At 34.6% G+C, this 72,089-nt stretch overlaps 2 protein-coding genes across 3 annotated transcripts; one reads left to right on the top strand and one right to left on the bottom strand.

Moving 5' to 3' along the window:
• The first annotated feature begins 33,896 nt into the window (after window positions 1-33,896).
• LOC120067176 (protein ESMERALDA 1) lies at window positions 33,897-45,355 on the top strand. The gene is made up of 10 exons (XM_039018650.2): window positions 33,897-34,645; window positions 35,833-35,902; window positions 36,676-36,743; window positions 36,897-36,985; window positions 37,839-38,036; window positions 39,984-40,188; window positions 40,405-40,572; window positions 40,701-40,868; window positions 40,967-41,157; window positions 44,559-45,355. Exons 1-10 carry the CDS (start codon window positions 34,274-34,276, stop codon window positions 44,719-44,721), a joined length of 1,692 nt encoding a protein of 563 aa, XP_038874578.1. The 5' UTR covers window positions 33,897-34,273; the 3' UTR covers window positions 44,722-45,355.
• A 20,614-nt stretch (window positions 45,356-65,969) lies between these two features.
• On the bottom strand, window positions 65,970-70,395 carry LOC120092600 (uncharacterized). 2 transcript variants are annotated; one of them, XM_039050738.2, is made up of 7 exons: window positions 69,796-70,395; window positions 68,698-68,961; window positions 68,271-68,326; window positions 67,951-68,029; window positions 67,728-67,866; window positions 66,929-67,042; window positions 65,970-66,522 (listed from the first exon to the last, which is right to left on the bottom strand). In XM_039050738.2, exons 2-7 carry the CDS (start codon window positions 68,889-68,891, stop codon window positions 66,331-66,333), a joined length of 774 nt encoding a protein of 257 aa, XP_038906666.1. In that variant the 5' UTR covers window positions 68,892-68,961; window positions 69,796-70,395; the 3' UTR covers window positions 65,970-66,330. The 2 variants fall into 2 exon arrangements, with proteins under 2 accessions (XP_038906666.1, XP_038906667.1); XM_039050739.2 differs by having other exon boundaries at window positions 69,763-70,106.
• Between the last annotated feature and the right edge of the window lie 1,694 nt (window positions 70,396-72,089).

The following is a 72,089-nucleotide window of genomic DNA, read 5'->3' on the forward strand; positions in this document are numbered from 1 at the left end:
TCTTTAGTGGAATGCCTGACAGTTAACGGTGGTGGATCTCGTGGCTAAAGAGTTTAGTCAGCTATTCACGTACCGTTGGAGCTTTGAGCCACAAGTCTATTAGGTCTCTTGGGTAGCTTGGATAAAGTCGAGAATTAGTGTTTGTGTCTGTTTGAAATGTTCGAATTGACAAGAGGGAGTTCAGTTATATATGATATAATTGACTAAATATATGAGATACATTATTTTGGAGGAATTTAGATATAAATATGATCTATATCATGTGGATGAGATATTGTTATAGTAGATATGTGATATCAAACTACAGGGTAAGAATATAATATAATTATATTCATTAATTATTATATTTATAAAGAATTGAAAACCTGGTCGCATATACCATGAACATACCGCAATAACCGACACCATTTCCCCGTGTTCGACCTTGGATCACACCGAGAAACTTGCGGTGGAATTACACTTGGTTCTATCGTAAGGAAACTTGTGACAACCCAGAGCAAACTACATGAACATTCCAAATTAACGCATAACTATAAGTAGTATCGCATCATTATGAGCACTTAATATCATACATCCCAAATGCATTACAAGTTTATGGCGTCGTTGTCGAGGAATCTGGTTAACGGTTTATTATTTGAGTGGTTTTTGGTATTTTGCAGAACAGATCTCATTGTACTGGTTGTTTAACATGGAAAGCAGCCTGACAGTTTATGAATCCTGGTGCTGAACCGGAATTCGTAGCTGACCCTGAGATCGAGCGAACCTTCAACGTGAGGATACGTCAGAACAGAAATCGGCAAAAAAAAGCAGCCAACATGGTAGAAAATCACGACGATATGGTGCCAATGGTAAACCTAGGGGTTGTTCGACCGACCCAGGATCTCGTATTCCTAGCAGCCGATCGCAACATCCCAATGCAAAATTATGCGGCACCCAACCTGTACGATTTTTCGCCTGGAATCTCAAGGCCAACTGTCGAGGAGAATGCGCGCTTTGAGATCAAGCCGGTCATGTTACAAATGATTCAGAACGCAGGGCAGTTTGGGGGTCTGCAAGGTGAAAACCCGCATGCCCACCTGTCCAGCTTCGTCGAGATGTGCGGCAATTTCTCCCTACATGGCGTGACCCTGGAGAATATTAGGTTATATATGTTCCCTTACACCTTGAGGGATGAGGCTAAGAAGTGGGCTTATTCACTGGAGCCCAATGAAATCACTTCACGGGAGCAATTGGTTGAGCGGTTTATGAAGAAGTTCTTCCCACCAGCTGTCAATGCAAGAAGACGAAAGGATGTGTTGAACTTTGAGCAAAAAGAGACTGAAACCTTGAGCACCGCCTGGTGCGATTCAAAAGATTGGTGAAGAACTGCCCGCATATCAGGATTCCCGATTGCATCTTGATGGAAACATTCTACAATGGCCTGAATAGAGCAACGTAGGCTGTTGCTGATGCCTCCACGGCATGAGGTTTTATAGACAAAACATACACGAAGTCCAAAGTCATCCTTGATCATATCTCGCGGAATATGGATGACTGGATAGATGACGGATACGGAGGCCGAGGTGCCGATAGAAGAAAAGCTGAAACAGCCATTGTCCCTACGGAGATAATGACTACATTGGCTGTCCAGATGGCCACGGTAACCTCGATCCTCCAATCAATGGCCATTAATCAAGGAGTTGTTGCTCCACAATCAGCGCAACCCACTGCGCTGGCTCAAGTGGCCGCAATCGGTTGCGTCAACTGTGGAGGGGCTCACGAAGCTAAAGGATGCCCATTGAATCTTCAGCAAGTGTGTGCTATCCAGAAAAACCTTTTCAGCAACACCTACAATCCGGGCTAGAGAAGCCGTCCTAAATTTGGTTGGGGTGGCAATCCCAACCTAGGGGGGCCAATGAACCATCTAGGGGCAGCAAAGGAAATCCCCCGTTTCACCACAATCAGAGGCAATCAAGACTGCATAACCAGCAACCATCATTAGCATCTAATGCCTCGGGAGGATCGTTAGAGATGCTGCTAAAACAGTACATGGACAAGAATGATGCAATAATGCAAGCACATGCGTCCTCTATAAGAAATCTGGATATCCAAGTGGGCCAGCTAGCCTCTGAGCTGAGAAGTCGGACACCTGGAACACTGCCCAACAATTCTGAAGCCCCGGGATCAACAGGGAAAGAGCAATGTCTGTGAAGACATTGAGCATGCAAGCCTGACCGCCTGTGGAGATGTGGATTGCAATCATCAAAGACAATGCAATTTTCGGTCCATATCTCAATACTAGGTTTACTCTGCTTTATTGAATTCTATCTCTTTAATATCTGAATCCAGTTTTAATAACTCATTTAATTCAAATTTTGACTCTTCGAATTTAATTCTTCATTTACTTCTGTGCATTTAATTTTTTCCTACCTTTAATTTTTGAATTTTTTTTGTAATCAGTGTGTATGCTTTAAATTGTGAATGATTGAGTAATAAAGAAAAATGTACCATCGCTCACAACACTTGCGCTGATGAAAAAAAAATTGTGTAAAATATAAATAATGATAATAAAACAATTAACAACAAGAAAGCAAGATGACAATGGACGCATCCCAAACCAACTAGGGATGCATTGCGTTCACCTAACTCAACTGTATTAAGTTGAGGGGTATGTTGCGCTCGCATATGTCCTTTGCCCGTCCTTAGTCAAATGCACTATGTCGAGATATCCTCCAGAAATGCGTGGTTAAGAGGTGTGTTGCGGGGATATATGCGTTGTTGCCCGTCCACTGCAAAGATGCAGTTGCGTTATTGAACACAATGCATTATACCTTATCATGCATCCATTCAAATAAAATATTAAAGAAAATTTTGTCTGGTAATTCGGGAAAAAGGCCAATCGATTCGAATCCTCAAGAAATTATGGCTTGGCAGAAGAAACCCTGAAAATTTCATAAATGCGGGAGGTGGAACGATGCGCCTGTTGAGATGCTCGAGGTCAATCACCGCACAAATCGCATTGGGCCCCACCACTGCCCAACCTATAAATACCCCCTCCTTCATCTTTGGAAATTCTTTACCAGCAAATCAGAACCCTAAACATTTTGCTTTCAGAACCTTTTCTTCTCCCAAAAGCTTGAAGTTTACCAGACCTTCCAACCCGTTTCAATGGCCGACCAAACACCAAACCAACCTACTTCACCTTCCATCCCTGACCAAGTAGCCATGCGAGAGGCAACATTCCTGGCTGCCAATCGCAGGTTTGTCGCACAAGCCCGTACTGTCCCAGACCCATTGGAAGAACCCAGAGAAATCCTTTGGTCGTTAGGTCGAGGGGAGGAAGCACTAAGAGCATGCCCACGCCAGCACCATCCGTCTCCACTAAAAGTGAACGGAAGAGGCGAGACGATACGGAGGTGTTTGGCAACATCCTAATCACTCTGGAACAAGGAGGTGGACTGCCCGAGGTAGGGGTTGTAAACTAGCCACTGCCTACGGAGGAGGAGATGGTGGTTGTGGCAGATGAGGCAATAAAGGATGGAGTAGTGGTGGTTGAAGAAGAAGAAAAAAGGAATGATATTCTGGTCCCGGAGGCTCCGGAGGCCACCATCATCGCAGATATTTTTTATGAGCCTCCACAAATGGAAGAAGAGGAAATTGCGATCATTGAAAGAGAAGAAAATGAGATCGTAGTTAAAGAGGCCAGAGAAGTGGAGATAGCGTTAATAACCCCTGACATTGCGATGGAGGAGGTTGTAGGGGGTGTGCTGCCAGAAGAGGCCAAGAAGGAAGAGTTAAAGGCAGCAGAGGCCGAAAAGGAAGATAAGAAGAAGGTTGCCAAGGCCGAGAAGGAAGACAAGAAGAAGAAGAAGAGTAAGGGAAAGAAGGCTGGAAAGGCGGAGTCGTCGCATCATCACAAGTCAAGAAAGAACAAAGAGAAAAAGGATGATGACGAAGATGAAGAGGCCAAGAAGAAGAGGAGAAAGCAGAAAGAAGAAAGAAGATTGTGCCGAAAGGAGAAGATGCACCTGAGAGAAGAAGAAAAAGCAAAGTAGAGGGCTGCAAGCCCCGAGAAGGATGGAGAGTCGACCTTCGTAAGGGAGGATAGGGGGAAACAGCACAATTGATGGAGCCTCCGCAACCTAAAGCAATACAATTGGTTGCAACAGTCGAAGGAGAAGAAACAGAGGGAACCCCCCTAATGCGGCATCGCAAGGGTCTAGCATCGACCCTCAACGTTTAATGTTAGCATTGGAAGGGGAGGAAAGAAGAAGAAAAGTAGAAAAAGAGAAGCAAGAAAAGATGGAGCGGGGCAAGCTCATCATCGTAGAGCGGAATCGAAGAAGAAGATTGGAATTTGAAGAGATGCGAAGCATTAACGAGCTTGCCTGACTTGAAGGGATCCGGAAGCGCGAGGAGGATCAGCACATATTGCTGGCCTTTGAGCAGTTTGAAGAAGAGTTTGAGAGAGAAGAGAGAGAGAGGCGGAAGAAGAAGAAAGAAGGAAGAAGGAAGAAGAGGAAAGACTACTTTTGGAAGAGAAGAGGAAGAAGTGCGAAGCTAACAAGAAGCGCTTATATAAAAGTAAGGGCAAAGAACTCGTTGAACGCGAGAAAGAGGAACAGCGCAAGGAGTGGGAAAAGAGAGTAAGGCAAGCGGCCCGCCTTGTGCAAGCAAAAGGCAAAGTCGTCGCAGAAAGCAGCGAGCCTGCATCGACCAAGAAACGATCATCTAAAATGAAGGAAAATGATGACATGCTGATCGAGATGGGCTTCTACCCTGCACCGACCCCACTACTTGACCTCATCACAAGCGTCATTGTGGAGCATGGGTGGGACACGTTCTGTCAGTGCCCATCCATCATTGTGCCTCAGGTAGTGCGGGAATTCTATCGCGGACGTCTGCACGGAAATAGGGATGCGGTGACTTTTAAGGGCGAGACAGTACACTTCAGTGCAAAAGACATCAATGAACTTTATCAGATGAGGGACAACCCTGATGCACCAGGGAACAAGATCATTGATGATCCTACAGAAGAACTGATGAGAGACGCGCTGAGGGTATTAGTGCAACCAGGCACAAGATGGACAGTCTCCCCTAAAGGCATTCGCACTCTGGAGTCTAAGTCTTTGCTACCGAGGGAAGGCTTTGGGTTTATCTGGTCAAGAAGCGGCTGATCCCAACAACGCATGACAGAACTGTATCAAGGTATCGGGTGATGGCCGCATATTGTATTGCTCACGGCGTTCCTATTGACGTAGGAAGGTTGATCGCAGGGTAGATCAGAGCATTGATGGGGCATATACGGGGGCTGTAGTTCTTCCCGTGGATCGTCTCAAGTTTATGCCTGAGTGCCGGTGTAGGCATTGATGAGGAGCTCATGCCAGAAGTCCACGGCCTCATCAACATCAAAATTCTGAGGATGTTCCTCAAAGATTCCCCACACTGCTTGAAGCTGCCAGCAAAGAGACCTGCGATCGATTTGAATGCATCACAGGAACCCAGACCAAAAAGAAGACGAAGAGAAGATAAGGGAAAAGAGAGGGTTCATGAGTCACCAGCGCATGATCCAGAACCCATAAACCCTCTTCCCTTAGTCATCAGATCTCCAAGCCCGCCAGCACAAACCTCCTCCCCTCTTCATGAACCTCTTACCACCCTTCCTCTTGTCCCTAACTCTCCTATTCAACCAGTAGCCCCATCTTCACCAACAACTTCATCACCACATCTCCCCACCCCACCGCTGCAAGTTAATGACCCACACGATTTGGGTGAAGGCACATCTGCCCAACCCCAAAACGGTGCTGGCAAGATATCGCAGGCACGACCATCCTCCACCTCCTTGGCTCCTGAGCTAGATGAAATGAGAACCCTCTTCGCCCAACAACAAGAACTTGTCTCTCAGCAGCATCACTTCTTCAACCATCGATTTGAGGTAGCAATGGAGCGCATTGATGAGATTCAACGCAGTGCTAAAACTTCAAGGGAAACACTCATCAATATCCACCGCAGTATGCACAGGATCTTCCAACACCAACGACAGATAGCAGAGCGCAATCAAGAATACTTCAACTTTCTTACCGCTCATCTGCATGGTTCGATGGTGCCTCCGTATCTAAGGCAGCATTTAATGTTTGACGATGGCTCTGTTGCACCGCCTCAATATCCTCCACCAGATCCCCCTGCTCCTCAACCTTAGTTTTTATTCGTTCTTCCCTTTTAAGTTTTTATGCGGCCATTCTTTAATTGTATTCAATTCTATTATTATTTTGTAAGTTAATCAAATTTATTTGACTCCTGTACAGGCAATAGAAAATTGTTGTAATGCGATCATTTGTAATATATTCACATACTTTGTTAATACTCAATACAATCAAAGTACATAATTCACTCTATTCTTTGCTTGTGCCTCTTTCTTTATCTTCCTTTGATAATTTTTGCTATGTTCTTAATCCTTTTTTTTTTACGATCTTCATTGCGTTGCTATGATGTATTATATGTTTACACTTAAAAACATTTCCCATACTTAGTAAATTCTGACTAACACTTAGTTAATTCTTAGTTTAGCAGTACTTTACCTTTTATCTTTCAAAGTTCTGCTCAAACCTTCTTTGTAAAATTTTCTTCTAAGTGTTTGTCTAGTCTATCCAAATAACGCAATGAGGACCTTGCTCATCTTTAAATTTGGGGGTGGGGAAGGCCTGAGCAAATGAAATCAGAAATATGTAGTATTTAAGAAAATGCGTCCATTTCCATTTTTTAAAAAAAACTCCAATGTCAGCACAAGGGAAAATTTCAAAACTGTTCCCAACCTGATAAGAGTTTAGTTGTGAAAGGAGTCTGCTCGTAGTTGGATATTCGTATGACACCCATAGGAGCAAGCCAAAACGAAGGTGGGTTTCCAAAAACAACGTAGTATAAACCAAAAGGAGAAAAAGAATGCAAGGGACAACTCCTCTGATTATCATGAGTTAAAGTTAGAACTGGCACACAACCATAGTTGGATGTTCGCATGACACCCGTGGAGACAAGCCAAAACGAAGAGTGTAACCATGACCAACTGTCTCTAAGTGAATAAATGATGCACATTTTGCTCACTGCATATAGATACATCAAGTTGTTTTGATAAAGAAAAGATAAGCATTCTATTTTGAAAACTAGAAAAGTGTCTTTGAGCAGAAATTTGTTACATAGAAGAATAAAGTAGGCCTTGCTAAGAATTAGCAAGGATAAAAGGAAAGTGTGATGTCAGGTAATGTGGCTAAGTGTAACATTCGGAGCAACCAATCATCGCAGAAATATAGGATAGGAATGGAGTATGATTGCCTTGGTAGAAGATATGCTTGAGGACAAGCACATATCTAAATTTGGGGGTGTGATAACTTGTAGAAATACAAGTTATTTATGCCACCTTATCTAGATATTGCGACCAAAAGTTAGTAATTATGCGCCAATTTAATGAAGATTAGCCTAGTAATTATAAATGCTTGCGCTTACACCCCCTAACGCCAAAAACATGGAAGATAAGCCAAACTTTACTCTATTTTGCAAGAGACCAAGTCACCACTTGCACTCAAGGCTCATGAGAAACTAATTAACGCATCTCTGCCACATTGCACCGTCGATTAACGATGAAGAGATGATTACCAAAGAAACGGCGCAATGTGACAATCGGTCTAGAGCTATGCATCAACTGCATGCGGTAATAAAAACAAACACCGCATGTGAACCTATGATCGAAAGATGCAACTGAGCAACGCGAGAGCGAGGGATTAAGACACGTGTACAACTAACGGTTGTGCAGAATTGATGATCTGATTGCATAACAGAAAGAATAATATCCCTCCATCTGCGAAATTACCATAACCATCAAGTGGGGACCACAAGGCCGGAGTCAAAGATCTGCTCTTATAAATACCCCATTGATTTCAGAGAAAAGCATGTTATTTGATACGGGGCTAAGTGCTGTAAGATTTTTGAGAGAAAAGGCTGAGCTGAGTGCTGAAGAGAAGAAATCCGGGAAGAAAACGAGATAAAGCCGAGAGGTGAATCTCAGGTCCGACCTACCATATACCCGATCGAAGCTCTGTGCAGAGACCCTTGCCATCGGTGGAGCAAGCCTGAAAGGGAAGCTCTTCCTGCCATCAAAACCCTCCTATCCGGCAAGCAGATCTCCATCGAATCCGTTCCAAGACATTGGCACTTGTTTGTATCTATTCCATCTCTCTTTCATTGTATTCCATATTTTCTTTATCTCTTCATTCACACATCATGTATCAAACGCTTAGTAGAAATATTAAATGTTTCGATAGATTCCATTTACCATTTTCTGTCTGTTTCCGTTCACTCATTAGTCACTTTCTTTATGATGTTTTCTTACTCTCTTGATGAGCAATATGAATCACCAAGAACTTAATCTGTATTAAAGTTATAAAATACATTTAGCTAAAGCATGCTAGACGGTATCCTCACCTGTAAGAGCAGAAGTGAAGATGTCATTCTGATCTATCGAGAGAAGGTCAGAAGAGTGCGTTAACTAAAGCGAGTAGTACTTCCAGACATGGAAGCAACCTTGCATTCATTACGTTAGACTCTGTTTCACCATAGACATGTGGGGAACACGACCGATCACTGATAGGTGTATGCCAAGAGAAGAGCGGAACAATATTTGTACCTTCAATCCAATTAAGGTCTTGCGTTATTTGGAATACTTATCTTTCTCCTTCTATTCTGTTCATAAGACTTGTCGCCAAATCCCACGTCTTTTCACAGCCAGCCTTAATCCTAGTATCTTGTACATGAAGTCTATATCTTGTAACATCTAGCTTAGGTTTATTGTATTTTCATGTTTTATCGCATCTTTACTGCTTTCCTTTATTTTACTGCAATTTACATACCTGTACAAACTCCTTTATAAAGAATTGAAAACCTAGTCACATATACCATGAACATACCGCAATAACCGACACCATTTCCCCATGTTCGACCTCGAATCACACTGAGAAACTTGCGGTGGAATTACACTTGGTTCCATCATAAGGAAACTTGTGACAACGCAGAGCATACTACATGAACATTCCAAATTAACGCATAACTATAAGTAGTATCGCATCATTATGAGCACTTAATATCATACATCCCAAACACGTTATATCTATCATTTACTAAACGATCGCTGTAAAACCTACACGATCATGTAGCTTCTTCTAAACGATAAGCACACAGCTATATGATAGCTCTTTCTCTCCCACTTGCTTATCATCTACACGATTTGTTCTTTCTCCAACCTCTACCAAATTCACCAAAGACCATAATTTGGATTCTCACTCCGAGAATACCAAGAGCTCCATTTGGTGGTGTCATCCTCACTTCTTTTCACTCATTCGTGACTGTTCGTGTTGTTTTCGTTCGTGTAGACGATCGTGCTGTTGCAGCCGACTTGTTTGTTGGGCGATAGAGTGCGGTGGAGGTTCTTCCACTGCGTATGAGTTTAAAGCTTGAAGAGGGTCTTCAACTGGTATGAGAACTCTTTCCCTTGTATTTTAGTGTTCAAAGCATGTCGTTAATTAGTGTAAATTGCATAACTGTTTGATAAAATGTATGTGTTGTATTTCGATCACAATGAAATCAAAAAGATCCAAACGTGCTCATTGATGCTCTTCGTTAAGAGTTCCTTCAGTCCATACGATAGACTCGCCTTTCTCCATTTGCTTGATCATTGTATACGATCTCTTTTCCTTCTTCCCTTTACCAAATCCGAACAGAGCCCACTCTTTGGATTCTCACTCTGAGAATACTAAGGGTTCTAAGTGGTGGTGTCGTCCCATCTTCCTTCTGTTCATGTGGAGTCTGTTCGTAGTAGACGATCGGGTGTTGGTGAACGATTGCTTGACGTTCCAGCGAGAGCGAGAGTATCCGTTCGTGGAGAGAGCGAGATTTACCGAGAAGAAAGAGTAAGTTTTCTTGTTCTCTTGGTTGTTTATTTCTTAGCATGTCGGTAATTTAGTAGTTTAATGCATATCTATTTATTTGAATGTTCATGTGGTAATTATGTCATAATATTTTTGGAAAGATCTGCTTCCGCTCAGAGGTATTCTTATATAAGAGTTCCTTCAGTCTGATTAGGGAGCTGGGAACTTAGATACACAAGATGAAATTCACTCCTTCCCCAAAGCAAGGGTAAGTAGATACATTGGTCCCTTAAGGGTTGATTCCGGGACTTGAACAATGTAGTGTCACACCCTCTCTTGCTCGAGAGGGGTTTAGTCATAGTGGGACTATGATCTATTTTTCATTAGAGGAATCAGTGGTACTTAAGGAGTTAGATGTAACTACAGGGGCAATTATAGTAATTATATGATATATAATTAAATTAAAATAATCGCATCACATATAATTAATTCCCTCAATTAATTTGAACAATTCAAATTAATCTAAAATTGATTCTCACAAAAATCCTGTTGAGCTACAGATGGGGCCTCATGGACCTATTACTTGAAGCTTCAACGGTACTTGAATAATTAATTAAACTTTTTAATTAATTTACTCAACATCCATTAACTATCGAGCAGTCCACTAAAGACCGACAGCTGCACTCTTCGTACTACAGATATATTTCTGTGTCCATTGGATATAATCAACAGCGTAATGACTCTTTACAAATTGCTTGTGAGTACAACTAGGCAGAAATTACCGTTTTGCCCTTGTAGTTACATCTAACTTCTTAAGTACCATCGATCCCTCTAATGAACAATAAACCATAGTCCAACTATGACTAGACTCCTCTCGGGCCAGGAGATGGTGTGGCGCCACAATGTTCAAGCCCCGAAATCATCCCTTAATGGAGCAATTTATCTACTCTTCCCTACCTCGGGGAAGGAGTGAATTTCATCTTATGTAATTGTGTTCCCAGCTCCCAATCAGACGAATTCTTAAAATGGTAAGTTTTTTTAGTTAGCGATCTGGACACTCTCACTCATACAAATCAAAGGACCACCTTCATAAGCAAGAGTTCACAACTCACTCAAGATTTAGGTCATATTACCTATAGTCATCCTGGTGAAATGTAAGTCTCTATTATGAATGGCTTTATATAATGAGACTAGCCATTTTGTGGTCCGGTCTTATACAAACTTCTTTTTATAGGATATCCCCGCTCACATGTCTCCACATAAATGATTAGAATCATATCATTTGTAGCACTTTACAAAAATTATAACATCTAAAAAGCGGGTCATACTCGTAGTGTCATCAGGATAAGGTATTCAACCTTATTCACCTACTACAGACCATTTAGGTTACCACTTAAACATGATCCACCTGTTTGTCCCTACATACATGTTTAAGCTACAGAAGATAACCTTCAATGTTAGTTTATTTGTTTGTGGGTTTAATGCTACTAAATGTCAAACAAAACATGACATTTTTTATTAAATAAATAAAAAGTTTGTACAATACAATTACAAACTACAGGACCCTACAAGATTTAGGACACCAACCCTAACACGTTTAACTTTGGAGTTCCTATGTTTAAGCCACCGAAAAGGAAGGTGCACCTTGTTGGTATAGGTAGTAGTTTTCAATTCTTTTAAGTCTTTCTTAACTATAATTTCATGTCCTCAAGATCCCTCTCATTCGGATGTGATCTTGGTTCATTCATGTCCCCCTCCTAAACTCGGGTCATTACATGTTCACCAGTTTTGGTTCGTCCCCAGATCTCATCTTACTGGGAGAGTTTCCGCTCGAATACCATCTGTAATGCCCCAAGCCTAGGATTCAAATCAAGATTTGGAATTCGGATTTCGGCGACCCGACATTCCCCTGCGTCCTCTAATGGTAGGGAGGGAGCAAGACACGACACAACAACAAGACTCTAATTTTTCTTTTGTTCTTTTTCTTTTTTTTAGGAGAAGACTCGTAGAGAGGGTGGAGGAGAAGACAAAAAGACTAAAATATTAATAAATAAATAAAGCCACATGAGTTCAATTAAAAATATGAACAATTTTCACTCAAGTTGCCTGTCATTTTTTTCGTTAGTCAATTAAAAGTTAAATTTAATATAGGGACAATTTAGAGGGTTTTTTTTTTTCAAATCTCAAGGACTAAATGTCACTTTTGAAATCTCATGGACCAAATAGACATCAATACTAAACCTAAAGGATCAAAAATGTATTTTATCCTGTTGCATCATTCCAGAATCATACAGTATCACAAGTACATTGAACATTTAGTCAATATGTAACAGAAACTATGCAAGGGAAGGGGAACCAACTTCTCTATAATAATATTAAACAAAAAATCGATGCTTAGAAAATAAGATAGATTTATGAATGGATATAGTTACCAACTTAGAATTTAGATTCTTCTGAAAGAATCAATTGGAATTTCAACTCTGAGTTGTATGTTGTTTGGTGATCATGTTCAGTGTTTGTACTTTGATAATAAGAATGTTAATTGTTTAATCTAATTATGATTATATAGATCATTAAGCCATTTTGAAGTCATGTTGGTGTCACATGGAATGAGAATATGTATGGTGTACAGTTGTTTATATCCGAATTTTGTTTAGTGCTATAGTGGTATGAAGTCCTTTCATTCGATATTTGATATGTCAATATAAATATATTATTAACTTAGTGGTTTCTTACTTTGTGAAATTTTGATCATTTGATGGTTAGTGTAACCTAATAATTTTTCAATTAGAAGTCTATACAATTCCTATTAAAAAGTCCATGAGAAGCATGCAAATGGCAAAGAAAAAGTTTTAGATTGTACTAGTTAAGAGTTTGTTTAGTAGGTATATTGGATTTTATATTATGTTCTTAAATAATTGATGTCAAAATTCAATCAGAAATAATCATTTGAGCTTCACGTGATAGTAACGATAAATTTATAATTTGAGAGAAGAGATCCACCTACAAAACAATAAAAATAGAACATCAGTGTGGTGTATGCCATAAAAACTCTGATGTATAAATCACTAACAAATGGTCAGAGCAAGCCTTTTAAATGGAAAGAACAACCTACCTTTCATTGTGTTATGGTCTTCTATTTATGGGGTATTGAACCTCAAGATTACTCTTGATCTATTATGAATGAGATTCAGAGAATTAGTTTTGGCTCCGTCATGTAGAAAAAGATTGTGGCCCATAGGAAGTGACCCTCCTCAAAGGAAAGGAATTGGCCTTAGCCTCTGAAGTTGGGTGGGGCATATTAGGTTTATCGACCCAATTTTCTCTCTTTCACTTGGTTGTTCTTCTCTCGATTCGTTTCTTATACTCGTTGGATCTGATTGATATATTTCAAGTTCACTTAGCATCGTATTCTTCTTGGGACAAATTTGTTGGTTTGGACTCGTAGGTTTCAATTTAAAAGTATTGCTTTAAATGCTACCTTTTTAGGTCTTTCCTCGCGGTTTTTTACTAGACACATCTTTCTAGATTCTTTGGTGGTTTTAGTCCTCGTGGTGTGCACATCTGAGTTTGGGTTATTAAATATCAAGGAAATGCTTTTTCTTTTTAGGTGTTCGGGGTAGTCCCTAGATTTTTTATGTAATTATTGTGCTATTAACCGGCTTGAGTGTTTATGGCATAGTATTAAATTTTCAATCCACATATCGATATTTTTATTGATATTTTTACGTTTTCGTGGACTTGATATCGACATGGTGAGCAAATCAATATTTCCATTATATCGTAGAAAATTCCACAAAACATAATTATAGAACAACAAAATATCACTAATATAAGTATAATATAAATGATAAACATGTTAATTGGTTTAAAAATCATAAAATATTTGTTTACTAATTTAAATTTATTTTTAAAATTTCTATTTTTAAAAGTCCTAAAACTGTTGCATTTCAATGAGTAGTGATTCATCCCCCCCAAACAATCACAAATAAAATTAATGAAATATGATACAATTATACAAATAGCAATAATGGTTTAGTTACTTAGAAGTAAAGTATATTTTCAATACATTAGTAGAAGTTGTATATATGTTGTAACCAATGTTGTGATTATAGTAAAAGAAAATTATGTTTGGATATAAATCTTGCTTTAAGATTTACTTTTTTTAATCTTGATTTAGACACAATAAAATATATTAAGGATATGTGATAACGTGTGGTTGACATTGATTATATTTGTAATTCATAATTGAACTTTTGTCAATTTTATAATATGACCTTGAAAGAAGAGCTAAACTAGATAAAACACAAGTTTTCAATGTCTAATTAAGGTAGAATTGTTTAGCCAATACACAGTCCCTCACATCAGTTAAAACAATATTTTTATTGAAATGCTTAATAGATGAATGACTATTTGATGAGGACGATACACGCATCTTTTAATATTGAATGGGAAGATTTTTTTTAAAGAAAAGAAATGATACAACAAAAACTAAAGAAGATCCTTTAATATTGAATGGGAAGATTTTTTTTAAAGAAAAGAAACGATACAACAAAAACTAAAGAATTACATCTCAAGACATTTACCACTCTAATCCAAATGAGGTATGAAGAAAAAAAGTAAAGAAAAAAACATGGTCGTCCACTGCCCTATTCGCTAGGAAATGAGCACCAGTGTTGTGATAACGTTTCACATTTATCATAGGCTATTTTAGTAGGCAAATTTATTTTTTTATATCGTGATTTTAACCCTCTTCAAACTTGAATATGATAAATATTCACCAATTAGATCAGATGATGGATAAGTTTACTTCTCCATGTTCTTGGATTATTGATATTGGAGCAACTCAACATGTAACCAGCAATCTAAGTTTTTTAATCAAGCAAACACTATTGTTTCAAGTCCTATAAACTTGCTAAATGGAAATAAAGCACTCGCCACAATGGAGGGGTATGTTTTCCATGTCGGTGGTTTCGTGCTTGAACGGGTTTTATTCATACCCACTTTACCATGCTATTTCTTTACCTACTTCACAAGTTGAGCATTTGTGATCTTCGTGCTCTAACTTGAGGGAGGGTATTAGAAAATATATTTTCGTATATAATTTGTATATTTTTCTCGTTTATTTATTTATTATGTATTTTAGTTCAAATTAAGTTGTATATTATATTTATCTTATTTTAAATGAAAAGGAAGGAAATAGCTTTCCTTGGCACATGATTATTAATGATGCAAATACAATATTCTACATCGATAAGAAATAAAATAAACCCTAGATTTTTAAGTAAGATAACATCATCGTCATTAATGCTATGTATACTTACACTACTTTTATGCAAAGGGTTGGATTTCATACTATATTGTTTGAGACTCAAAATATACACAATATTATTTTTATTATGAAGATATGGTGAAATATAATTCATTTGTTCTAATCTTTCATAGTTACTCATATCAAACATATAATAAATTTGTCCAATTCATAAATCTTAGTTAAACATTTTCCTAAATAATTCGATTTTGATCAAATTTCTCAACACATTTTAACGTAAATCACACATATTGAAGTTCATACATTTTTAAATTATAATTGTTTTTAAGAATGCTTGCAACTCATGCAACAATTATGGATGGATGAAATCGAATTAGAATGAATTTAAATAATGGTTGGAATTAATTTATTAAGCACTAGAAACTTAAAAATTGAGTGAACGCAAAATAAGAAAGTGAGAAAAAGGAAGGGGTATTTTAAAAAATTAAAAATAATAATGTGAAATTAAAAATTGAATTTTGACAATTTAAGATTTTAATTAAGAACACGTGGAGAAGAAATTCTCCAGCTTTTCACGTGGGTTCCCCAACAATTGTGGTGTGTGCGCTTCATTTTCTTATAAAGTTTGGCACCTCCAACTCCCCATCTTCCACGTCCATTTACTATATTTTTTTTTAGAGTTTTATAATGATCACATTATTATTTATAAATAATATATAGAGATGGTAAAGTAAAGTTGAAGTATACAGATATCTTCTACTTGTTAGGATATAAAGCAAATCGGGAGGCTCACCATTTAGCTGCCAATGACGTGCCTCTAAATCTGCCATACACGTGGCATGTGCGTCCACCTTCATGGTTGGAGTTTTATTATTATTATTATAAGAAATTGACGTAAAGCTGTTTCATTTTGAAGGAAAAACGACATTAAATGCTAAAAGAGTTCTTTGACAAAATATTAGCAAAAGTAGGATGCATTGAAAATTATGTGTTCTTTTGGAAATAAACTTAAATTGCGTCTTTACAAACGACGCAACAAAAAAAAAAATTGAATTACAACCGTTCGGTCAATTAATGAAAGGTGAGGGTCAACGTTTTGTTGAGTCTTTTGTAAAGATGCATCTACCTTGAAAAAACTCAAAATTACCTTTTTTTTTTTTTTTTTTTTTTTTTGATTTGATAGATTTTTGGCGATTTGACATTTACATTACCTTAAATCTTAAGTAATGTAAGAGGATGTTTGGAGAGCTGGAATATAATCATAATTACTGAGAAATTAAGAAGCGTTGGAAAGTGTGGATAATCGAATATGGAACGAAAATGAGATCGTGAAACGTGAAAATAATGAAAAAGATTGTTGGATTAAAAACTGTCGAAACAGAATGAGTTTTATATTATAAATCGGGCCCAAAACACTTGATCTAAACATAAGTGTTCTATATTACATTGAATTACAACCCTATTCCATTATGGGCCACCAAACACTCCCTCAGGTGATTAGAGAAGTTTGTAGAAAACCTTAAAAATCTATCCTTTCAAAATTTTACCCTAAATTTCATATTTAGACTAATATTGAAGATTGAGTATAATTGGTTAGAGAGGTCTATAAAAAATCTAACAACCATATACGAAATTGAATATTTGAATAGAGGTGAACCTTGACAAGGAGGAAGATGATCATGTTCAACATTCTAATGATTCAATTGAACAAGGAGTGCTTAATAGAGCTCCAATATTCATTAAATACCATCGTTTGTTCGTATCCAATAAAGAAGTAAAGAGATTTCTAAGCACCCTAGTTTTTTCTAATATTTTTATAAAATGTCATGTTTTAGTATTTAGTAAAAAAAATGACAGCACGTTAACTTTGAGAAAAACGAATTAAAGAAAATGAGAGGAGAATTAAAAAAATGATGTCATACTAACTTTCAAAAAAACGAGTTAAAAATGAGAGATGAAAAAAAAATGGACGTCATGTGATTGCATCTTTTCAAAAGACAAGAAGCAACCAAACTCACACTTCACGTTGGTTGATCAAAAAGTTTATATTTTTGTGTGCTGCATCTTTTCAAACGAGGCAATTGAATAAGGACAAAAAATTCACCATATTTTCGAAGCATCCTACTTTTTGCTAATATTTTGTCAAAAAAAACATTATTTTAGCATTTAATCTAGAAAAACGCTCTCAATATTTTATTATATAATTTTCTTTAAAAATTGTAATATTTTGAAACTTAAAATTTAAATTAAAATCAATATCAAAATTTAAAGAATAAAAGCCTAACATTTTGAAATCTAGATACAAGATAGAAACTAGACTTGAAATTTAGAGAAAAAATGTATTTTTTCAAAAATAAATTAGTATAAACTTTTTATCTTAGACCAAAATAAAAACGTTATCTTTATAAAAAAAATCTAATAGACAAACAAAACAAACCGAAAAAAATGTTGTAACTCTTCACAACACGTGAACAAAACATAAATGGATGAAAAAACGTGGATAAAAAAATCAAATGTTAAATAAACAAGAAAAAAACATAATTAACGCAAGTTGAAGAAAATAATATTTTCAAAAGAAAACATAATTAACGCGAGTAGAAGAAAATAATATTTTCAAAAGAAAATGCCAAAATGGGTCTTTTAGAATATGATGAAACTAAACTCAAATCTTAAAACGTTTTGGTCGTTTGATAACATTCTCGTTTCCAATTTTCTATTTTTCGTTCTTTGTTTCTTGTTTCTATTTCTTCCTTTCGGAAAATGAGAAATATGAGTATGTTTGATAACTATTTTTGTTTTCTATTTTTTTTTTTAAAAAAAAAAAAGAAACAGAAATAGAAATTTCTTGTTTCTTGTTTTTTGTTTCTTGTTTTTTTATGTAACAATATAATATTAAAAAAAATATGTCATACATTAAACAACGAAAAATATATTATCAAAAATTCATGTCATCTAATACAAGTAAATCTTGAAATGACAACTAAATATAATAACAAAGTTGTATCTTATCCTTCATAAGTTATCCAAATTTGATCAGCACTATCATCTCGAACTCGAGTAATTTGTCAACTTAAATGATGTCGAGTCAAATCAAACTTAATTATATTATTATGTAAATGTCGTGATTGTAAAGTATTAAAGTTAAGTTAATAGAATGTCTTAATCAACAAAATTTATATATTGTAAAATTCTACTCGGTTTAAGATATATTAAAAATAGAGACCTTTTTAATATTTAAAAATATTTACACTTTATAGTAAAAAATACCAAAAATACAAAGTATTTTTGGAACTTTTTGCTATAATGTATAAATATTTTTTGGATTTTTTATTTATAAGAATTTTCTTAAAAATATTATAATTAAAATACTATATAAACATGCATATGGTAAGATTTAATACTCAAAACTTGAAATATAAAAATCTTAATATACATATTGAAAATTAAGAAAAAATCTAAATATGAGAATTTTAAAATTCAAAACTAAAATAAAATATAAATATAGCAGAATTATTTTTTTAAATAACAAAATTAATGAATAAAATATAAAAGATGTAAGTATATATAATTTAAAAAAAAACAATATTTGAAATTTGAAATATAAAAAAATATACATATTAAAATTTAAAATAATATATAAATAGTAGAGAATTTTAAAATTCAAAATTATAAAAAAAATTATATAAATATTATAAAATTATTTTTGTAAATAAAAAAATTAATAAAGAAAAATGGAAAGAAAGAAATGTAATGAAAAAACAAATTCTTCAAATAATAAAAATAAAAATAAAAATTGAAAATGTCAAAAAAAAAAAAAAAAGAAAAGAAAAAACCCTTCAGGTGAGATTCAAACCATGACTAGCAAAAGGAAATAGACAACCATAGGCACCTATTACCAATGCACTCAAAGCTGGGAATAATAACTTAATGGAACAATATAATAGAAATAGAAACATGAATGGGAGAAACTATTTTTGTTGTTTCTCATATTTAGCCCATTTTTAGAAACATTTCTTAAAATTTGGAAACAAGAAACGGAAACCGTTTTCAAACAAGTCTATTTTTTAAAAAAATGAGAAATAAAAATAGAAAACAGAAAACTAGAACGTTATCAATGAAATGAAACTAAGTACAAATCGTAGGAACTAATTTTTTTAAAAAAAACAATCCATTTGAATGAAATTACAACTTTAGAAATCATAGTGATCATATGTTAACAGTGATGTTGTGCCTAATTCTAGGGAGCCTAAGAGCCACAAACGTAGAAAACATATAGAGTGCAAGTATCACCTCATCCAAAAGATTGTGCATCGAGGGGATATGATTGTCATGAATATCGCTTCAGACCAAAATGTTGCTAACCCATTTACAAAGATCTTCACGACTAAGATGTTTGAAGGTCACCTAGAGAGTCTCGCTCTACGAGACACATCTAGTCCAGGGCAAGTAGGAGATTTTACTGGACGCATATTGTATGCCCTAGTTTCTCAGTTTTGTGTATTGCACTCATTTGTACTTTATATTTGTACACTTCACTAGCTTTAGGACAAGTAGGAGATTGTTGGGATTGATGCCCTAAATCCCATGGTCTTGTACTTTGTAATTATATTTGTACAAACTTATTATTTATCTAATAAAATAAGTTGTATTTTATTTGACAGTTAGTTGTATTAACCCAAAACCAATAAATTAAGATACAAGGTTATTTGATGTAATTTAAACATGTTATATTTTATTATGAGCAATTAAGATCCAAGTTGTATTTTATTTGATAGTTAGTTGCATTAACATAATAAGTTGTGATATATATTATTAAATTCATTAATGTGAATTTTTCTTTGAAAATTCAAATCGGGAGGGAGTTATTTTTTATAACTTCCCTCGCCCCTTTATTCTTAAATTCAGTTTGACAGAGATCTGAGAACTTCATCTTCTTGTTCCATCTTCTCTCAACTCTCTATGAATACTGTGAAAATTCTCTCAACAAAATCTCACTCCCTTTACACCAAAATTCTTCCAAGCGAGCCCACAAAACTCTGTTTGGTTATTATCCTAGAGAATAGCGAGGAAGGCTGTGTGGTTGTGTCCTCATCCTCGTTGTTGTGTTCATGGAGGTGAGATCGAGAGAAGAAAACAGTTCGTGATCGTTCTTGCTGTAAACGAGAGAGGAAGCGAGAAAACAATATTTTTCAAGGGTAAGTCTTGCGATTTTCCTATTTCCTCTAAAATTCACAATAGATTACATGCTTAATTAATTTGTAGAAAATAACAAAGTATTTAAGTGGGTTTTATTAGGTTTTTGGTGAAATTAAAGGCCCAATGGCATTCTGATAATTATGGGCAAATGACAATTTTGTATTTATCCATCTTCTCCAAAATTAGGGTGCAAAAATTGTGACACTTTGGAGGATAGAGAGACGCAACCGACTGAAGTAAAAAAGGGGCAGTGGCCGACTTGAGGGAACGAATGCAACGAGCGTGACGGCCGGTTTTTGTGTGGGTGCTCGCCGGCCAGTGAACGCTAAATGCCATCTGGAGCCTGCTGTCGACCGTGGGTATCGTCCCACCGTGGGTGTTACTTGGCATGGTTCCAACGGTGGATGATTGCGTCCGACGAGGAGGCTGCTCGATTTACGTCGTGTAGGTTGAGAGCCTAGCGTGGGTACCGTCTGGTGGTTGTCGGTCAGAGGCGGGTAGCACACTTGTTTTGGGCTGTTTTTCAGTGGGTTGTTTTCGGTGTCAGAGGCGACGTTGTGTGTGGATCTCTCGGTATCAGTGGATATTAGAATTACAGATTGGTGATTATCTGTAATTATAAATTTCTTATTGCTCATAATAAAATTAAGTCAAACTGGTTCTCAAAGTGGATGTAGACCAAACTGGTCGAACCACTATATATCTTGGTGTTCGTTCTTTATTGCTTTCGATTTATTCTGCTGATTGTTTGCGTTCTGTTTGGCCATCTAAGTTAGGTTCAAAAATTCTCACAAGTGGTATCAAAGCTCTAGTCGATCTAAGGAGGGTGTGTGGTAGTGTGCTGGCATATTCTTTGCTCAGGATATTTTTTGTTGGAATTAATTTGACAGGTGGCTTCGATGTCTACACGTTTCGAAGTTGTTAAATTTGATGGGAAAGGTGATTTCGGGTTGTGGAGGAAAAAGATTAGGTCTATTCTGGTACAACAAAAGGTAGCCAAAATCTTAGACGAGAATGACCTTCCAACAACAATTACAGAAGTTAAAAAAAGGATATGGATGAGATGACCTATTCGAAGATAATTTTGTATCTATCCGATGAGGTGCTTAGGCTAGTAGATGAAGTCACTACTACAACGGAGTTGTGGAAGAAATTAGAAAGTTCTTATTTGACTAATTCCTTGCCAAATAAATTATATCTAAAAGAGAAATTCTTTGGATATAAGATGGACTCTAGTAAAGGCTTAGAAGAGAACCTAGATGAATTCCAGAATATTATAGTTGATCTTAATAACATCGGTGAGAAGATGTCAGATGAAAATCAAGCAGTTATTCTTCTGAATTCTTTGCCTGAATCGTATCGAGAAGTTAAGGCAGCTATTAAATATGGACAAGATTCATTGTCCATGGATATAGTGTTGGATGTCTTGAAAACGAGAAACCTCGAGATTAAAAAGGAACACAAGGATGGAGAGTTACTCATGGCTAGAGGCAGAAGTGAGAAAAAGAACAGAAAAGGAAAAGAGTCGAGATCAGGTCAAAATCAAAAAGAAAAACCAAAAAGTGTTTCCTATGTCATAAAGAAGGACACTTTAGGAAAAATTGCCCTTTGAATAAGAGCAAGGAAGCATCAAGTAGAAAGCATGCAGGGGATTCTAGTGCAGCAAATGTTACTAATGGGTATGATTCAGCAGAGGTCTTGATGATGTCCAACAGGGACATTCAGAATGCTTGGATCATGGATTCAGGGTGCACATTTCACATGACTCCTGATCGGGATTTCTTGATTGACTTTCAGGAAAATGATGGGGGATCAGTTTTACTTGGTGATAATGGTGCTTGTGATGCAAAAGGAATTAGGTCAGTTCGAATTGCAACACATGATGGAATGATCAGAATTCTTACAAATGTAAGGTATGTTCTAGAACTCAAATGAAATCTAATTTCTCTAGGCGATTAGATAGAGTAGCTTATTCCTATAAATCTGATAATAGAGTTATGAAGGTTATCAAGGGTTCTTTGGTTAAGTTGAAGGGGACCTTGAGGAATGACCTTTATGTGTTGGAGGGTATTGCAGTTTCAGGTAGTGCTGTTGTTGCACCTGAGAAAGAAACATATAAGTCTATGTTATGACATAATAGACTAGCTCATGTGAGTGAAATAGGTCTTTAAGCTCTTTCACAACAAGGTTTGCTTGAAGGAGTTAAAGACATTGAACTCCCATTTTGTGAACATTGCATAATGGGAAAGTCTACCAGAGTGAAGTTTGGAAAAGGGAAACATTTTACCAAAGGAATTTTGGATTATGTTCATTCAGATTTGTGGGGTCCTACAAAGGTACCTTCTATGGGATGTTCGAGATACTTTATGTCGATCATTGATGACTTTTCAAGGAAGGTGTGGATGGTTGAGAACCAGACAGGCAGGAAGGTAAAGTATCTTAGGACAGACAATGGTTTAGAATTTGTGAATAAAAAATTTGATAAATTTTGCAAATTTGAGGGAATTACGAGGCATTTCACTGGTACGTACACTCCACAGCAGAATGGTTTAGCTGAGAGGTTCAACAGAACAATTATGGAGCGTACAAGATGTCTCTTGACAAATGTTTCATTACCCTTGAAGTTTTGGGGAAGCTACCCAAACAGCCGGTTATCTTATTAATAGGAGTCTGTTTTTCGCTTTAGGCCTAAAGACTCCTCAGGAGATATGGACAGGAAAAGCTCCAAGCTTGGATCATCTCAGAGTGTTTGGATGTTCAACTTATGCTCATGTTAAGGAAGGGAAGCTGAATAAGAGGGCACTGAAATGTATGTTTATTGGCTATCCTCAGGGTGTTAAAGAATATACACTTTGGTGCTTGGAAGAGGGCAGAAATAAATGTATTATCAGCAAAGATTTGACCTTTAATGAAATAAAGATGCCATTTTGTGTCAAAGAGCAACAAAACAACAGACGGTTGATCAGGTTGAGGCAGATGTGAAAATTCATTCTAAAGCACGACCATTAGTTAGTTCAGGTGATTCCAGTAATCGATCCAGTTCTGATGGTAAACAACCTCAACTACAGAGGACTTTGATTGATGAGAGAGCTTTCAGTGAAGAAAGCTCAAGTAGCAGTGACCTACAGAACTATTAGCTTACACGTGACATGCCTCAGCGGGTGAAGCAGGCTTCTACGAGGTATGGTTATGCTGATTTAGTTGTTTATGCTCTTACTTGTGCACCTGACAGTATTAAAGCAGAGCCTTTTACTTTTGAGGAGGCTATTGTATCTAATTCGAAGGACAATGGAAGGATGCTATGGAAGCAGAGTTGTTCTCAAGCTAGGTACAAGAGGTGACAGCAAGCCTAGATATAAGGCTAGACTGGTAGTCAAGGGCTACACTTAAAAGGAGGGAGTTGACTTTCATGAGATTTTCTCTCCGGTGGTGAGGCATTCGTCCATTCGATTAATTTTATCTATTGATGTTCACTTTGATATGTTTGTTGAATAGATGGACGTCACCACAGCTTTCCTTCATGGTGAATTGGAAGAAGTGATCTACATGGCTCAACCCAAAGGCTATGAGGTGAAAGGAAAGGAAGACATGGTCTACACAAGTCCATCTATGGAATGAAGAAATCGCCGAGACAGTGCTATATCAGGTTTGACACCTTTATTCTGAAACAGGGGTTTCATAGGAGCTCTTATGATGCCTGCGTGTACTGGAAACTATCTTAGAAAGGTACATATACTTATCTACTTCTGTATGTAGATGATATGATCCTAGTGTCTAAGGATTATTTTGAAATCTGTGATCTCAAGAAACGATTGAGTAGTGAATTTGAGATGAAAGATTTAGGTGAACTGAAAAGGATCCTAGGCATGGATGTGAAAAGAGATAGGGAGAAAGGTTTGTTAACCATTTCGCAGGAGAATTATGTACATAAACTGCTTGAGAAGTATAATATGTCTGGTTGTAAGGCAGTTTTGACACCTTTAGCATCTCATATTAGGCTTTCTTCGTCTCAATGTCCTGTTACTGAACAAGAAAGGTTAGAGATGGCTAATATTCCCTATTATAATGTTGTTGGAAGTATTATGTATTTGATAATTTGTACTAGGCCTGACTTGAGATATGCTATGAATATGATAGGTAGGTTTATGTCAAATTCTGGGAAGGAGCATTGAAATGCAGTTAAATGGGTGCTTCGATATTTGAAAGGTAGTGCCAATGTATTATCGTGTTTTAGCAGGGATTGTGATAAATCAACACTACTGGAAGGCTTCACAGATGCAGATTACACTGCAGACCTTGAAAAAAGAAGGTCTTTATCAGGTCACATTTTTCGTTTGTTTGGTAATGTGGTCAGTTAGAAGGTTGCTCTACAGTCAGTTGTTGCTTTGTCTACTACTGAGTCAAAGTATATTTCAGTGGGTAAAGCTGTGAAAGAGCCAATGTGGTTGAAAAGGATAGCGAACAACAGGGAAAGACCCGGCCGACCCCCCCTTGACTATTAAAAGCTTAGTTATGCTTCGAATGGTTCGCCATAGAATAGATCAACCCAGTGATGGGTTGTTGTCGCAGGTGTTCATTCCTATCGTCCGTTGTGATAGCCAAAGTGCTATTCATCTTGCGAAGAATCCATCTCATCACGAATGGTCTAAGCATATCGATGTCAAATTTTATTTTATTAGAGAAGTTGTGGCCCAGAAAGATGTTGAACTGGTCAAGGTTCATACAGTTGAGAATTTTTCAGATATGTTAACTAAGATTCTTCCAGCCCATAGGTTTAAATACCTATTAGATGGGTTGAATATTAAATCTTGATGATAGGAAGATTGGAGAATCATCTTGACACTTAAATATTCTTGTTGTTATGAGGGAGATTTGTAGAAAATAACAAGGTATTTAAGTGGGTTTTTGGTGAAATTAAAGGCCCAATGGCATTTTGATAATTATGGGAAAATGGCAATATTGTAATTATCCAAAAATTAAGTGAAAAAATCGTGACACATTGGGGGATAGAAAGCCGCAACCGACTGAAGTAAAAAAAGGGGTAGCGACCGACTTGAGGGAACGAGCGCAGTGAGCGTGACAGCCGGTTTTTGCATGGGTGCTCGCGGGTCAGTGAACGCTGATTGCCGTCCAGAGCCTGGCGTCGACCGTGAGTATCATCCGACCGTGGGTATTGCTTGGCGTGGTTCCGACGGTGGACGATTGTGTCCGACGAAGAGGCTGCTCGATTTATGTTGTATAGGTTGGGAGCTTGACGTGGGTACCGTCTGGTAGTTCGCCGGTCAGAGGCGGGTAGCACGCTTGTTTTGGGCTGTTTTTCAGCGGGTTGTTTTCGGGGTTAGAGGCGACGTTGTGTGCGGATCTCTCGGTATTAGTGGATATTAGACTTCAAATTAAGTCAAGTTGATTCTTAAAGTGGAAGTAGATCAAACGGGTCGAACCACTATATATCTTGGTGTTCGTTCTTTACTGCTTTCGATTTATTCTGCTGAGTGTTTGCGTTTTGTTTGGCCATCTAAGTTAGGTTAAAAAACTCTCACATAATTTTTAGTTTATCCATATTTCCGTCCATCTGAGTTTTGATTATTTTGTAAAACAAAAATTGGGAAACACGAATTTGTATCCTTCTGCTTCGAGGTATTCAAATTCCCTTCAATTTTTAATCATCATTACTTTTTTCATTTGGCCAACTGAAATTGGGTAGTAGTAATATATCCAACACCAAAATGATTAGATTATATGGAAATAAACTAAGAGTATTTCATACTATGTTGTTTTAGAAATAATCGAATTGCTCATGAGAATTCAAGAAATGAGATTACATAAAATAAATCAACCATAAACATATGAAGGTTTATTGAGCTTAACACCCTTCTTGAGAAAGATGGGGCATGTAGGTTTTCATGCTTAACTAGGTGAGATCCATGTTCACATTACATCAAGGGGAAGACAACACTAACCTCATTATTTGACGGGTTTTTTTTTTAAAGATATTATAGTTAAAGTGTGGGGTGGGGGAATCGAATCTCAAATTACGAGGGTGATAGTATGAACAGTATGTAGGTTTTCATGCTTAACTAGGTGAGATCCATGTTCACATTACATCAAGGGGAAGACAACACTAACCTCATTATTTGACGGGTTTTTTTTTTAAAGATATTATAGTTAAAGTGTGGGGTGGGGGAATCGAATCTCAAATTACGAGGGTGATAGTATGAACAGTATGCCAGTTGAGCTACGCTTTCATTGGCAATTTGACGATTATTTTACAGTTCTTGTTAGTAAATATTATTTTTTTTACTGATGAACACTCTAAAAAGTTTCTTTTTATTCTTTATACTACTACAAATTTGACTTTTATTGATGGACAAAAAATGTAAAAAAAAATGTCTACTTTGATGGCCAAAAACGTCAAGAAAGTTAGCATAAAAAAATCTGAACATAAAAAAACTGGTTTTCTTAATGGTCAAAAAAATCACCAAAACCCCTTTTTATTATGACGTTCTTAGCCATCAAGAAATAGTATTTTGACTTTTTTTTGCCCATCAAATATATGGAACAAATGTAAAAAAAAAAAAAAAAAGAACAGTTTTGTTGATACACTTTGAACATCAAAGTAAGGTAATATTGATATTTTTTGTCCATCAACTATTTTTTAAGAATGTCAAGAAAACAACTTTATTGTCTGTCAACATATGTTTTTATTAAAGGTTTTTAAACGTCAACTATACACTTTTGTTGATGTTTTTTATCCATCAACTATATCAATTTGAAGAGAGAGAAAAAAAAAAGATCGAGGTCATTGTGACCCCTCCTCATATACAACTTGTAATCGACCACAAACAAGCTTTTAACTTGAAATTTGCATCCCCACCTCGCTAGCAATTATTGTATTGAATAACTTCTATATATAAAATTAGTTAGAACCTGCAAACTAATATTTTACACTAAAGTAACAAATGAAACTAACAGTTGCAAGACCTAGCAAGCAATTACATTTATCCAGAATCAAATGAGGATTATATATGTATTCAACCAGTATTATAAATACAAACTTCCATATCCAATGTGATAAAGTTGATAATGTTTTACAAAGAAACTAAATACAAAGCTTGGTAAAGTTTTTACTAAGAAACTAAATATACAACAAGTTTGCCATTAACCCAAAAACGAAGCTTTAATATCCATCAAAACGTAGAACTTGGGTTCATGTTGAAAAGTGTTTGAATGAGTTTGATATCAACCCAAAGGCTACAAAAAGAGCCCTTATAAAGGTAAGAAGCTTCAACACAACACTTAATTAAAACATTCTAAAGAAACTAAAATTGAAATATCCAAAAACAGATTCAGTTTACTGCTTAGAAGTAGAAAGTAAAACATCCCAAAGAAACTAAAATTGAAAATATTGATTAAAAAAGTAATAATCATAAAAGACTAGTGAAGAAGATAATGTTAATTGAGACTAATACTCAACAATCTAGTAAAGATAAACTGATAAAGTCTATAATAGGACTTCCCATGCCCATAAATAAACATACCTAGTTTAAAAATCCAGTGAAGCAAAAATGGAGCAAAATAACCCAGGCAAATTTAACTAACAAAAATATGTACGAGAAATGCTTCTACATTTGAGTAAAAAACGAAGAAAACTATATGTGATAGTTGTGTTAATTATAAAAATTATATCGTAGATGACATACTGAAAAAATTATGAGAAAAAACTAAAAGCACTTCGCTTATATTAAAGTCAACATAATAAATAAATCAACTTCGATGCTTATAAATTTGAAATTTGGACTACCATAATTACGTGATAGTCATAACGCTCCCTCACTTTAAAACAAATAAGAGTTTTGAGAAGAATAATATTTCAGCTAATGTTCCAAACTACTCCTCGGTTATTTGAAACACTCCTAAAACAATAAAAACATGTTAAATGACTACCAAACAATTTTTGTATTATTAAGAATATTAAATTGAGCTTTTCCATTTCGTGCTTTAGTATTATTCTATCTAAAACACATGCAATTAAGACCATGAACATTATTATTAACATACAATCAAACAAACAAAAAAAGAAAGTAAGAGAACTGTCTACATTAATCCGTGTTGGAGCATGTGAACTAAAAAGTAAAACTCGTGTGTTAGGTATTTTATAAGCCTGATTATGATTCAAAATTCAAATTAAAACACGTTACCAATTCTAGAGCTCATTCCTAAGTCCTAGCAGCTTGTGAAAAGAATGAGATTGTGCTATTTATTTGTATAATAACTAAATTCTATATTTTCAAACAAATGACTTAAAATGAACAAAAATATAAAGGCATGAGAGAATGATTTCACTAGTTTCTTGAGTTAGAATTTTCAAGGATTATAAACTAATCTACAAGTACAACATTTAGAAAGAATTTGAAAGGATATGCATGAAACTTGTATCACCGAAAAGTCACAATACAATAAGAAGTGAGGAGCTAAATTGTGAAACATATCCAATAAGAAGGGAAAACTAGCAAATTCAAAAACTTGCTTACAGAAATTATACGTAGACAAACATAAAAATTTCTAAACAATTAGTCAACACCCAAAGTTTCCAAGTTAAAAAAATAATAATAATCTATTGGATTCAAAGACTGCAAGCCAAATAGTTTATCGCACCATTTTGTGAACAACTTAACACGATCCTCCTGTGAGGGAAAAAATTCGAAGAATACATATAACCTATATAAAACATCTAAATTGACTCTAAAATGTAATCCCAATTAACGATCAAATAGTGTGGAACCTTGTTAGATAACATTCGTAATCCTTCAAGCTCTCCAAATCCTAGACTGTAAGATCAAAACAAAGTGTTTAATCCAAAATTAAATCAAATAGGTAATGGGTAACAGGAATGAATCAAGGTAATTAAACTGAGAAAAACTCCCAATACTAAAAGTGTTTAAAAAAGTCCACAAATCACGCCACACATCTTCTTCCTTTAACGATTTCTTTAGCTCTTCATTCGATATGTATTCAATGCAACACTAATATTCCACCAATGTATTTATTTCCAACTAATATTCTATCAATAACATTTAATAACATTGATATCAAGAATGAAAGGTCACTCTCAGTTATTCATTTTTCGTTGAATGCTTTCCATTCTCCCATTGTTCTCTCAAAGTTTCAATACAATATCCTCATTATCGATCGCTTTTATCTTTGTTCATTTTATTGTGTATTTGGATATAAAGGAATATTCGTTCGTCAAATCCAGAAACGGAGATGATGTAGATGATAATCTACAATATTTCTTATCTCCCAGATCGTTTAGCATTGAATGAACGATCGTATAGCAATATATAGACGATCGTTCATTATTATATAAACGCTTGTTTAATATTATATGAACACTCATTTAGTATTATATAAACGATCGTTTATAAAATACTAAAAAAATACTAAACGATCATTTATAAAATACTAAAGGATCATTTATATAATACTAAAGGATCATTTATATTTTATTTCACGATCGTGTATATAATACTGAGCAATCGCTTATCAATTACTGGGCAATTTCTTAAAATTTGATTGTGTATTGTTTAAAATTTGTTAATCTAATTGCAGATCAATGGCGCTACTTCACATCTTTGTACGATTTGGTGGGAAATGGGACCAATCGGAAAGCAATTATGTTGGAGGTCGTATGAAAGGTTTGAAGGTCAGAAATGATATAACAATCAGTGAATTAGTGAATATTATGCACCAACGACTGAATATTGATCCAGTTATGTTTGATATACACATCAAATGTTGCTACAATCTATTGGTCCTGGCTCCTCTAATTGACATAGTCGATGATGAAGATCTTAGCTTCTTTTTAGAAGGCAGTGATGCATCCCGGGTACAGTTATTTGTATCAGTTATACCTCGTGAAAGTCATGGAGTACACATTAAGAATATGTACCAACAGTGCAGTCCAATGGATCAACCTATTCCAACTAGTCAAAACTTTGGATTTGCAACCATTCCAACATGTAATATTCCCACAATGTCTTCAATAGATGATCATATTGAGCCATGTAACTCGGGGGAAGATCGAAGTGAAGCTTGGTTTGGTCACACCAATGAACCCTGGTATCTAGAATATATCGTGTTTCTCCGATGGACATGCATATAATTAATGTGAACGATAGATATTTGGGGGTTGGTTGATCTTCGTTCATGGACATGTATTTGCATGTAGTTCAATTGCATAGAGATCTCATGCTCCCATGCAATATCTGTGCAATCCTTAGAAACATTAATGTCCAAACATTATGTACAAAATGGTTTACAGTTAAATGTGTGCTTGCTACATATGTAGAACTAATCTTTCCTGTTGGACATAGACAAGAATGAAGTCGAAGATAAGATTTTGAAGACTTCGAACTTCTACCAAGAAAGCATGCAAATATACATTAATAACACTTGGCATTAGCCTATCTAGGCTCAATGATATGTAACTTATGGAATCGTTTATTTATTTCTATGTATATGCGGCCGTGTACTTATTTCTGTGAGATCGTTTACTTTTTTATTTTTTATGAACGATCATTGACTTATACATATATGATCGTTTACTTATATATATGCGATCGTTTACTCATATATATGCAATCGTTTAGTTATTTATAATTGGTCGTTTAGTATTATATAGACGGTCGTTTAGTTATTTCTATATGATCGTTTATTCATGTTATCTTTGTTCTTTGTTGTTTTTTTTTTAATATTATTCGGTTCAACATAGATATACAGTGCAAATTCACTCCAAGAAATTCAAGTATAGATTACCATACATATTAATTAGCCCATAATTGGGCAACGTATTGTTTCCTAAACAATTCCATATAGTTTTGTTCTAAGCTATCCCTCTCTATACCCTTTACAAGATATTTTATAAACTTAGCACAAAAAATGCCACAAACAAGAGACTTGACCTATTGGAGAGCCGTCTTTAATCTCTTCACTTCCCGTGACCCGTACTTGAACTTTCTATTTCGCTTATCATATATGACGGAAATCAACATCAAAGGTATTGATTTGGCCACCAGCTGAAGATAACCATCAAGTATATGACAGAAATCAACATCAAACGTATTGGCATTTCATACAACAAGTTTTTGTCTTCCTATTTCTTTCATGAATGAAGTCAAGAGAACTAACAAATTGGCCTCACCCTGAGTTTCTTAAATAGGGGCATGCATGTCACACATGCCCCATTTAACAATATGAACATCTCGATCTCAAAATCCTTCTCATTTTGACTTCATTTATTAAGTGTGCGAACAAAATCTCATATTGGTTAGAGAAGAAAATGATTATGGATATATAAGTGAGGATAATTATCTCTATTAGTATGAGATATTTTGTGTGATACCAAAAGCAAAATCATGAGGATTTATATCTAGAGTGAACAATATCATACCATTATAAAGATATATTGAGGTCTGTTATCTTATGTATCATCATTTTCATTATCTTTGATCAAAATTATCCATGACAATAATAATTAATAAGTTCATAGACATCCAAACAAAAAAGCATCTTTAATGGAGTGGCCACGGGTACCCTACGCCCTTCCATTAAGGCAGATGTCCCCGTGCTGCCCTTCCCCTCCTAAATTCAAACTAAAATAATAATAATAACAATGATCCTAAAAAAATAAAAGTTTAAATAATAATAATAACAAAATTGAATTATTGGAAGACATTTTGCTGTACCACGATGACCTGGTCCTTTTCATTGTACCCATATTTTCTTTTATTTGCAATTTAATTTCTTTGAAATTCCTATATTTTTTCCCTTTAGATATAATCAATTTTGAATTATAAATTGTTTTCTCTGATCTTTTGAGTCTGGAACTATGATTTTTATACATATATAATTTAAATCTTAAAAAGAATTATGGAATCTTGTTCTAGCCTCTTTCTAACAAATCTTAAATTTTTGGTTAAAACTTATTAACATAGTTTTTGTCTCCAAATTTTGTCTCTTTATTTTTGTTTCCTCTTTAAAATATTAGAAATGTATTTCAGTCCTTTCAATTTTATATTATGCAATAGATCTAACTGTTACAACCAAAATATTAAAAAAAAAAACAAGAGTATTACATTACACAATTTGCAAATAAATGGGTAGATTTTGGAACATAGGACGAATTAGACGGACCTATAAATATGTATATACAATCATTTTTATATTTTAGGATGAATAACTTATAATATATTATTTTTTTAGTATAATAATTGTGGGGTGGAGATTGAACTCTCAACTTCTAGAAACGGAGGTCATGTTAATATCATTGAATAATCAAACTTCCTTTGACAATTTACAATATGTTATTAATTCAAACATAATTTAGTAAATTAGGATATTAATTTCCATTTCATGGGTTGATTGTTCAATCAACCAATCAACCAACTTTTCACATCATGAAACGTAGTTCATAATATCTAAAATTTGAAAGATGAATATATATTTTTTTTTCAACTAGGGGACAAAATTTTAGTTCAATTAACTAAATTTTTCACGATGAAGTTGGATATTTTTATGGAAAAAAAGAACTATTAGAATTATGGGTGTTAAAAAAATTCGATAATTTGAAAAAAATCAACCAACTCCAACCCAACCCATACAATTTGGATTGCGTTATCTGATTAGGTTGAGTTCAAATAAATGAAAACTTATGGATTGAATTGGTTTATGTGATCATTTAAAATAATTCAAACTAGTCCAGACCAATCCGAACTTTATTATTAACTTGAAAATGTATATATTTTTTTACTTATACAATTATGTATGGTTATTTTAGTTTTATTTAACTTCATTACTTTTTTTTAGATAATTTATTCTTCATCATATAAATTGGAATTGAGACCTTAATCTTAGTTCAATAAATGAAATCAAATTTTTACATTTTACTTCTTTTTAAAACAAAAATTTAAATAAATAATCCGAATAATTCGAACCAACCCAACCCAATCCAAATTCAACCTGAATAATTGGGTTAGATCTAAAATATAACCCAATCCACGAAGTAGAGTTTTGAGATTATTCAAGGACAAGAAAACTTTTCAAATTTGCTTGATAATTCTTTACATATATTATTTTTCTTATTGAAAAAAAAATGTCTTAGTTTCTGTAAAGATGCTAGCCTAATTTTTTTTGGGGAAAATAATGTTAGTATAAGATTAAAATTAAGCCGATTTTGTAATAATCTTTTTGGACACCACATTGTAATTAAAAGAAAACGTCTCTTTTTTTAGATTAAAAAAGATGATTTTGTAATAATCTATTTGGACAATACTTTTTGAACCTATATAAATACATTTAAAAAATAACAAAAATCTCAAAAGAACAAACAACATGAGAGATGATATCATTAAAAAAAATTGGTATCATAGATGATGAACACATAAGCTAAGGTTGTTCCAAAGAAAAGAAGGCAAAAAAAAGAAAAAAAAATTAAACAGACGAAAGTTTCTTAAGAAAGTGGGTTAGGAAAAATGAGTGATAATGGAGATTGAAAATGAGAAAAAGGAATGATTTTTAAAAGAGAAAAACAGCAGCAGAAACAGAAAGCAAAAGGAGATTTAAACAAGAAGTAATTCTGTTTGGAAAATGGAACCAAAAACCAAATTCTTTTCTTCCTAAAAGCCAAAATACCTCTTCTGAGAATACGAAGCTCTTCCATTTCCATCAAAACAATCCTCCATTACCCATAACTCCTATCCACCTGTTCTTTCCTTTTCCTACATTCAATTTCAAAAGGGTCTCTCTAATTTCCATTTTTTGCTTCAGAAATCCCTGAATTTATGCCCCATTCATAGACATACCACACTTCCATTTTGATCGATGTGATGTAGATTAGTGGAATTTGGGGTGGAGCCAAATGCACCCATATAATCGGCTGCCGAGCAGTGGCCACTCAACTCCGTCACCGCCGCCGTCGCCTCTCCGCTCCCCTCGGCTGAGGCACTCTCGGTCCAAGGGCGGCCGCTTCACTCAAGCTCAGCAACCGGGCCGGACTTTTCCCCAGCGACTCGCCTGGTTAATCCTCTCCGTTTTACTTCGTCGCCAAGGGATCTTCCTTTTCGCCCCTTTAATCTACATCTCCGGTATGCTTCTTTATATGGGCACTGTCTCTTTCGATGTTGTTCCAGTTATCAAGCATCGCCCTGCTCCTGGCTCTGTTTATCGAAGTCCGCAACTCCTTGCCAAGCTTCGCCCTGAGATGGATGCTGATAACACTTCCACTGATGCGGTTCGTATTTGATTCTCTTGTTGGGTGATGGGTTTCTTGATGTGGGGTTGATTTGTTTTTGCTCAGTTTTTATTGGATTAATCGGAATCGCGACGTGGGTGTTTTGTTTTCTTGTTGCTTCTCTCCTTTTCTGAGTAGTTGTGTTAAGGAATTTTGTGACATTTTAGATTTGAATTTGATTGGTTTCTTGGGATTTGTTGATTTGGCTCCCGTGAGCTTCTGCTCCAATGGATTTGGTATCGTTTCTTGATCTACTCTTTATAGTTTGAACTTTTAAATAGTTACTCTTTTGCTGGATATTGCCTACTGACGAATTGGTAATGTGTACTTGCCGATTGCAATGAGTAAGGCTCAAGATTTGAATTCTTTTGCTTCGTTTCCTTTCTTTTTATGGCAAAGAAATTCGTTCTTTATTGAGATCGTCTCATCTTCTTTCTTGGGCCAGAAACTTCAAATGTGATTATTCAGTGGGAGGGACTTTGTTGATGTGAGATAGACGAGTAACTCTCATTTCTTACATATTTCTATCCCTCTGATTTAAATTTAGCCGGGTTGGATTTTGATTTCAAACAACTATCTGTTGGAAGCTTATCGCTTATGAGTCTATTTTGGGCTGTTATGGATTGACTGGAAAGTATGAAATGACTGCATCACATTGTCGAGAGATTAGGTCGAGTTTTAATGTACATGGTATTTGAGCGGGAAAAAGGAAACTATGCTTCTGTTCTTTCTTACAGATATGCAGGATGGGACTGAGAGCTGTTTTCTTCAACATAGATGAACAGAAGTATAAAATCTATCTTCTATTGATAAAAGTCCGATAAGAAAATTGGTTATTGGTCTGAAATCTATCGAACTACAGGATATTTTGTGAAAGGGTTCAAATTTTCAAAAAGAGAGTTACTTTGGAAATGTGTATACTTGGCTTTTCTGTGGGTCTCATCACCTATGGTTGGCGTGCATTTAAAGAAATTCTTTAATTCCTTTCATCTACATACACATGCGCCTTTGGTTCTTCTGAAGAGTGTTACCTTTGGAAATTTATGTTTTATGCATTTCTTCCTTGAAATTTTGGGCGATTCTATGAGCCGATGTGTTTTCTCTATTAAGATGTTATGAAATGAATTTTATATGTCAATGTCTTTTCTGCATTTCTCGTTAACATTAAATACCCAAAATAACTGCAGATATCAACAATATGGAAACACTCATATAAAGGTGGTCAGTGGAAACCATGTATCAACAATTCCTTAGGAGGTAAAGGACCGGTCAATAATGTTAATTATGGAAATCACGTTTTCTTACTATTTATGTTTCTTGTATATGTTTATTTCTAAAATACAACACTTCAGGAGGTGGGAGAGGCAGACCTTTCAATGATTTTATTGTATTTCGAGAAAATCCCATTTTCTATTCTATTTTAATTCTGGAAAATAACTTTATGCCAAAGGTGCTCAGTTTCTATCCTTGAGGTTAGCCCCAAAGCTACTTTGAGAGGTGGCGGCATCTGTGAATCCATTCTGAGTTCCTCTTCCTTCCATAGATAATTGATGATACTGTTAGAATGTTACAAAGTTACTCTGCTATTGCAGTATTGATGCATTTTCTGCTATCCAAAACCAAAAAAAAAAAAATAAAAAAAAATAAAAAAATTATGCATTTTTTGCTCATGGCCCTGCTCAAACTTTGTCCTTTTACCATCCATTGTGATTATTTATTATGATTACTGTACTTTGTCTTCAAGTGATCATTGCAGATAATTTTAGATGAGAGATTGCTTATTATTCAGATGATATGCTTGTTTAAAACACCGAATAGTTCTTTAACTCTGTCTTAACTGAATTACTTGTTAGATGTGTGTTACTGCTCTTGTAATACCCTATCTTGTACAGATTTGTTGCATTTTTTTAAAAATAAAGTTTTAACTTGCCCTATTCTTTTTAATACCTGCTATTTGTTTTAGTTCAAACTTCTGTTTCATTAATTCTCTTTACAATCTCGTGTCTGATTTTCTTTTATTTTTTTTATAGGCCTACCCGAGTCAAATGGGTATATTTATGTTGAGGCAAATGGTGGTCTAAATCAGCAGAGAACATCAGTTGGTTTCTTTTACCTCTTCTTTAATTTCTTACTTTTTCCTTAAATCACCTACTACTCAACCCTGTGAAAGAAACTTGTATCTAGGAAATAGCTTTCTCTGTAACGGTGCTTTTTCTCATTCTATGTTGTTGCTGTTACCTATGTATTCTAGATATGCAATGCAGTTGCTGTGGCTGGTTATCTTAATGCAACACTTGTAATCCCTAATTTTCATTTCCACAGCATTTGGAGAGATCCTAGGTTTGTCCACATTATACTTTATACTACAAATCTTTCTGTCAATCACATTGAAATTGATTGTTTGGATATAAGGACTTTGTCGCTAATCACTAAAGAATTTTGAAGTTCACGCTTCAACTTTGGTGAAACTAATTGTGTACTGTGTTATGTACCTACCTATTTACATTAGGTGTTAAGATGAGCACTTCTATGCAGATGATGTTTGAAAATTGCCCTTACAAGTGTACTTAATAGTTATAATATTTGTGTATCTTTTCCGTTGGTCATTTCTTTCATTCATACTGGTTTCTCTTCATGCAATAACTTTGTAATGCTTTTGTCCTTTTGAATGACACTGAGGTTTCTTTAACCATATTTTATGTTTTCTTTCATTATGTTATTTAGGAAGAGAGGAAGAAATGTGGATAAGTATGCATTTAGGTTGCAATTGATGTTGTTTTGCAAGTTACAATATGAATTTCACAGGTTTTATATGGCATTATTTATTATCGATTATTTTCATCCATTTTGTGTTAGATTCCTAGTTAATTGGTACCATATATAATAACTAGTGCTGGGGCTAGTACTACTTGCTTCCACTCAGTTGTACTACTTGTATGTTACCGTATAAATAAATTTGCAGCTTCCTTTCTTCTGTATGGTTAAATCTAAAATAGGAAGAGGCACAGCCATTTGGTTCAGTGAAAGCCTACTTTCAAGAATAATTGGAAGAGGCAAAGTGGTTATGACGAATATCTCTGTCATTGCTAATTTTGGCTTTCTGTTGATCTCGAAACAGGCTTGTAGTGCATTGATCTGCACAATGCTCCTTCTTTCAAGGCTAATTTATTTAACGTTGGATTTTCTTTTTCAGCAAGTTCAGCGAAATATATGACGAGGAATATTTTATCAAGACCTTAGAGAATGATGTACGCATTGTAAACAAGATTCCGGATTACATTATGGAACGCTTTGACCACAACATGACTAATGTCTACAACTTCAGAATAAAGGCATGGTCGTCCATTCAGTATTACAGGGATACGGTGCTTCCAAGATTACTTGAAGAACTGTGAGTGTTTCCTGTTCTAACTATTAGCTTGTGGTTTCTTGACAATCACAGACTTGCATGGTTAAATGTTTGTGGAAGATTCCCACATCACATTTTCTGTATGATCTTCCCATGCTTTAAGTTGAGTTCTTAAAATAGCAATTAACTTGAAAAAAGATCCTTTAAGTGTGCTTCAGAACAATAAAGAATATCAGCGTCATTTGTAGAATTAAGTGCACAATAATGTAAGAGAACTGTTAGAACTTGGAAGGGCTTAACAATGGAACAACCTATGGACCAGGAGACGAGGGGACTCCTGCCCAAAAGCTACGAAGCATAGCAAGGGAGGAACCAAAGTAGGAAGAGCCTTCCATTTACGAATAATCATCAGAAGACTATACCACAAATTCTCGAATGATTGATTGGAACACTACCAGGAAGAAGTGCGTTGTATGCTATTACAAGAAAAGAAAAAAAGTCAAATGTGTGATTTCGCTTCAAAGGTTCTTTGATTTATTCTTCTAGGGGAGCCAAAGGAGAGCTCCAGACACACAATTCTACAAGGTCTTAGCCTTCCCCCTAAAGCTCCAGCCCACAAGGGCTACACACTTATAGGCAAGCATATCAATCAACCAATTTCTTTACGGACGAAGGACCACCCTTTGTGAGCAAAGGAACAATGAAGGAAGATGTGGTCCAAAGTTTCCACCTCCTTGTAACATAATCAACAAGAATGAGGAAGGCTCAAGTTCCATTGGAGCTTCTCATGAGTGTAGAGGTTTCTGTAAGCCAGCAACAAAAACTATCTCTTCTCTCCGAAATCTTCAACCTCCAAACAAGTTTAACCAAGCGCAAGAATTTCTTGTTTCAAAAAAAGTAAAACCTCTCTTTGCATAATGTACATCCAAATTACAGTGGAACTTCTCATGAATGTAGAGGCTTCTGCAAGCAAGCAACAAAAACATCCCATCTCTTGAACCTCGAAATAAGTTTTACCAAGTGTGAGAATTTCTTTTTTAATAAAATTTAAAACCTCTTTATGCATAATGTACATCCAATTTACGTTGTCATTATGAATCTATGATCCTTTGCAAATGAATTATGGCTAAAAGTTCAAAATTTGTGGATATGCGCTGATACAATGATTTGACAAGATTAGGAACATTTAGAAAAAGATTGTGGTGCGTCCTTGTGAATGTGTCTTGGAGTGTATAGGTTTAATTTTACCCTTATGGTACTCTACAAATGAAGGGTTTCATTCATTTTCCTGTACAATTTTGCTAATTGGAGAACTTTTTCTATAGTTCCTTTGCTTTGACAGTGAGTTGTGAACAACTAGGCTTCTTTACCTTTCTCTCTCCTATTCAATATAAACTTTTCTTCTCGTCTTATTCACTTGTCAACTATTAATATTAGTATTATTATTTTATCATTTTTAAAAAACTTGAGGTTCAACACAATCTTCTCAGCCAGTGGCTCCATGCATTATCCCTGAAGCCCTAATTGGTTTTTGCATATCTACTATGGATGAACATAAACTATATCTCATGAATTTTTGGCCCTGTTTGATAAGCATTTGGTTTTTGAAAATTGTATTTGTTTTCTCACTATATTTTTTGCCATGATTTTCATATTTCTTAAGAAAACGTTCGAGTCCATAGCCAAATTTAAAAACAAAAACAAAATTTCAACAATTTTTTTCTTAGTTTTCAATACTTAGGCTTGAATTTTTTTTCTTGTTTTATTGAGAAACAAGAGAGTATCATTCAAACAGCAAAAACTTGGCTCAGGTTTGGAGATTCCCTCAGAAATTAGACAACAAAACAAAGAAATCCATAGGTGGAAATAGTGTTTGTATTTTCAAAAAACCAAAAACCAAATGCTAATGGGGTTTTAATTTGCTTGATATCCTTGCTGTGAATATTTTGATCTTAATTATTGGAATGATTTGGGGTTTACTCGTTACAGGGTTATAAGAATTTCACCTTTTGCAAATCGATTGTCATTTGATGCTCCTCCTGCTGTTCAACGGCTTCGATGTTTAGCAAATTATAAAGCGTTGAGATTCTCTAATCCCATATTATCCTTGGGAGAGATTTTGGTTGCTAGGATGAGAGAACGCAGTGCCAGTAATGGTGGCAAGTATATTTCTGTACATCTTCGCTTTGAGGAGGTATCTTTTAAAAAGTTGAATATATTTTGATCCCTATAAATGAGTTAATGAAAACCTGAGTATTTTGGTTTTGTGACCTTCTCCTGCTTAGTGCCAGTAATGGTGGCAAGTATATTTCTGTACATCTTCGCTTTGAGGAGGTGTCTTTTAAAAACTTGAATATATTTTGATCCCTATAAATGAGTTAATAAAAACCTGAGTATTTTGGTTTGCCAGGATATGGTTGCATTCTCATGTTGTATTTTTGATGGTGGACATAAAGAGATGGAAGACATGAAAGCAGCCAGAGAAAAAGGATGGAAAGGGAAATTCACAAAACCGGGCAGAGTTATACGTCCTGGTGCCATCAGGATTAATGGAAAATGCCCGATGACTCCTTTAGAGGTGCTTTCTGTTTCTACTTTTGCGTTGTACCAGTTATACTTAATGGTGCATCAATCGCACTTCCCACTTTATCTGTTCATTGTAGGATCAGATGTCTTGTCTATGCATCTAATTCTTGTATTGAACAGGTTGGTTTGATGCTTAGGGGAATGGGATTTGATAATAGCACATTTATTTATTTGGCATCGGGAAAGATATACGATGGTGAGAGAAATATGGCTCCGCTCTTGGAGATGTTTCCAAATCTGCTTACAAAGGAAATGCTGGCATCACCTGAAGAACTTTCTCCATTCAAGGTTTTGGGATTTCGAATTCTCAGCTATTTCTCTTATGTTTGTAATTTGATTGGAGATCTGCTTTATCTGTTTTTTATTGACGCTAGTTTTGTTTTCAGAATTTTTCTTCTAGGATGGCTGCTATAGATTATACTGTTTGCCTCCACAGTGAGGTGTTCGTGACAACACAGGGTGGCAACTTCCCTCATTTTCTGATGGGCCATAGAAGATACTTGTACGGTGGACACTCCAAAACTATCAGGCCAGACAAGCGGAAGTTAGCATTACTTTTTGATAACCCTACCATTGGGTATGTGTTACCCATTATTCATTAGTCTATGTCGGATTAGCATATCTTTTTTAATCTGAGGCTTCTTGTATATGCTGAACTAAGGTTAAGTTACAAAATATCAAGAGGCCCGAAAAACATATTAGAACTGGCCTAGAATGGGAGTTTTAGGAAAATCTTTCGGTTGGATAAAATCACAGAAGTCTTAAAAACTCCTTTGGCCTACATAATAAGCTGATAATTGCAAGACCCAGGAAATTAAAGTCTAACGTTATCCCTCAGTTCCTCCCAAGATCTTTGAAAGCCTCTTAGAGTTCTACAATTTCTCTCAAGCCAAATAGCCTGTACAACCGCAAAAAACCAAGCATTTTAAAGGACTTTGCCCTTATCTCAAAAGGAGGATTCAAGAGGACTTTCTGAAATGCAAATATTCCAAAACTACTCGATTAAAACTAAGGCAAAGATTATCTTGTTAGGGACTTGTGAGAATTTTTTCATCTTTGTTTAGTGGACCATGAACAACTTGTACAAGAAAAGATGAAAGAATACAAGGGCAACAAAACTGTACAAAATGGTGCCTAATGGTACCTATAGAATAATTACAAAAGATCTTTGAAATTGAAGTTAATAAAGAAATATAAAATTTAATGATCGACCAAATGTCACTTAGAAATCTCTCCAACCCTCTAAACACTCCGTTGTTTTGTTCATCCCAAAGGTTTTGCAAGATAGCAGACCCTAACAAGCCATAAAACCGACCCTTTTTGCAAAAAGATGGATGGAGGAGGAACTCTCCTATCACATCACTAGTATCCCTATCCTAGCAAACAAGAAGCCAAACATCTGAAAGAAATGATTCCATGCATATGTCAAAAATCGCATCTCCACATAATGTGATCTAGGTGATCCTCCACCTTCAAACGAATAAGAAGACGATTCTCATAGACTATTAGTCTGCAAGCTATGATAGAAAGAATGTTTACTCCCCCATCCTTGTGGCACACACAAATGCACCTACGATAATTTGGATTAAGGTAGGGGTGCCTTTCTTTAAACTCTCTACTTTGTTGGTCCTTTTCAAGTACCCAACAAGATAAAGAATTTCATTTTCACTATTTTGAGGGCTAAAGATTTCAAAACATTTGCTATTGATAGAGGGAATAGCATATATGCCCTTAGGAAGATGATAAAGGAAATACCTACATGAACATGGCTCAAAACCAAATGCAACCAGGTTCTTGTTTCACGTCTTGAAGGAGAAATGGTCGGAGTCAGCAATGATCAGAAAGGGAGTAGCTCCTTTAGAAATTTCCCTATCATTTATTTATCATCTTCTTAAGCCAGTTCAAAAGGGGTAGGCAGTCTCAATGCTGCGATGTTCTTTAGGGATTGACATAGCTCCTTCAGAAATTTCCCCATCATTCAGCATCTTTCAGATGAGATTCTCTCCCACAAGTGCTCCTAAGATAGATTTTGTCTTCTCCATGTGTTGAGTGGTACCTTCCTCGGGAAAAAAGATGTTCTGAGACAATGTTTTATGAACTTGGATTCAACTTGGTGCTCCACCAATCCTGCCAACTGATGCTATGAATGCTATGATTTTATGCTGACACGGCAATTTCTCGGAGGAAATCTCTTTTGCCATTTACCAGCTACATTCTTTTAGCAATGATTATCTAGGACACCTTCCGAGGTTATAGCAACAGAAACTGTCAACATCGATGAGATCCTTTTCATCAAATTCTTCGCACTAGAATTCCCTCTTAGTTCTTGTTCTTTTAGGCAGGGGAAAGAAGTTTGGAATGATGACGGGATATCATATAATGCCATATAGTACAAGTGTGGTTCTGCTTCAATCAAGGACTAACAAGCGTCCACTGCTCTTTATCCACAAGGTCTCCTTAGAGAGGCTACATTTGGTCATCCCCAGGAGTTTAATCCAACTATTTAAGATGCACTTTCCTGTAACACGATGCATAACCTCAGCCACCGTTATGAGTTCTTGGTCCAATGGACTCCCACAATGTTTAAACATTATTTTTGTCTAAATATATACTATAGTCCTTAATGGTTGGGTCCGTTTTCTATTCTGTACCTATTGTTTAAAAAGTTTCAATTTTGTCTCACAATTTTCAATCATCCTCTTTCTGTTTGGATGTTAAAACTAGTTGATAAATTTACATAGCAAAGCATGATACTTCATTGAGTTGTCAGAAATTTAGGAGTTAGGCTACCAAGAAGAAGGAAAGTTTCTAATTCCTCTACATTTTTAAGAACTTGGCAAAAATTTAGATTTTTTCTCTCTTTGGGTGCCCTTTCTTTATTTAAATTTTTGCCCAATCATACACATCATGCCATTTAAGTCTTTATCAACCAATTTTAACATTCATCAGTGAAAAGGGTATGAAAAATGTTAAAATGTAAGAGATTAACATGAAACTTTTTATAAATTAGGGAATAAATTGGAAAAACACCACCCTTGAGGGGCTGAAGCATAGCCATTATGTTTTTGGTCCAGAAGCTGTGCAAATAGGTCGATTTTCCTCATCTGAATTCAAAAGAGACACTTGTGTTACCGTATTTTTGCAAGTATCTTGAGTATATCAAGTTCGTAAACCCTTGGTGGATGAGGTTTAGGATTCTTTCCTCCAGCCATAGACCTAATGATAACCAGCTGTTGGAATGAATGACAATGGGTATAGTGTGGTTTCTTATTGAATAGCTTGAGAAGCTGGAATCTTCCTGTAGGTTTTCCATTCAAACATCTATTAGAAATTGAAGGTAACAGCACTCTAGTATTTGAAATGAAGCCATAAAAAGTGTAGCTCTACAAGTATTCTCCCTTTATTCTGCTCATTCTTCTGAACTCGTGGTGTCAATGCGAATGCTTGTCCAACTTAAGTCAATTACTCTCTCCCCAGTTACATGCACAATCCTCTCTTCATCCTTTTGAATACGTAAATCGAACCTGAGAGTTTCTAGATGTGTGGTAGTACTTTCCAATCCAAGATCTTCATTTGCAACCTAATAATTTCTCAACTTGACAAAGTCAATTTGATTGTATGCTTGCTTCAGATCAATTTGATGATCAAATAATTGTTTAGTTCTGTTCTTCTTTAGTTCACATAGTGTTTGGGCTGCAGAATATTGTGTTCAAAATCTTTCTTGTTAACAAGCCCTTGGATTAGAGTTGATAATGATTTACGAAGGAAACCTCATATTCCAATGGTATGAATTATATCTCTCTTTTCTGAAATATGATTGAGATAGAGACAGAGGGAGGGAGAGCTGTCATTCTTGAAGAAAGCTAATGTCATGATATTTTAAAGCATAAACATGATGCATTACTTGCCTCTGGTATCTTTCCAAATGCTGCTTTCAAGTACATCTGCTTTACTATCTTTTCCTCTTTTTTCTCCCAGATGGAAAAATTTCAAGAGACAAATGTTGAACATGCGGAGTCATAGCGATTCCAAGGGATTTGAGCTGAAAAGGCCAAACGACTCAATATACACCTTCCCTTGTCCAGATTGCATGTGCTTTACCAACAAATCAAATGATACGAAATTGTCATTAGCCCCTTGATTTTCAGAGTGGGAACTTGATGGCTGTATACCCTTGGAAATATAATCTTGCCAACACAGATTGCTGCTAACCCTCCATTTTCTTTTGTAATTCTTTCATTTTTTCCCTTTCGACACGGCGAGAGGGCACACCCTGATTCGGGATCTTCAAGGATTTGTAGTAGGGGGTCACATTGGTCTGGATCTTCCTGGGGAAAAAAAAACAAAAATAGGATTGTGTGAAGAGTTGCATCTTTTTGGTATTTGATGCACCTAAGATTTGGGATGACCACAGTTTTATATTGGTTGAGAGCGTTTAGGCATTATTTTTGTTTTACTACATTTGAAACTGCAGCTGCTGTATCTAACAAGCTGTAGGAAACGCTTCTGTCCTCTTGGTTTCTCAGATTTTTGTGATAGGTTTTTAGGTAGAGTGCAGATGAATACTGTAGAAGTGTGAGTGTAGTTTTGTTAGATATCAATCATATTCTTTTTTCCTTTTTTTTTTATACTATTATTTCCATTTAGTATCATTCCCTTTTCCTTTCATGTTTTTCATATCTCTGTTATAAGTTGTAACAACAAATCCATGTAAAGGTGTAAAAGACCTTTCCATGTTTCTATTGCTTATTGATGTTCTCCATAGTCTTTCAAAATACTGTGTCGGACAATCAAATGCGCGTAGTTACTAAAGTTTTCATCTTTGGTTTGAATTTGCTCTATATATTTTCAAACTGACCTTTTTCTTTTGTTAGCATCTTCGAGTTGTCTATATTTCTTTTGCAAACTTTTGAACAGTTCAAAAAAAAAAGGGAAAAAAAATGCTACCATAGCCAGACTATTTGCATGTGAATGATCAAAAATGTTTTTTCAACGCTTATTTGCAATAAATTGTACCAAAGTTAGGTAATATTGTTGGGAATTGGATTCAGTGCTCATATAGGGTCCGTTTGATAATGTTTCCATTTTTGTTTTCTGTTTCCGTTTCTCATTTTTAAGAAATTGACTTGTTTGATAATCATTCTTGTTTTTTGTTCCTAAAATTTATCAAAATAAATATTTGATAATTATATTTTATATTTTAATGTATGCTATAAATCTTTTTGTTTTATATAATTAGATTATATTTAAATTATAAAAGATGGAAAAAAATGTAAGGGAAAAAAATATAAGAAACGAGAAAAAATAAATAGTTATCAAATAAGTTTACGTTTTTTTTTTTTTTTAAAGAAATAGGAACAGTTATTAAATATATTCATGTTTTTTATTTAAAAAAAAAAAAGAAAACAAAAATCAGAAAACATGAAACGATAATGTTATCATACGGACTCATAATTGTTCAAAAGTTTTTATTAATACTTATTTCTCGCTTACAGTTGGATCAATAGTTTGCACTAACATGGATGTTACTTGGAACGAATTATTAGTATTTCTTCATTTCTTGAGGAAAAAGTCGGCTATTTTAAAATATTTTATAGAGGCACTGGATTGATAATAATTTCTTTCTATTTTATTGTAGTACATTAAAAAAAAAAAAAGAAAAAACTTAGAGATCTTTTATTTCTCATAATTTAGGAATTAAAAGGGGCATTTTAGAACTTTAGGACTAATTGAATTTATTCTTGAAAATTCGGACTAAAAAGATCTTTTAAAAATAATTTATTTATTAAATCTTTGATAAATTGGCCATATTTTATAATTTTAGGTTAGGTTTTTATTGTTGGTATAAATCTTATTAGGTGAAATATTAATTTTTACCCATGTGGCAAGGTATTAATTTTTATTTCTTTTAAATTTGGACGTTATCAAATTATACCTTAAAATTTAAAGAGTGTTACCATCTTTATCTTAAATTGGAGGTGTTGTACAATATAAATTCTAATAGCTTATTGGCTGAACTACAATACCATCCAATTTTTTCTTTAGAAAAAAAGAAAAAAAAAAGAAAAAAAAAGAAAAAAAAATATCAATTTGGAATAGGAGTGAAGCAAAAAACCGAACCAATCCAAATCGATTAAAGGGTTTGGTTTAGTCTTTTAGTATAAATTGGACATATAGGACTGTATTTCGAGAAAACAAAAAGGTGATGGTTCGGATCGATTTTTTATTTAAAAGACTAATCAAAATCAAACAAAACCGAGGATAAATATATATCTTTAAAAATAAATTCTAACATTAAATATCTTTTAGTATTTTAATTATTTTGATGCATATATATTTTTTTTGTTTAGAAAAAAAGGGAATAAACTATTATGGCGCTTGTATGTATTATTTAAAAAAATGCAAAAAAAAAAAAAAATCAATCTATAAAAAAAAGGAAAAAAGAAATAGATCCAATTTTAATTTAAAATTAGCAAAAAGAACCACAAAACAAAAGTGAAAATAAAAATAAAAATTTGAAAAAAAAATATAAAAAATCGAAAATCAAATCGATAATAAACCGGACCAAATAAAAACCAATCTATTGGTTTTGTACTTCATGGACATTGGTTTAGATTTTTTTTTTTTTTTTTTTTTTTTTTTTTTTTTTTTTTTTTAAAAAAAAACCATTGGTATGGCTTGGTTTGGTCATTGGATAGCCTCAGAACCGATAAAGTCGAACCGACTATCATCCCTAGTTTTGAAACATTTATGCAATATTTTTTTAATTTAATACATTGATTGAGCTTAATTCTGTGCAGTTCTTGTTAAAATTAGTGAATACTACGCAAGTTTTAAAATGTCGAATTGACGGAAATATCAAGGTCTTAATTTTATGAAAATTTCAATAGAAATATCAACAAAATATCTATTTTAATGGATATTTCTGAAAAAAATTATGAAAATAGAAAATTCAAAAAATAAATTTAAATTAGTAAATAAACATTTTAAGATTTTAAATAAGTTATGATGTCTATTATTTATATTATATTTATATTAGTGACATTTTGTTACTTATTTTTCATGTTTCATAGATTTTTCTACAATACAATGAAAATATTGGTTCACTCCTCATGTTGATATCGAATCCATAAAAAGGTGAAAAAATCGATGGAAATATTGACACGTCGATGAAAATTTAATACTATGATTCTAAGAGAAATACGTTTCTTCCATTAAAATTAGTAGTTGACTTTAACGGGAAAAAGAACTTGGGAGAAAAATTGCAACACATGCTTGAGTTTAGAATTCAATTTGATAAACTAAAAAATGGATAATTACAATGAATAGTAATTTTAGGGCTAATAATTAAGTGTATAGCAATATTTTAAAAAAAAATCTCCTTATTTATTTTATTTATTTTTTAAAAATTCTATTATACATTTTTTTTTTCTAAGTTCAACAATATGTGTTGTTAGGAGATTCTATCTTTTGACCTCTTGGTTCATAATTTTTTTCAAATGATCTCTTCTTTTTGTTTATCTTGTTTCTCATTCTTGATTAACATCGGGTTTTTCTTCTCAATTGAGTCATTTTTCTTCCATTTTCATTATATGCCCAATTTCATACGATGTTATCTTTTCTTAGTTATATCTAGTTTTCATTGACTTTCTCTTATTTACAAGTTCCTTTCCCTTTCTCTTTATTTTATTGGTGCTTATCATTATGTATTTCTTAGCATAGTAATTGTAGAATTCAAACTTTTGACTATTTTAATCAAAAATCTATATCTTATGTCAGTTGAACTATGCTTATGTTTACTTCTACCACCAATTTTTTCATAGTTAGAGACTTATTAGTAATAGAAGTTTATCATTTACATACTTTTATTTCACAACCTAAATCTATCAATAATAGACTATGACGGATATATTTCAATCACAATGCACAATTAACATATATTTTATCTCTTCTAATAGATTTCAAACAAATATTTTTCTTTTTTTTTTTTTCTCCGTTTTCTCACTTTTTTCCACTAATTTTATTTTCTCCATCTCTTTCATTGATAACTCAACAAAATATTCCAGGTAATTTGATGCAATCTCTTTTTCAAAGAAACTATGAGAAATTGTAACTAAACTATCTATGGTTGAAGTTTAAAATATGTAATAAAAGTCTATAAGTCGCCTTCTATATACATAATAAATTTCTATGTGCTATGTGGAATCTATCTTGTTGATAGATTCCAAATAGTATAACCCTACAAGTCAAAGACTTTACTCAACTGATAGACTTAATTGGTGATATCTCATATCACTGATAAAGTCTATCCACGATAGAGTATCAATGATAGACTCTATTGTTGCCGCTTTGGTAAATTACAAGTTTATACTATTGGAGATTTTGTTCTAAATCTCGTGGTTTGTAATATATAAACGAAATTCATTTATTTAATAAAACAAGGAGTTATTTTATTTGACATTTAGAATTGTATAACTCAATCTAATAAACAGGATCTGGGGTTATTTAATGTAACAAAAACATGTATGTGGTTGACATACAAATAGATCATGTTTAAGTAATAACCTAATTGGTTTTAGTATATGGATAAGATTAGATACCTTATCCTGGTAACACTACAGATACGATCCACTTTGTAATTGTTACAATAGTTGTAAAGTGTTATAAACGATTCAATCATAATCATTCATGTGGAGACATATAAGTGGATGTATCATATCCAAAGAGTTTGTATAAGACTGGACCGCGAAATGATTAGTCTTTCTTTATAATGACGTTACTTGAAAAGATTTTCATTTCACTAGGATGATCATAGGTAACTTGATCTTAATCCTATATGAGTTGTGAACTTCTACCTACTACACATGGGGAGCTAGGAACACAACTACAGGGGTTGAAACTTGTAAAGTGTAAAGTGTTATAAACGATCCACGTTACTTGAAATCATCTACGAGGGATCTGTGGTACTTAAAAAATTAGATGTAACTACAGGGGTAAAATAGTAATGTGACCCAACTATAGTTACAAGCGATTTGTGAAGGGTCAACTCACTATTGGTTTGTTATATCCATGGATACAAAAATATATCTACACTACGAAGAGTGCAGCTGTCGATATTTAGTGAAATGACCGATAGTTAATGAATGTCGATTAATTAATTGATTAATTAATAATTAATTAATATCGTATCATTGAAGCTTCTAATCTGTAGGTCCATTAGGTCCCCTTGCTAGTTTACTAAGGATAAAACAAGGAATAAATAGTTTTGGAATAATTTGAATTGTTCAAATTATTTAAGAGAAGCTTTGTATTAATGTGATTAATATAAAGTATTGTATATTGATACATTATAATACATGAATGTGATTTATAATTAGTACTATGTATAAGAGAATTAATATAATGTATATTGATACATTATAGTTAATTATATGTTTTATAATTAATAAGAAAGATAAATATTTGAATGAGATTCAAATTAATATTATGTATATATAGTTAATTATAAATATGATTTATAATTAATACTATATAATAAATGAGAGTAATATATTTGAATAAGATTCAAATATTAATTATATGACTGTGATTCATATAAATACTATAGGTTAAAATTAATATCAATAAGATTCATATTAAAACTATAGGCTATAAGAGAGAATTGTATTTTAATATGCTTATTATATAGTTAATTAACTAAACGTTAATTAATAAATTATTATATTATATTATATTATTATATTACTAGTTTGAGCTTGATTCTTTAAGTAGACCGCAAACAAGATCTTCTCCACTATGCTCAAGAAGGAATGTGTGGCGAAAACACTCTGATCAAGCTGTATTGAGGATGAACTTAAGAGGGTGTAATAGGGTTTTCAGTTTTGCAGAAACTTAGATAAAAATCTCAACATTCTCCCCTGATTCCATGCATGAAGCTTCATTTTATAGACTGATTTCATGCATTAGAACATGGCTGCATGTAGGGTAGCTCCTACTTGGAATTGATTGAAGATCTAAGGTGGAATTTGATGATAAAACACCAAAAAAATGGTTAGTGAATTTTTCCAATTTTTGGAAAAAATCCACTAACTCAAATTTCTCTTTTTTAAAATTGATTTTTATTTAAACAAAACTAATTTTTTTTATAAAATTAATTAAAAAAAAATTCTAATTTTAATTAAACCTTTTAATTAAAAAATTATTAATTTAATTTCTTAATATTAAATTAATAAAACATAAATTCCACCTATAGGATTTAATTTTATATAAATAAATTTAAATCATAATTTAAATATTAATTGATTCTCTAATCTCGTTTTAATTTCGACTAAATTAAACATTTTAATTGTATCGTATACAATCAATTGAAAACCCTAAAATCAAATTTGAACATTTCAAATTCATAACCCTAAATTCAAAATTTATCTAATCAATACTCAATTTATTATTCCAATTTATGAGCTAATAGAGGGACCTATTAGACTTACAAATCATGAGCTCCAATGATTTGTTATCAATTGGTTAAACATTTTAAACCGAATTAATTATTATTCGTTAACTATCAAGGCACACCACTATAGCTCGATAGTTGCACTCTCCTCATTGTAGATGTATTACTGTCCATGTTAACCATAATTAGTAACTCGATCCTTCACAGGTCGTTCATATTTACAGCTGGATCAAAATTACCGTTACCCTGTAAATGCATCTTGTTCCTTAAGCTCTCACTGACCCTCTAATGAACAACTAATTCATAATACCACTTATGAATCATGTCCCTCTCTATCATGAAAGGGCGGGACCCCGTTTGTTCAAGACTAGGAATCAACACTTAAGAGAACAACATATCTGCTAATCCTAAGACGGGTAGGAGTAAATTCCATCACATTATTTGTATTACCATACAAAAATGGACCGCATCCAATAGTGTTACCAGGATGAGATATCCAATTTCATCCATATACTTATAGATCATTTAGGCTATATACTATTAACTTGATCATGTTTATATCGCCACATAAAGTTAAAGTATTCATACTATAGCCATGAATATGTTTATTGTATTTTTATAATAGGATGCAATATCAACAACTTTATCGAACAAGATACTTAATAATATTTTATTGATAAATAGAATGTTTAACACGAAATTTACGAACTGCGAGTTCTAGGATATTCCCAACAATTATATTATATACTATAATATTAACAACTCTCCTAGCTATTTGGTAAGTTTTTTCACGTGGGAGTTAATTAACTCCTTCCCTCTCCATCTGCAAATTAATATGTATTGAGAATACAGAATGATATGAAATGAGAGAATATCTCTGTATTTTATATTTTCAAAATTGAACTCCAAATATACGACGTTCACATACTTTCGCGAGGAATTCGATTATTTCAATTAGTATCAAAGCCAGGTCGTGCATTTGTTTTTCATTTTGATAGGAAAATCAAACAGAAGGTGGGTGTTCTGCATTATGAATGTTGGTTTGCAAAATTTTTTAGTTTCAAATTTTTGGCACTTATTTTTACTGCTGTAAAGTTGTTTAATGTTGTAAGTGTAACGTTATGTTGCGACAAGTTGAAGACCAACGTAACTAAGCTTCCAGTGAGCGTTGTTACGCTCCGAAGATTCCTCGCGCGTGTCTCAGGCAGTTCAAGGTCGTGGGTTTGAGGCTGAAGCAGATTCTTGTTTTTGTTTTTTTTTTTTCCATTTATATTGTAATTTTATTTTTTTAATTAATTAAATTAATATAAGAGTGATATTAATTTAATTAATTACTTAGGAATATCAATTTTTTGTCAAATGTTGTTGTTTATATACATGTGATGTATGAGTTACATTAATATGTTGCATATTGTATACCATATAGTTTAAAATCCCACCACCGGATAAACATAATATCATGCATTATTTTTAATATAAGTGTTATATTATATAGTTGCATGATATATTAAGCGTGCCCATGCATCATATTAATATAAACGTTAATTGCATGCATAGTAACATGTCCACACATCATACTATAATATAAAAGTTATATTATATGGTTTGTAATATAAGTGTTATATTATATGGTGCATGTATTATACTTTCATTAGTTTATAATATAAATGTTATATTATATAATAAAAATAGAAATACATGAAGCATGACATTACCTAGAAATTATAAATGTTATATTTCTTTGATGTCATCTAGATGCATGATTATAGGTGTTAATTATTTCATTAACTTTATAAGTATTCTAAGTTTAATAAATTAGACTTAAAACCTATAATCAAGAGTTGCATGCAAACATATGTTAAAATTAATTTTCAATGGTTTAAAATTGTTTTCAACTAGACTTATGCTAATATATTTATAATATGATCAGAAATATGTTAATCTTTTATTTTCTTTTTAATAGGAATAAAAATAAAAATAATAAAAGATTAAATTTATAAACTAATTGTCTATAAGAGAGGTTTGTCTAAGGAAGGCTCTGTCTAAGGCTGAAATATTTAAGCTGACAAAAATAGAACACTCCTACCTAGGAACCGACTTGGAAGGTGAATTAGACAAATATTTTATAAGCATGCAATACATGATTAGGTTTATTAAAGTGTTTAATAAACAAGAATTATATATTGTTAAACTATTCAATATAAGTGTTATAATAGGCCAATTTAACAATACACTTAAATAACTTTATTAGCCCAATTTAACAATATAAGTATTTCTGTCACAATGAATTTGGAACAATCTTGTTTCCGCTCATAAGTACTCTTTGATAAGAGTTCCTCCAGAAACCGTCTACAATTATCGTATAATTGTTTTAATTATAAATAGATATAATAACTAAATTGTTTTAATTATAAATAGATATAATAACTAACTTATCATATTATATTTATAACCTATAGTTTTAATATCACATCATATGTAACATTTAAACCATAGTCCTTTTCTCTTTTACTTAATATAAATCATATTTATATCGTATTCCTCCAATTAATGTATCTCATACATTATATCAATTATATCACATATAATTGAACCAGTTTAATCATATCATATATAATCAAACTCCCTCTTGACAATTTGAACACTTCAAATTGACCCAAAAACTGATTCTCAACTTGAATCTATTGAGCTACCAAGGGGATCTTATGGACCTGTGGCTTGAAGCTTCAACGGTATGTGAATAGCTAATTAAACTATTTAGTCACGAGATCCACCATCCATTAACTATCAGATACTCCACTAAAGACCAACAGCTACACTATTTTCACCACAGATATATTTATATGTCCATCAGATATAATCAGTCAACAGTATGATAACCCTTCACAGATGCTCGTAAATACAGTTGGATAATTTACCATTTTACCCCTGTAGTTACATCTAACTCCTCAAGTACCACTGATCCCTCTAATGAACAATATGTCATAGTCTTATTATGAGTGGACAGACACCTTTTGGGCCATGAGAAGGTGTGTGGTGCCACATCGTTCAAGCATAGGAATCAACCTTTAAGGGAGCAATCTATCTACTTACCCATGCTTCGGGGTTGGAGTGAATTCCATCTTGTGTTGCTGAGTTCCCATCTCCCCAATCAGACGAATCCCCAAAGTGGTAGGTTTGAGTCAACAATCTTGCCACTCACACCCATGCAAATCAAAGAACCACCCTCAAAGGCAGGAATTCTTAACTCACTTAAGATTAAGGTCATGTTATCTATGATCATCCTAGTGAAATGAAGACTCTGTCATGAACGCGTTATATAACGAGACTAAACACTTCATGGTCTGGTCTTATACAAACTCCTTTGTATAGGACATCTCCGCTCACATGTCTCCACATAAATGATCAGGATCAGACCATCTGTAGTACGTCACAACACTTGTAACTATCTATAAAGTGGGTTGTATCCGTAGTATCTCCACATGAATAACAACCAAGGATCTTAGTTTATTGGTTTGTGGTAAATGCAAATAAATATCTCATATTTTATAGACAATAGTAAAGAAAATATTTCATATTATTATATCACAAGCGTTTATTCATAAAAGGTGTTTACAAATTACAGGATCCTACGAGAGTTTAGGGCATCAACCCCACAATCTCCCACTTGTCCTAAAGCGAGTGGGTGTACAAGATAAAAACAAGTACAAAATAATAAACTAGGGCACTAAGGCCCAGTACAAAAATCTCCCACTTGCCCTAGTCCAACCGCGGGTGGTCACGTAGACCCATGCTCTGAAGGTGACCCTAAAAAACTGTAGCTGTGAGAGCCTTCGTAAACATGTCAACAACATTGTGCTCCGAAGCGATCTTCTAATTATTATGTCCCCTCAATGCACTATCTCGCAGATGAGATGATACTTCTGCTCTATATGTTTGTCGCGGTTGTGACTTCTAGGCTTCCCGGAGTTCACCACAACACCACTATTATCACAATAAAGAGTGATGGGCCTAGACATGTCTGGAACAACTTCCAGATCAATCAGGAACTTCCTGAGCCAAACGACCTCTTTAGCAGCTTCACAAGTCGCTACATACTCGGCCTCCATCGTGGAGTCAGCGATGCACCCCCTACTTAGTGCTTCGCCATACTACAGCTCCTCCGTTAAGAGTGAACACTGAGCCTGAAGTGGATTTTCGAGAATCCTTATCAGTCTTAAATTAAGAGTTCGTGTATCCAGTAAGGATCAAATCCTTAGATCCATACACGAGCATGTAGTCTCTCGTTCTCCGAAGATACTTGAGGATATTCTTGACGGCGGTCCAATGACCCTATCCTGGATTAGACTGATATCTACTGACTATCCCCACAGCGTAGCAGATGTCCGGTCTAATACACAACATTGCATACATCAAACTGCCAACGACAGATGCATAGGGTACCCCGTCTCATCTCTTCAACCTTATGAGGTGTCTTAGGACACATTTCTTTAGACAATGTAATTCCATGCCTTAAAGACAGTAGGCCCCTATTGGAGTTTTGCATCGAGTACTTGAGTAACATCTTGTCAATGTATGATGCCTGAGACAGCGTTAGCACTTTATTCTCCTGATCCCGAAAGATCTGAATACCAAGAACAAACTGAGCCTCTCCCAAATCTTTCATTTGAAATTGGGTCGCTAGCCAATTCTTAACTGAAGTCAGTACATCTACATCATTTTCAATGAGTAGGATATCGTCTACATACAACACTAGAAAAACTATTGAACTGTTGATGATTTTTTTGTAGAAAAGGCTCATGAACATTTTAGTCAAAGCCATACGATTTGATCGCAATATCAAACCGAATGTTTCAAAATCGAGACACCTATTTCAGCCTATAAATAGACTGATTTAGTTTGCTAACCTTTTGCTCTTGACCTTGGACTATGAATTCCTCAGGCTGTACCATATAAATGGTCTCCTAAAGATTACTATTTAGAAAGGCAGTCTTGACGTCTATTTTCCATATCTCATAGTCATAATATTAGGCAATGGATAGGAGGATGCAGATAGACTTCAACATGGCAACAAGCGAGAAAGTCTCCTCATAGCCGACTCCCTCCACCTAGGTATAACCCTTTGCCATAAGTCTAGCCTTGAAGGTTTGTACCTTCCCATCAGCACCCCGTTTCCTCTTGTAGATCTATTTACAACCTATAGGTTTACCTCATCAAGTTGATCTACAAGATCTCATACTGAGTTGAAGTACATCGACTCCATCACGAAATCCATGGCTTTGATCTATTCATCCTAGTCACCATCCTCCATTGCCTTGTTATAAGACAACGAATCCTCAACCTCGTCATCGGCTACCATAGCCAGGATTTCAGTGAAACCCATAGCGAACAGGTGGGTTCGCAACCCTCCCACTACGTCAAGGTTCTCTCAACTCTTAAGGTGGTTCTAACCTACCAGATGAACTTCTATCAACTTGTTGACGGAGCAAGCCCTTCAACAACTCTTATTGAAGCTTCAGTAGTTTCGTTGGAAAGTTCACGCAACATGTTCTTACTACGTGGACTATGCTCCCTCATATGATCCTCCTCTAAGAAGGTAGCCTTCATTGACATAAACATTTTGTTTTCCTAAGGATCATAAAAGTAACCCCCTCGTGTACCTTTGGAGTAGCCTACAAATAGACACAACCTCAAACGTGGTTCCAATTTCTTTGGATTAGCCTCAAGCACATGTGCTAGGCAACCCCATATACGGAAGTGACCAAACTAGTTTTACGTCCTTTCTACAACTTCAAATGTGCTATGGCAACACTCTTAGAAGGAATACAATTGAGGATATAAGCTACAATCTCCATTGCAAAACCCCAAAATAAGTGCAGTAAAGAAGGGTAACTCATCATTGATCAAACCATGTCCAACAAGGTTTATTTTTCCTCTCCAATACACCATTCTGCTGAGGTGTACTTAACGCTGAAAGTTGGGAAACGATTCCATGTTTATCATATAGTTCTGAAACTCAGAATCCAAAAACTCTCCACCCCGATCCGGTCGAAGTGTTTTAATCCTCTATCCAATGCGTTTTCAACTTCAGCCTTGAACTCTTTGAACTTTTCAAAGGATTCTGACTTCCATTGCATCAAATAAACATACCCATATCGAGAGTAATCATTAGTAAAAGTGATGAAATACTTATAGCCTCCCCTGGCTCGCACATTCATCAGACCACAAAGGTTTGAATGCACTAACTCTAGAGGCTCTTTGGCTCGATAAATTTTTCCAGTAAAAGGTCTTTTAGTCATCTTGCCTTCAAGGCATGACTCGCACATAGGTAAAGAATTTTCCTCTAACTCGCTTAGAAGTCCATTCTTCACCAACCTCTCAATCTTATGAGATTGATGTACCCTAATCAAAGGTGTTAAAGTTAGACATTTTTCTTAGGAGAAACCTTAAGTCGTTTACTTTGAGTTAAGGTAGTTTTAAACATCTCTATGTTATAGAGGAAATTTGGCCATACAAATTGTTTTCTAGTTTTGATGAACAAATCTTAACACCATCTTTAGGAATAAACACGTTATTCAATTCGATGTGAAGAGTATATTTACATTCTATCAGATACTTTACAAAAATTAAGTTCAACTTTAACTTGGGAAATACATACACATCATTCAAAATGATAAATTTCTTCTGTAAAGTCAACTGAAGTCGTCCCACTGCCATAGCTAAGATGATGTGCCCGGTGCATACTCACATCGTCATCTCTCCAGCCTCAAGTTACCACTAGGATCTAATCCCCTGAAAAGAAGAACAAACATGATTAGTGGCCCCAGAGTCAATAATCCAGGCAGAATCATCATTCTCCACTAAACACGTTTCCAAAACTAGTAAATTATATTTACTTTGTTTTGCCTTGGCCTTAACGTTCTTCTTCTCCTTTATCCAACGAGGACAGTTCCACTTCCAGTGCCCATCCTGATTACAATGGAAACACTTTTCTTTGTCAACCGACACTGGTCGTCTATTTCGCTGTACGACAGGTTGTAGGTTAGCAGATGTCATCCCCTTCCCTTTACTACCCTTCTTCTTTTTCCACTTGGAAGTGTTTGAAGTAGAAGATGCAGACTTAGTCCCTGAGGTCGAACCCCGATGGAACTTATTTGAAGATGAAACAACATTTACCTTACCAACCTTCTTCTTCTTACTTTTCAGTAAAGATTGGAATGTCTGCAACTCGTTGAGAAGAGTTGTAAGGGTATAGTTTATTTGTTCAGTATAGCATTACTGACAAAGTGCAGGAAGCTATCTGGCAATGAGTGCAAAATTATGCTAACCTAGTTGCCCTCATTGACGCGTGACCCATTCATCTCCGCCACATTGAAGTGGACCATCATGTTCAGGACATATTTACGAATAGATGTACCCTCCTCCATTTTGGAGTTAAAGATGAATTTGGGAGCTTCATGCTTGAGCTATCTAGACGGTTGTCCGAACATTCCCCGTAGGGACTCCATAATCTCATGCGCTGAGACCATAGGCTTAGGTTTCTTGGCCAAAACATCATTTAAACTTACCAAGATGTAAGCTCGGTCCTTCTCGTTCGCTCGTGTCCATCTCTCATAGGCCTTCCAAACATTTTAAGTGGCATTCTAAGTCGGAATAAGAGGACACTTCTCCGTAAGGACGAACCTCAGGTCATCGATGATTAATATTGTAGTGATCATGTGTTTCCAACTAGCGTAATTCTCACTAGTCAACTTATCGATGCTTAATAGAGTTAATGTGTCTATAGCCATTTTAGCATTACTGAAAAAAGAACAAACTTAATGAGTCTATACAATACCACTTTTAACACCAATTTTAGTTTTAGTAAAATAGTTTCCATGTACCCTAAGTGAAAAGACATCTATTTCGTAATGATGCCCCAACGAAGCAAGACAAAAGTCACCGGTAGGGACATTTTCAACCATTAGGCAGAAACAACTCTTGTAACTGACACTAATAATCACCATTTTTCGGTCCAGAGCTGTTAACCTTTAACAATTTCACGTAAGTGTAACCCCTCATTTTTGGCCCTAGAGTCTTGTCCTAATGTGCCCACTGTAGGGAAAAGGCAGATTAGGACAAGAGACTAAAGCGACCTTATCCTATATAAGAAACCAGATAAAGAGTCGTACAAAACTTTCATCCTATAGGGGGACACTCCCAGGGTGCCTCGAGGCAATGCAAGAAACGTTATCCAACCTAATTAGAGACACCGTGGGATATGTTGTCACATGTCCCGCTCCCACTTACTATGAACATTCTCTTCATTCACCTTGGTATTGACCTACGCAAATACCATCCTTTAGAGGGACACTCCCAAGGTGCCTGGAGGTCGAGGATAGATCACACGGTGTGAACATAAAGGGAGAAACGTGAAGAGGTTTAAGTGAAGTATCATATACCCCAAGTACCTCCCACTGAATGTTCTATCTAGGGGTTCATTAACTTAGATCATCCGGCTACTGATTTTATCTAAGTGTGTTTAATCTAATAAAAAAAAAAAAAAAAAACTCTTGTCTTTGAAATTAAACTCTCTAATGGACTATCCTCAAATTTGTATGCATACATCAAATCTATCTAATTCACCTTTCCAGGTAGGTTCCCAGGTAGGGGTGTTCCGTTTCTTTCAGCTTAAGTACCCCAGCCTAGACAGAACTCGCCTTAGACAAAAGGTCTCTTATATATAGATTTGCTACATATTTAATCGTTTATTAGTCAATTTAATCCTATTAAACTGATTAAAAGATTAAACCTTAGGTTTTTAATCTCATTAGAATCGTGATCTTAGGTCTATTTCCATCAAGTTTTAAAACTATTTTAAAAACACGATTCAAGCCTAAGTTCACATGCATGTCTTTCTTATTGATTTTAGTTCTAATTTCCCTTATAACTTATAAAAGAAACAACCAAAACCATTCACATTGCTATGCATAACTAGGTATTTATAACTCTTATAAATTTAACCTATGTGTCATGCTTCATGCAATGTCCATTCATTACTATATATAACTCTTATATACTTGGTAATGAACTAAGCATACATGCTTCCATACACCCTTATACTATAATACTTATAATATAAAGATGATGCATGAATATGCTTAATGCATGCATAAATATATATTATATGATGCATAAGCATGCTCTTGTATAATTTTAAACATGCAAACTACTATATCATAACTCTTACAATATAGAGATAATGCATGACCAATGCATAACCTAAGGTGGGATTTATACTATATGACATATAATAAAACATACATCATATGTACATTCACAAATTAATGGATCGGGATGATTAGCCTAAAAAATAGGAAATAAATTCTATCTATTACATAAAACCATTGAGTAAACCGGTTCACAAGCAAACTGGGTCTTGAACCACCCGGGCGAAGTCTTCCCTGATCGTTTAGTAAATTGGACAAGTAACCACAATCGCTTAGCTATGATTGAGTACCATTTCCAATACGATGAAGCATGAGGCCACTCAATCGTTTAGCACACTAAATTTAAACAACACAAGTCTAAACGATTGTCTAGATGACTACAATGTTGTGAAGCATGATCGTCTAGTCAATAGAATAACAAACATCAAGTAACAATTACTATGCGATCGTGTAGTTAGTGACTAAACGATGAAGCTTGTTGAGCTACACGATCGTTTAGCGCGCGCGTCTACCTTACAGCCGAGTATCCCATACTCAATGATCGTTTACCCCCATCATTTACACGATCTGACCAACGCTTGGTCTTCTTCTTTCTCGAAGTAAATTGAATCTCCATGTCTTAAAGCTTCATCATGGACAACTCAAACTGACTTAAATACTTTGAATTACAGACTCGATAGTAAGTTAATATGCCCAAAAACACAGAGGCCCTTACAATTAACTTTGAAAAAGTAAAAGAATTCAACAACCAGAGGCAATCATCCCAGAAACTCCATTAATCCATATCCACAAACATATTTAACACTTAAACAGAATGTAAACATGCTTACACCCACCAAGAATGTAAATGCTATTCTATACATCAATGGATTTGGAATATCAGAACCTTGCTCTAATACCAATTGAAGGAACTCTTATCAAAGAGAACCCATGAGCGAAAGCACGATCGATCCAAATTCATTGTGACAGAATTACAAGCATTCACAAACATACAAACCAGTTATGCATCTTCTAACAAATTACGACATGCTATAGAAAATAAATACAAAAGGAACGAGAGACATACCTTTGAAGGACTCTTCTTCTAAAGACCTCTCGCTGTCTCTACGATCTTCTAGTCAATTGTCTGGTCAATCACGAACAATCTTCTCCACGAACAAGTAACCTTTTGGACACCACCACTCAGTAACCTTGGTATTTTCGGAGTGAGAATCCATGAGGTGTGAGCTCTATTGGATTTGGTAGAGGGATGGAGGAAACAATAATCAAACTAAACGACCAAGCAAGTGTGAGAAGGACACTATCTATCGTATAGACTTTGTGCTTGATTGTTTAGTAAAACTCTGCAGGTACACGATAATTCAAGAAAAACAGACTTGATCGTTTACACGATCGTTTAGAGAATCTCGCTTGCTACGCGATCGTTTAGTAAAACTTTACACGATCCTTTAGTGAAAGGCGCCTACACTATCGTTGAGTCTTTTTCTTAGAAGGCTATCGTATAGTCTTTAGATAGTTAAATGATTAGTCATGCGACTTATGAAGCGATTCTTTACAAAATGAAAACATTTTTTCATTTTATCCTTCAGTTATGAAAACTGAACATAACCTCCTACTTCATGCACGGTTAAAGGAAAAATCGCCTATAATTATCGTATAATTGTTTTAACTATAAATAAATATAATAACTAACTTATCATATTATATTTATAACCTATAGTTTTAATATCACATCATATGTAACATTTAAACCATAGTCCTTTTCTCCTTTACTTAATATAAATCATATTTATATCATATTCCTCTAATTAATGTGTCTCATACATCATATCAATTATATCACATATAATTGAACCAATTTAATCATATCATATATAATTAAACTCCCTCTTGTCAATTTGAACACTTCAAACTGACCAACAAACTGATTCTCAACTTGAATCCATTGAGCTACCAAGGGGACCTTATGGACTTGTAAATTGAAACTCCAACGATACATGAATAGCTAACTAAACTCTTTAGTTACGAGATCCACCATCTGTTAACTACCGGACACTCAACTAAAGACTGACAGCTGCACTCTTTTCACCACAGATATATTTTTGTGTCCAATGGATATAACCAGTCAACAATACGATAACCCTTCACAGATGCTCGTAAGTACGGTTGGGCCAATTTACCGTTTTGCCCCTGTAATTACATCTAACTCCTTAAGTACCACAGATCCCCTAATGAACAATACGTCATAGTCCTAATATGAGTGGACACCTCTCGGGCCATGAGAAGGTATGTGGCGCCACATCGTTCAAGTCCTGGAATCAACCCTTAAGGGAGAAATCTATCTACTTACCTCTGCTTTATGGAAGCAGTGAATTCCATCTTGTGTAGCTGAGTTCCCATCTCCCTAATCAGATGAATCCCCAAAGTGGTAGGTTTGAGTCAGCAATCTGGCCACTCGCACCCATGCAAATCAAAGTACCGCCCTCAAAGGCAGGAGTTCCCAACTCACTCAGGATTAAGGTCATGTTAGCTATGGTCATGTTAGTGAAATGAAGTCTCTGTCATGAACGACGTTATATAACGAGACTAAACACTTCGTGGTCCGGTCTTATACAAACTCCTTTGTATAGGACACCCCCATTCTCATGTCTCCACATGAATGATCAGGATCAGATCATCTGTAACACGTCACAACACTTGTAACTATCTACAAAGTGGGTTGTATTCGTAGTGTCATCAAGATAAGGTTTTCCTCCTATATCCATATACTACAGACCATTTAGGTTATCACTTAAGGCATGATTCACTTGTATGTCTCCACATACATGCTTAAGTTACAATGACAACCAGAGATCTTAATATATTGGTTTTTGGTAAATGCAAATAAAATATCTCATATTTCATAGACAATAGTGAAGAAAATATCTCATATTATTACATCACAAACGTTTGTTCATACAGGTGTTTACAAACTACATGACCCTACGAGAGTTTAGGACATCAATTCCAACAGTATGTGGATGATATCTTACTCATGGAAATGATGTAAGATTACTGAAAGATATAAAGAAATTGCTAGCTGTCGGTTCCAAATGAAAGATTTCGGTGAGGCACAATTTATTCTAAAGATCCAGATCATCAGGGATCGTAAGAACAAAATGTTGGTCTTGTCTCAAGCATCGTATATTGACAAGATGCTTATCAGATATTCGATGCACAATTTCAAGAAGGGTTTATTACTTTTCATGCATGGAATTATCTTGTCTAAGGAATAGTGTCCTAGGACCCCTCAAGAGATTAGGGAAATGAGACAAATCTTCTATGCATCGGCTGTTGGCAGTCTTATGTATGCAATATTATGTACCAGACTTGACATTTTCATGGAGTAGGGATTTTTAGTAGATATCAATCCAATCCAGGATTAGATCACAGAACAGTGGTAAAAAAAATCCTCAAATATCTATAAAGAATGAAGGACTATATGCTTGTCTATGGAGCCAAGGATTTGATCCTTACAGGATATACGAACTTTGGTTTCACACTGATAGGGATTCTAGGAAATCCAATCAGGATCAGTGTTCACTCTTAACGGAAGAGCTATAGTCTGGCGAAGCATCAAGCAAGGATACGTCGTGGACTCCACAATGGAAGCTGAATACGTACTTGCTTGTGAAGCTACTAAGAAAGTTGTTTGGCTGAGGAAATTTCTTACTGATTTGGAAGTCGTTCCAAATATGTCTTTGTCCATCACACTTTATTGTGATAATGTGGTGTTGTGGCAAATTAAAAAAAAAACCTAGAAGTCATAAAAGAGGCAAACACATTGAGAGGAAATATCACTTGATTTGAGAGATTATGCAATAAAGTGACGTGATAGTCATGAAGATAGCTTTGAAGCAACGTTGTTTATCCGTTTACGAAGGTTCTCACAGCTAAAGTGTTGGAGAGTCATCTAGAAAGTCTAGGTCTATGCGATATGTAACACATTGTCTTGGTAAGTTGGAGATGTTACTGGGTATAATGTATGTCCTATTTATTGTATTATGTACTCTATTTGTATTGTACACTCCACTTCACTAGCTTTAGAACAAGTGGAAGACTGTTGAGATTTGTGTCCTAAATCTCTTTATTCTCCGAGTTTTTGAACTTGTACAAACAAATTGTTTATTAATAAAATAAGTGTTATTTTATATGTGCATTAACTCAATTCAATAAACTAAGATCCTAGGTTATTTTATGTAGCTTAAACATGTATGTGGTGGCATATAGGTAGAAATTTTTGAAGCTTTAAATAATGGTGAAATATCATGTGGTCGAGGATTAAACAAGGGGACAATGATTAAATGACCAAGAGATACTCAATGGGAATCACATTACTACACTTTAACGAACTTCATTACAATGTTCTCTTTAGTAATTCATCTACTTGAGACAATTGTGTAAGGTGGATCGAATTTAGAACAAAAATATGAAGCGAAAATTCTAATAAGTTCGATCCTATCTTTTGACTTTGTTTTTCATACACATTTTATGAAACTTATCTTGGAAATCACAATTGACTTGTTCCAAGCATTACAAAGAAAAGATCAGGATATTGTGAATACAATGATTTAATCACACCATTATCATGTTGAAGTTATCTATGTCGTCATTGATATGCAACTTTAAAAGTTGAACAATCGTTTTACTGAAACAAATATTGAGTTACTTCTCTACGTGGCATATCTGAATCTAAGTAATTCATTTGTTTCTTTTGATAGAAAATGCTCAATCAACTCGCTCAATTTTACCCAAGAGACTTTTAAGCTATTGAACTATCTATGCTTGAGGATCAACTTCAAATTACATTGTTGATATGCGTTCAAATATTTAGTTTGTTGAGATAAAAAGCATATGTGATCTTGCAGTAAAAATGGTCTTGACGAGTAAAGACAAAGTCTACCCATTAATTTATAGATTACTCACATTGGCGTTAATTTTATCAGTTACTACAACTACTATAGAGAGAACATTTTCCACGATGCATAATTGTGAAGACTTGATTGTGTAATCGAATGGGAGATCAATGGATGAATGATTGTCTTATAGCCTATATTGAAAAGGATTTTGATAAGCTAGATACTGAAGTTATCATGGATCGATTTCAGAATATAAAAACTCGTAGAGGATAATTATAATGTATTAAATTAATTAATTAATGAAATTATGAATACTTCTCTTACATTCATTTATAGATTTTTTTTTTAGACTTGTACAGTCTCCTATATAAAATTTATGGCTTGGACACTATCAATGGTTAAGGGGTGAAATGAAAATTTTGAAATGCTCGAGTATAAGTGAAAACATCCCAAAGTGCAAAAGCATAATTGAAACCTATCATATGTTTACCTATATCATTATTCTAAGTCATCATCACTAACTTTTTCATTTTTATTTTAACAAAAAGGTTAGAAAAAGACTACATTTCAGAACAAATTTAAAGTTCATCAGTAAAAATAAAACTTTGGAAAGTTTAGAGACATTATTCAAATCTACCCTAAAGAATTTTGGAAGAGGTGTTTTTGAATTATTAATGGTCTAATGTCCCTATATCAACTTCATTAGTATAGCGGTAACACTGCCAAATGTCTAAATTCACTCCAAATCAGTTCACCATCCTTCAAAAAAAAAAAGAAGTTAATTCTATGCATTAGTTGTTGGACCTATTGAAAATTTATAAATGTAGAGAGATTTAACTTGCAACCTTCATTTTTATTTGGAGCAAGCTCATGATAACCCAATAAATATTCCTCCTCTAATCAAACTAATTTTTTTTTCTGTTCTATTTCTTCATTAATCATAAACAGTGGCGATAATATCACCCCTTTTCAACAAAGACTATTACAGAGAGCTATTCTTGCTGACTCCTGAATTAGTTGAAGTTCCAAGGTAACAAGAATTTGAGCGAGGAACTAATCTAATAGAGTGATTGTTGATCGGACCTCGATGACAAATACATAACGATCAACCAAGAATCTTCCTTGTGTACAATGCTGTTCTCCAAGAAAGCAAGACTGAAATGTCGACGAATTTGTGTTTGTCTTGAGAACAATTACTCAAGAAGCTTATTGCATGTTCCAACACCTACAGCAGCAGCAAGATGCCAAGCTGCATGAATGAATGGAGTTTGGGGCAAAGCATCATCAGCAATAAAAAGAACACCACCTAACAATGTTGACATTTTATGCACGTTGTGAGCCATCCTTAAATCTGGATCCTTCAAAGCTCTTTTTGCAAATATTACCTGAGTTTTAAAATGAAAATATACATCAGACTCATCAGTAAACCATTAACATGTATGAATATCCTACTCATGATTGAAAACGAAATTTCCTTATTTCAGAGCAGTGAAGACTGAAGAGACTAAATTTTGAGGAAACAGGCTAACTTTGCAAATTGAAACGAGTCACTTTGTCCTCGACAGATAGATTAGGTACATCAATGATTGAATCCATCGTCATCTAAAACCGTATAAGAAAATAGTTGAGCAAATGGACAGTAATTCTCAGTAATAATCGATAGATCCAGCTTCATCCAACAAGTCATCCTATAGAATGCTGTCAACTGATTTTTGAAATATACAGAACCAACCTATATTAATCAATGAGCAAAGGAATGAGCTGTAAATAAAAGCGACACCAAAAAGTTACCTCCATCATCCCAGTGTGAAGAGCAGAAACCGTAAAGGGCCTCAAAGGCAATAGAAGTGCAGATGCAGCCATCAACAACTTTGGGTTATCGTTTTTTAGAGCTCCTGTCAGACACTGCAAGATAGTGATAAGAATGCTATTAGGATAGAATTTTGGATATTAGTAGGTATTAAGGGTATGTTAGTAATTAGCTAACGAGTTTGTTAAAGAAGATTGGTTATAAATACAGTGAGTGAGATCCGAAGAGGGTATTATTTTGGTGAATGATTTAGGGATTGAAAGGAGAGTCTAAGGAAGGGTACAAGTACCTCAAACACTTGAACACTTGATTTATCTTATAATTTTGTTATTGTTTATATTTCAAAGGTTGAAAGTTTGGCTCTAGAAACTACTACCGAAACATCAATTGAGACATGAGAAAATCCAAGCATCTTAGGTTGAAAATCAGTAAATATCAGTAATATAAATGTGATTAACAAACATCTTTTGTACTTTTAAATTAAGGGAAGATAGAGAAAACCATGACAACTTAAACGTCACAAGTAGAAGCTGAATATCTTTTATTCAGTAGCACCAATATTCAGAGATACCGTAGGATGACTATCAGTATATCAAGCATTGTTCTGACATCATAAACTTCAAATATGCTTAGAAAAGGAACTCAAAGACTCAAAGTAAATCACCTAATCATACATAACACGTATGAGAATTCTCATACCCCACATTAGCAAGCTTAATTATGCGAGTTGGTAACCTCCCTTTTGTCTTATTTCAATAAACAAATCCATTTTTAACTTACCACCGTGGCTGCGGCTATCATTGTGTAGTCCGCCCATCTTAGGTATTGTCTCACTTTTCCCCTGGAAGAATGATATAAACTTGAGGCAACTCCTACTCCAATCAATGAATTAGCATATAGCTTCATTGGGAAATTCCTCCTGTCCCCGAAGTAATAGGCAAATAATCAGACAAGCACCTAGACAGATATCTATCATTACAAGAAAACGTTCAGCAGCAGTTACCTAGGTGCCTGGATTCCAAGAGCAATGAAAGGAAGTGAGGTAAGCACATTAGCCACCCTCTCTGCCAAATTCCGATCACCTACCAACCAAATAAAGGAGGAATAATATTTAGGAACCATTTATATAATTAAGGCTAAAGAACGGGAAGGGTGTCTTGGTGGTAAGGCCTTGGCATGTTTAGAGATATGCTCTAAGTCCTAGGTTCAAGCCTCATAGAAATTAACTTTTGTCTCTTGGCACTTCCTTGGGAGATGATGTCGGAGAACAAATCTCATTTCAAGAAAACGTACTATGAAGGTGAAGTAATTTCAAGAGTATACCTTGTATACAACCCCCAACAGGTCTCAAACAGGATGGTCTTTGCTCCCATACCCATCTGAAGATCATGAAAAAACCGTTAATACCATGGTATGGTGACATTTTGTTATTCACCCTATTATGAACAGTTGAAAAAGTTGGCGGAAATCAGACTCTGCACTATGAAAAATTACAACAGTTAATTTTATTGGTTTCAATAATAAAGGTGATAGTTAGCTTTGGTAGGCTCAATAAACAAGTAATGTAATGTAGGGGTATGAGAGAAGTCGTGAGGGCAGGGCTATAGGAAGGAAAAATGTCTAAGGAGATGATACTTTTGGTAATTAGAGTTTGCTTGCTGGAGAGAGGGGAGCTCTCTGAACATCCTAATATTGTACAATGTTTGCGGATAAATAATATTGAGTTCTATCATTTTTCATGTTAACTTACTGCTTTAGCAATGGCTGATTCACACTTATAGCTGAATTTCCACAACTCAACTGAGAAAACTCATCTTGTGTAGTCTTTTCCAACACCAATTGCGAATCAGGCACGATAGTAACCCCATGCAGACCTTCAAGGGCTCTACTAGAGTTTGATTTATTCTGGATACCCATCAGAGTTTCAGTAATAAGCTGAATCATTCTCAATGCCAGCAAGAATCTGCCGGCATTGAACAAAATAACCGTGTCCAGTGCAAACTCCTATGTTGAACTGCACAGGTAAAATTCACAGTTACTTTCAGTTACAGTTGCTACATATGTTAACAAAATAACTTACTTCTAAATCAAATCTTCCTTTGAAGAAATAAACATTCCAAGAAAAATAAATAAATATAAAAAGGAATCCCACATTAACAATTGCATACTTTTTTGTCCTTTCGATGAATTAGTCCCAATTGCCATGAGAATAGATGACTGGACAATACTTTTTTGGCCTTTTGGTTAATAGAAAAGAAACTTGATAGCTAACTTTTTCCATTGCCTATGTGACCTTACTTCTTTTAGCGAATCATTGTTTAATCAAGGACAACTCAATTCAATGGGAGGGAGGTAAAGATAAATTTTTATCCTTACAAATAGCAGGATTGGTTTTTCATGTTAGTTGGTAGCAGCTGTGAATCTCAGTGCTTGTGTACCTCAATAATTAATACTCTATACGAATCACCACACACCCCACAAATCAAAAATTAAAAATTAAACCATGAATTCATGCCCATTATTCAATCTTTTTTATGATTGCAATCTTAATTTTGAAGCAAGATGGATGAGTACAATTACAATGAATATTATCAAACACCTTATCGGCATTACCAAAAACCAACTTAAGACCGTAGGAATTCATGTGGGGTTTCCAAAATTCGACATGTCAGGAACCAAAGCACAAAAAAAAAACAAAAAAAACAAAAAAAACAAAAAAAAAAAAAAACCCAGAAAGGATTCGACATTGAAAGAGGGAAAAAAATCGAAGATATGAAATGGGAAAAATTAAAAGCTTCATTCATGAACACACAACCTGGATATGATCATAGTGGGAAGAAGAGAAAACCTGAAGAAGAGGAGGAATATATTGAGATGCCGCGGCGGGGAGATTAAGGGGAATTTTGGGGGCTGGAAAATGGTGGAGAAAGGGAATTAGAAAAAGGAGATGCGAATTACTGAAAAGAATCTTCTCTTTCGACGGCGCGCATATTCGTATTCCCGAATCTAAGAGTCCCTCAGGCCAAAAACCTCAACAAAATCACTGGAAAATAGGAAAATTTTCATATCAGCTTCATCAGGGCCCGCGCGAAAAGGTATGGAGTCTTGCACAGCTAATCGGATGATAAGACTATGAGAGTTTATGGAGATATTTTGGATGAATTATGATCTAAACTGTTAAATGATATTATCTAATTATCAAGCTTGTTCAAAGAATTTATTTGGAGGCCAAGAAAATTTTGTGGCCATTGGATCTTTTCATATTGTCTATGACTAATTTGTGGCTTATTTGATGGCTAAGTTAATTTGAACTATAAATAGATGGGCACTTTAGCAAATCATCTCAATGAGAAAAATGTGAGATAAATTAGAAAGAATTTGTTCAAAGTTTGTAACTCATTTGTTATGGATTTTTCCTAGTTTGTGTAGGGATTTTCATGTAAATCATGTGTGTCCATCACAAACAATGTGTTGATATTATACATGACATGTTACTTAAATTTTGTCTCTAATAAAATTAGTCAATCATATTACAATAATATTTTATATAACATTCATTCAACCAGTCACCTATAGGATTATGACCATAAATTGATTTTGCCTTGTAGAGGTTGTAGTCACAATCTAGGCTTTCGTCACACTCAGCACAAAAATCACAAAATTACCTAAATGAAACCAAATAGTTTAATCTTTTTTTCTAAGTTAAGTGTAATTACTACATCATGAGTGAAAATTGCCAAACATTCTCAATCTCCCTTGAATTAGATGTCATACGTGTGCATTTAGAGCCAAGTAACCATTAACAAGAGTTTACATAATCAAAGAATTAGCTTGTGTTGTGGGTCGCCACTATAGGGAGGATGGTCACACACAGTCATAAAAAATGGCACGTCAGCTCTTTTCTTTTCTCGTCTAAGAAACACAAATATATTGAGTATATATTTGGAAGTAATTAAACAAACTAAGTTTATATGGCAAAATTCACAATAGGTGAAACACATATCTCACTAAACATGAAATAATATATACACACGATTTATTTATTTATTTTTGAGTTGGTCATGGAAACGTATCTCTCTCAATGTCTTACTTATGAGAGTAGCATTAACTAATATCTTAATCATGCACAAAAGAATTATTTAATTCATCTTTAAGGTATTGATTTAATCATGATCAATCAATACCAACAACATAAGTCATACTTTTTTTTAAGAAATACAAACATAAATATTAGCTACAACCTAACAACAATCGTGTCGAGCTAGCTCATGCACAAAGATTTCTGTAACCTATATTTTGTAGTTTTTAACGAAGCAACCTCATCCAGCAGAACTATGCCAAATGATATTGTCCCCAATCTTGCACTAGGCTTAACAGCTTTTCCCTCAGGTCAATGTGCTGTCTACTAGAAACACAACCATTAAATGTGTCTAGATAGTCCACCATCCATTCGCTACGGAAAACAATAGAAGGAATGACCTCCTTATGCACCACTTTATTCCGATCACTCCAAATAGCCCACGCCCTAACACAAACCAATGTGAAATCCTTTTCAGAAAGACAAAATAATTCATTAACCTAAGCCTTGTCGGTGAAGTCCTGAAAATCCATGACGCCAATCCAGAAAAAGACATCACCATATCCTTTTTGCCCTACCACATTCAAAAAAGAGTGTTCCATAGATTACTCACTGGCCCCACAAACTGAAAGCTTAGGAAGAACATCAACACGACATTTTCAAAGATTTAAACGGGATGAAATAAAGTTATGGAATGCTCTCCAAACAAAATGTTTAATCTTGGTAGGGATCTTAGAATTCCGCACCTTCTTACACCAACTCGATGTCACACCCTCCTCCCGAGCTTAACTCCTTCCCTTAAAAGGAGGCGTGAAGACAACGAACATTACTCTTTTATAATGCTAGCTCTCCAATACCTTGTTTTTACAACTAAACTCTAAAGACAGAAGCGTTTAAAAAGAATTTATTTTGTACAAGACATTAATGTTCATACGAGTTCATGATTACATACCATACACTATCTTCCAAATTCCCAACATGATCCCTAAGACGAAATGATTTATGTAATCATTCTGCTGACCAACTTTCGTAGCACTTCGCGACATCCTCTTCCTACTACCTGG

The sequence above is a fragment of the Benincasa hispida genome, chromosome 12 (genome assembly GCF_027475165.1).
Source record: "Benincasa hispida cultivar pf3 chromosome 12, pf3_genome.v1.1, whole genome shotgun sequence".
Taxonomy (NCBI): Eukaryota; Viridiplantae; Streptophyta; class Magnoliopsida; order Cucurbitales; family Cucurbitaceae; genus Benincasa; species Benincasa hispida.

What these genes read in the sequence shown, in the direction of transcription:
- LOC120067176 (XM_039018650.2), top strand. Translation starts at nt 34,274, where the DNA reads ATGCACCCATATAATCGGCTGCCGAGCAGTGGCCACTCAACTCCGTCA. An exon ending in AGCATTTGGAGAGATCCTAG is followed by an intron (nt 36,986 to 37,838) that starts GTTTGTCCACAT and finishes TTTCTTTTTCAG; the next exon opens with CAAGTTCAGCGAAATATATG. An exon ending in CCAAGATTACTTGAAGAACT is followed by an intron (nt 38,037 to 39,983) that starts GTGAGTGTTTCC and finishes TACTCGTTACAG; the next exon opens with GGTTATAAGAATTTCACCTT.
- LOC120092600 (XM_039050738.2), bottom strand. Translation starts at nt 68,891, where the DNA reads ATGATTCAGCTTATTACTGAAACTCTGATGGGTATCCAGAATAAATCA. An exon ending in AATCAGCCATTGCTAAAGCA is followed by an intron (nt 68,327 to 68,697) that starts GTAAGTTAACAT and finishes CATGATCTTCAG; the next exon opens with ATGGGTATGGGAGCAAAGAC. An exon ending in TTCACACTGGGATGATGGAG is followed by an intron (nt 66,523 to 66,928) that starts GTAACTTTTTGG and finishes TTTAAAACTCAG; the next exon opens with GTAATATTTGCAAAAAGAGC.